This window comes from Trachemys scripta, chromosome 7, assembly GCF_013100865.1.
Source record: "Trachemys scripta elegans isolate TJP31775 chromosome 7, CAS_Tse_1.0, whole genome shotgun sequence".
Classification (NCBI taxonomy): Eukaryota; Metazoa; Chordata; order Testudines; family Emydidae; genus Trachemys; species Trachemys scripta.
The window spans coordinates 104,856,585-104,928,673 of NC_048304.1; the positions used below are offsets into that span (position 1 = coordinate 104,856,585).

At 41.4% G+C, this 72,089-nt stretch overlaps 1 protein-coding gene across 1 annotated transcript; it reads left to right on the top strand.

The window, feature by feature from the left end:
* Positions 1-18,539: 18,539 nt before the first annotated feature.
* Positions 18,540-27,769, top strand: TEX36 (testis expressed 36). Its single transcript, XM_034776919.1, has 4 exons — positions 18,540-18,630; positions 20,928-21,059; positions 24,658-24,738; positions 26,893-27,769. The coding sequence occupies exons 1-4, from the start codon at positions 18,580-18,582 to the stop codon at positions 27,121-27,123; spliced, it is 495 nt and encodes a 164-aa protein (XP_034632810.1). The 5' UTR covers positions 18,540-18,579; the 3' UTR covers positions 27,124-27,769.
* The last annotated feature ends 44,320 nt before the right edge of the window (positions 27,770-72,089 follow it).

Genomic DNA, 72,089 nt, shown 5'->3' on the forward strand with positions numbered 1-72,089 from the left:
CGCCGCGCACGGGGGCTTCTGCTAAGGCTCCACTCTGCTTGTTTCATGGCCGTGCCTGTGACCCTCATAAAATTAACAGCAATGAATCCGTGGCAGGTTGGGGTGCGTGGAACTGGCGCCCGGGCAAAGCGTGCATCAGCCATCCAAAAAGCTAAGCGAGTGTTAGGGGTCATTAGGAAAGGGATAGTAAGAAAATAGCATAACGCCAGAAATCCATGGCGTGTCCACACTGAGTCCTGTGTGGCGTTCTGTCCCATCTAGACAGAGCTCTATTAGAACTGGGGAAAGTACAGAGAAGGGCAAGACAAATGATTGGGGTATGGAACAGCTTCTGTATGAGGTGAGTTTAAAAAGACTGGGACTGTTCAGTTTAGAAAAGAGATGACTAAGGGGGGATATGACGGCTATAAAATCATGAATGGTATGGAGAAAGTGAAGAGGGAAGTGTTATTTACCCCTTCACATATCACAAGAACCAAGTGTCACCCAATAAAATTAATAGGCAGCAGGTTTAAAACAAACAAAGAGAAGTACTTCTTGAACTCGTTGATCGGGTTGATGTGAAGGCCAAAAGTATAACTGGGTTCAAAAATCAGAGGGGTAGCCGTGTTAGTCTGAATCTGTAAAATGCAACAAAGGGTCCTGTGGCACCTTTGAGACTAACAGAAGTACTGGGAGCATAAGCTTTCGTGGGTAAGAACCTCACTTCTTCAGATGCAAAAAAGAATTAGATAAGTTAATGGAGGGTAGGTCCACCAGTGGCTACTAGTTAGAATGGTTAGAGATACAACCCCATGCTCTGAATCATCCTAAACCTGTGGCGGCCAGCAGCAGGGACTGGACAACAGAGGATAGATCATTTGATAATTGCCCTGTTCAGTTCATTCCCTCTGAAATATCTGACACCAGCTACTGCTAGGAGACAGGATATTGGGCTAGATCAGGGATGGGCAAACTTTTTGGCCCGAGGGCCGCATCTGGGAATAAAAATTGTATGGCGGGTCATGAATGCTCACAAAATTGGGGTTGATGTGTGGGAGGGCTCCAGCTGGGGGCGCAGGCTCTGGGGTGGGGCTCGGGATGAGGGGTTTGGGTGGAGGAGAGTGCGCCGGGCTGGGATTGAGGGGTTTGGAGGGTGGGAGGGGGAACAGGGCTGGGGCAGGGGGTTGGGGCACGGGAAGAGGCTCAGGGGTGCAGGCTCCAGGCGGCACTTACCTCATGCGGCTCCCGTAAACAGCGGCATGTCCCTTCTCTAGCTCATATGTGGAGGTGCAGCCAGGCAGTTCTGCATACTGCCTGTCCACAGGCATCATCTCTGCAGCTCCCATTGGCTACGGTTCCTGGCCAGTGGGAGCTGCGGGGACGGCATTTGGGGCGGGGGCAATGTGCGGAGCGGAATCCTTGGCTGTCCCTATGCGTAGGAGCCGGAGGGAGGAAATGCCGCTGCTTCCCAGAGCTGCATGGAGCAGCCCTCGACCCTGCTTCCCAGCTGGAGTATCGGAGCGGAGCAAGCCTCAGCCCCCACTCTCCAGCGAGAGCTCGAGGACCAGATTAAAACAGCTGGCGGGCCAGATGTGGCCCACGGGCCATAGTTTGCCCACCCCTGGGCTAGATGGTCTATTGGTCCAACCCAATATAGCTATTCTTATGTTCTTAGAGTAAGCTATCTCCATGAGCTTCCTTAATATTAAGACTAATGGCATCCAAATTATTGCTTTGATCTGTAATTACCAGACATTCTTTAGCAGATGCTTACAGTACTCCTGACTAGTCAGTTTAACTTGTGTTGAAGACTAAAGCCTGGAGGTATGTTTGGTAGTATAATTTAAAATTGAGTGACAGCTTTTTTGACACCTGGATGAGCTTAGGTAGTTACCTACAAATGACAGATTTTTGCACTTTTATTTACATTTTCTCTTTAGTTAATGCAGTTGTTATTCACATATCTCACTATCCATGTGTGTTCTTTTGTTAGCTAATTAGTAAGATGAGATGTAGAATATGAAAGCACCAGGAGCTTTGGCCCAGAATCTCAAAGGTATTTAGGCATGCAACTCTCATTAAAATAAATGGTAGTAAGCTGTCTAAATACCTTTGAGGATCTGGACATTTGTTCTTGCCTGCAACAAATGGCTTGCGATGCTCCGAACTATTCATATTTAGTGTCGGTTATTTCTTGCTGCATTTGCCACCATGGCATTTAATTCCCTTTAAAGTTAGACTAACCTGTCCACATTTTATAAAACAAGCCAGCATCATCTAAAATGCAAATGTCATTCTCTGATCAGTTTATAAGAAGATAAGGACAAGTGTTGTCTAATCTCTAGATTAGTCAGGACTTCTGGGTTCTACCTACAGTTGTGCCAAAACTCAGTATGTGACCTTTAGGAAATACTTCACCTCTCTATCCTCCTTTCTCTATCTGTAAAATGGGCAAAGCAGCCCTAGTATTCAGTTGACTGTTATTCTTCACTTCCCTTCACAAAAATTGTTGTGAAGTGTTGCTAAACAAAAGAAAATCGCTGCCATGTCCACCTCAGAGTGAGTGAGGGCCAACAAGATGAAGTGATCCCACTGTTTACTGATTCTTTCCAGAGAGAGAGATGCTGCAGATTATATCCCACTGTCATCTGACAATTTCACCATTTGTTACCTTGAATTTCTCATTCACAGCTCTTTCTTTGTAACCTGATTTGTGCCCTATGTTCTCACGGGGCTGTTTTCAGCAGACAGAGCCAACTAATGACAAGTTTGCTACATTTGTTCACTAGTACAGTTCCCCAAGGATTTACTGGGGAGGATTTAATAGACTTCTGAAGTATCAGTGAAAGAAAGAAATATCTAATACCTATCTTGATATCTCTTTATCTAATTGCTAGGGGAACTAGTGTTTTTCATTTAAAATAAAGATAGTGGAAATTCTAATTATTTATAAAAACTAGAATTTTAAACAAAGCATTTATTTATTGTTAGCTTTAGAGACTGTTTATAATATCTAATGTTAATGACAGTTGCTCCACTATTTGTGAGGTTCTATCAGCTCTTCCACTGTAAATCCCATCTTGAATGCATATAGAATATTTGCCATAAAAATTAATTCCAGGATGAATCTTGCATATAGATCTTATATGATAGGCGCAGTTTCTATTTACATAGTTCAGAGGGCAAATCCCAATGTTCCCCATTCACCCGGTTTTATTAGGTCTCGCTACAGTTTCTGTAGAATCATCTCTAGCCTTGATTAATCGAAATGATTTTATATTTGCAAATTTTATCACCTCACTGATCACTCCGTTCTTCAGCTCATCTAGAGCAATTTAATTAGGTCAAGAAGATATTGTGGATTTCATGTTATGGGAACCCTTTAACACATTATGGGCTATATGTATGCAAACCTTCACTCATGGTGGGTGGGTAGGGGGAAGAAGTGGTTCAGAGGAGCTCAGCACCAAATGGAAAATATGGAGGAAGGAAGGTTAGTTTTGTGGCTAGGGTACCAGACTAGGATCAATTCCTGACTCTGCCATAGACTTCATTAAAGATAATTAACTATCAGACATTCTGCGGCAGAATCAGAATGTAGCCCAGGCTGCAACTTCAAAGTGATGTGTGTATAGCTATTTTCAGAGCGCTAGTGCCAGCCCACTAACCTGAATCTGTTAACTCCCAGATGGGAGGCTTACTCCAAATGTTGTGTAGACATACCATTAAATTCATTAATGTTTGGGAGGTGCTCAGATACTGGCAAGATAGAGACAATATAAGTTATCTAGATAGGCAGAAGCATTCTTACTGCATCTGCCAGATTGCTGGTGGGAGAGTACACAGCAGGATCTGCATTAACCTTTAACAGAGAGCCATGTGTTTTCCTCCCAACTCTGGTTCAGCTCCCTTAGCAGGTCTTACTGAATGGGCATGCCCATGATACACCCTTCTGCTCCCTTCATCTTTGACGGTCTAGTGCTGCTGCTGGTAGACGTTTCTTGTCCTTGCATGAGTGCAAAGACTGAAATTGTAACACACATCATCTGTCAAGGCTGTAAGCAGCAGGGAGAAGGTTCCTTTCACCCATCCACTCTTTGTGGACCTGTGCAGGCCAGTCACAATCTTGCCTTCAGTATTCTCACTACAGATGGGCAAATGTATTTTTTGCTTTTTTTTGGCTTTGACGTGTAGGAAATTTATTTTAATTTATGTTTTTATTTTGTAATGGAAAAGAACCTAAATGAATATTTTGTGTTTCCATTACCTGGCTGGAATTAAGCCATGTTAATGATGGTGATGATTATTAATGTAAAACTATCATATTTTCAATGGGTGATTTCTCTTTTTTAACTACTGTGGAACATGTTAAACTTATTATCTTGTTTGCTTAGGATTCTTGTAATTTTAGTTGCCTAGTTGAATCTTTTACTTTAACAATTGATAATATATATTGATTCCTGTATTCCTTTTAATATACAAGTGGTGCTCAGCATTGGCCTAACACACTCCCATAGAAATCAGATTTAAATGGGAGCAGAGTTTCGCCAAGAGTGAGTGCCTTTGAAAACCTACATTTGTATCTCATTGGCTGGCATTATTGTTTTAATCATTCCTGTATTTCAGAAGCAAGCTGTACAATGTACTAATTTTGTTAGATGAATAAATCTGGCTTCCAAATAGCTTGTTTTAGGAAATGGTTTCTGAAAGAAATTGAGATCGTAAGGATTATTTAAGATCTGGCAAATGTAACTAGTTTCTTAGAAGGTTTTTCATGGACAGATTTTTCAAGGTTGAGTGTAAGCAATATATACCAGTAGGTGGTGCAAACTGCTTCTGTTTAAGCTCAAAATGTAATTTAAAATTGTATCGTGAATAGCTTCACCATAAAAACAATATTGTAACTTGTTTGCTCATTTTATATAGTTTAGTTTTAACTTCACAGAAAATGCATTTCCTACACAAATGTCATTTTGTTGGCCTCTCCTTCCTTTTGTGGAACAAAACATTACTTGCTAATGTGGTCATCTCAGAGATTACAAAATAAATGGGGACATGGGGAGAGAGGTTAGAGAAATGTTGGGTCATTGTGAAGCATGCGAGGAAATACTGCTCTATGTTTGGTTACATGTTTTCTGGAAAGGATATATTTTAATTGAATACTCAGGAATAACATTGTTTAAATACATGTCTATGGCAGGGGAGGCACAGTGAGTTTATTAATGAAAATGAAATTATTATTCGTATTAAATTAATATATTAGCTTTTATCCTGCAGAGACTTGCATTGTATTATTATTTAGATTGTGTGAATTGACTTTCGTGATCTCCATGTTTCTCAGAGTAGACATTTGTCGGCATAATGAAATCATAATTGAGCACAATGTAAAGTTTAGAAAGAAGCCTCCGTATCCATAACTAGGATGCTGGGGGGTGCGGGGGGATAAAGAATAAACAGGCCTTAAGATATCTCTATTAGGTTTTACACAAGGCCCACTGATTGCTGTAGAGGTGGAGAATATTAGGGCTTGATCCAAAGCCCAATTAAGTCAATGGTAGTCTTTCTATTGACTTCAGTGGGCATAAGATCTGGCCCTTATTGAATTCTATGGCATTGTCCAGCCAGAGTGAATGAGTTCAATAAGCTAGAGAGTTCTTTACATTTATGTTGAGTCTAGAGATAGATTCTTGACAGTCTTTTGTGGGTGTATTAGAAGTAGATGACATAGGGAGTCTTTTCCCACAGTACATTCATATATGACAAAGGGACTGTGCTTCTGATAGCTCCTCCTGAGCACAAAAGGAGATGTGGCTAGTGCACTTAATGAACCCCCAAGGACCGTAAATTAGTGAGGTCAACCTCACTTGTGAGCCTGGAGAAAGGAGCCCATATTGCACTGTTCTGCAGCAGGCATAAGCTGTGCTGTTTCAGTCATCTTGACTGCATTTGCCTTGTGCAGACAGAATTTCTCAAAGCACCACTCTCACCAACACAACTTCAAGGAACAAGAGCATAATTCTGCCATATATTTCATGTTATAGCAGTCTCGGATGATGACCCAGCACATGTTCTTTTTAAGAACACTTTCAGAGCAGATTTGAAAACACAAAGAAGGTACCAATGTGAGATTTCTAAAAATAGCTACAGCACTTGACCCAAGGTTTAAGAATCTAAAGTGCCATCCAAAATCTGAGAAGGATGAGGTGTAGAGCATGCTTTCAGAAGTCTTAAAAGAGCAACACTCTGATGTGGAAACTAGAGAACCTGAACCACCAAAAAAGAAAATCAACCTTCCGCTTGTGGCATCTGACTCAGTTGATGAAAATGAACATGGATCATTCCGCACTGATTTGGATTGGTATCGAGCAGAATCTGTCATCAGCATGGACGCATGTCCTCTGGAATGGTGGTTGAAGCATGAAGGGACATGAATCTTTAGCGCATCTGGCACGTAAATATCTTGCAACGCCAGCTACAACAGTGCCATGCGAACGCCTGTTCTCACTCTCAGGTGACATTGTAAACAAGAAGTGGGCAGCATTATCACCTGCAAATTGTAACCAAACTGCTTTGTCTAAGCGATTGGCTGAACAAGTAGTAGTACTGAAGGACTTATAGGCTCTAAAGTTTTACATTGTTTTATTTTTGAATGCAGTTATTTGTTTGTACATAAGTCTACATTTGTAAGTTCAACTTTCATGATAAAGAGATTGCACAATAGTACTTGTATGAGGTGAATTGAAAAATACTATTTCTTTTGTTTTTTACAGTACAAATCTTTGTAATAAAAATAAATATAAAGTAAGCCCTGTACACTTTGTATTGTAACTTTGTGTTGTAATTGAAATCAATATATTTGAAAATGTAGAAAACATCCAAAAATATTTAAATAAATTCTATTCTATTATTAACAGCGGGATTAATCACGATTAATATTTTTAATCCCACAATTAATCGTGATGAATTTTTTTAATCGCTTGACAGCTCTACTTAAAAATATAATTTTCCTGATTTCATCGATTCATGGATTCCAAAGCCAGAATCTTCTAGCCTGCCCTCCTGTACAACACAGGCCATAGAACTTCTGAATTCCTAGAGCATATTCTTGAGAAAAATATCCAGTCTTGATTTAAATATTGTCAGTGATAGAGAATCTATCATAACCCTTGGTAAATTGTTCCAGTGATTAATTACCCTCACTGTCAAAAATTTACACCTTATTTCCGGTCTGAATTTGTCTAGCTTCAATGTCCAGCCATTGGATTATGTTATACCTTTTTCTTCTAGACTGAAGAGTACATTATTAAATATTTGTTCCCCATATAGATTATTTTAGATTGTAATCAAGTCATCCGTTAACCTTCTCTTTGTTAAACTAATTAGAATGCGCTCTTTGAGTCTGTTAGTGTGCAGCATGTTTTCTAATCCTTTAATCATTCTCGTAGCTCTTCTCTGAACTCTCTCCGATATATCAATTTATTTCCTTGCTCGTTGTCTTGTTTTCATGACATACTGTGTCTGATGTGTAATGTGTTACCAATAGTACAGCACTAATGGATAAGTGAACTCTAATTGCTCCCCTATAAAGGATAGCTCTAAACAAGTATTACAAATATTTCAGAAAGATACTGAGGCCTGGTCTACACTAGAAGGTTATGTCGAATTTAGCAGCGTTAAATCGAATTAACCCTGCACCCGTCCACACAACGAAGCTATTTAGTTCGACATAGAGGTCTCTTAAATTCGATTTCTGTACTCCTCCCCAACGAGGGGAGTAGCGCTAAATTCGACATGGCCATGTCGAATTAGGGTAGGTGTGGATGGAAATCGACGCTAATAGCTCCGGGAGCTATCCCACAGTGCACCACTCTGTTGATGCTCTGGACAGCAGTCCGAGCTCGGATGCTCTGACCAGCCACACAGGAAAAGCCCCGGGAAAATTTGAATTCCTTTTCCTGTCTGGGCAGTTTGAATCTCATTTCCTGTTTGGACATCATGGCGAGCTCAGCAGCACTGACAACGATGCAGAGTTCTCCAGCAGAGGTGACCATGCAATCTCAGAATAGAAAGAGGGCCCCAGCATGGACCGATTGGGAAGTCTTGGATCTGATCGCTGTGTGGGGCGATGAGACCGTGCTTTCGGAGCTGCGATCGAAAAGATGGAATGCAAAAATCTACGAGAAGATCTCAAAAGCCATGACGGAGAGAGGATACAGCCGGGATGCAACTCAGTGCCGCGTGAAAATCAAGGAGCTGAGACAAGCGTACCAGAATACCAAAGAGTCAAACGGACGCTCCGGATCCCAGCCCCAGACATGCCGTTTCTACGAGGCACTGCATTCCATTCTAGGTGCGGCCGCCACCACTACCCCACCACTGACCGTGGACTCTGAGGATGGGATATTGTCAACGGCCGCTTCCTCTGAGATGTTAGCGGACGGGGAAGATGAGGAAGGTGAGGAGGAGGACGAGGCAGTCGACAGCGCTTATGACGCTGATTTCCCAGACAGCCAGGATCTCTTCATCACCCTCACAGAGATCCCCTACCAACCGTCCCCAGGCGTTAATCCTGACCCTGAATCAGGGGAAGGATCAGTCGGTAAGTGTTTTAAACATGTAAACATTTATTTTAAACAGAACAGGAATATTATCAATGGGTTTTTCATGATTTGTTTGCCCTAGGCGCTTATCGTTTTAGTCCTTGGCAGTGCAACTACTGCAAAAGAATCTAACAATGTCGGTTTATCATGATTAGTTTGCCCTAGGCGCTCTACTTTTTAGTCCTTGCCAGTGCAGCTACTGGAAAAGAAGGTCTATATGTACGGGGATAGAGCAGAAATCCTCATGGGACATCTCCACGAAGCTCTCCTGGAGGTAATTGGAAAGCCTTTGCATGAGGTTCCTGGGGAGAGCGGCCTTATTGTATCCTCCGTAGTAGGAAACTTTTCCTCACCAGGCTATCATCAAGTACTCTGGGATCATTGCCTTGCAGAGCACGGCGGCATACGGGCCTGGTTTTTGCTGGCTTTCACGCAGCATGCGTTCTTTCTCGGTCTCCGAAATTCTCAGCAGAGTGATGTCGGTATTGGTGACCTGCTTAGAATTAGGGGAATGTTACTATTGGGACTGCTTGCCTGTTCCTTTACAGAACTCTCACCGGTGGTTTGCAGCCACGCGGTGGAGGCGGGAGAGGGGCAGCATACAGGGATCTTTCCCGGGGACAGCCGCGAGGGGGTGGGAAAGGGGCAGAGTTCATGCTTGCCGGATTGCCGGCAGCAGGAACTGGCCAGCGATAGGAGCATTGCTTTAAACGTGAAAGCAGGGCACAGCTATAATTTAAGTTTTAAGCAGCCAAAAGTCTATGGCTTACCATGTCAGCCTGCTACCCGAATTCCGCTGTCCTGCCCCGGTTGTCTGATCTCCACTGCAAGACCCAAGGCACTGAATGCGAAGGCCGAAAATTCGATCTTGTCCTGAATGCGCATGTGATAGGTGCTGTGCATGGTCTTGTTCACAGAGAAAGACTATGTTCATTGTTCACAATAAATTATCTTTGTGAGGAATTCACTCCCTTTTTCCCATCCCACAGCTGCGAATGTCTCCTGACCTACCATGCCATCCCTCTCGCAGAGGCTGGCGCAGATTAGGCGGAGAAAGAAAAGGACATGGGACGACATGTTCTCAGAACTTATGGGCTGCTCCCGAGCCGAGTCGGCACAGCAGACCCAGTGGAGGGAGAACATGTCTCAATACCAGCGAGCACACAGCAAACAGGAGGAGAGGTGGCAGCAGGAAGACCAGCAGGCGACTCAAACACTGCTTGGACTAATGAGGGAGCAAACAGACACGCTCCGGCGCCTTGTGGATGTTCTGCAGGACTGGAGGCAGGAGGACAGAGCCCTGCTGCAGTCTATCTCTAACCGCCATCCCCTGCCACAAAGTCCCATACCCCCCTCACCCAAAGTCCAAAGAAGGAGGGGCGGCAGGTGCCTTGAAAACTGTCACTCCACCCCTGCAGACTGCTCAAGTACCAGAAGGCGCTCATTCCCAAAAATTTGATAAGTCCTTTCCTTCCCGCTTCACCCAAGCCCCCGTCCCAGTTTCATCCCCTAACTGTGTAGTTGTTAATAAAAGATACGTTTCTGTTAATTACTGTATCCATCATGTTCTTTTAGGGGAGACTGTGTTTGAAGGGGAGTAGGGGGGTTGGTAATTGGAGAGGACAGTCACCTTTACCAGGGTACAGACACGGGGGCAGGTTCAGCAGAAGGTCACACACACATTGCAGTCACTAGGCACCCTGGTCAGTCTGGGAGGTGGTTTTCATGTTCTGGGGGGAGGGCGGGGGCGGATAGAGATCTTATGCAGTGGTCCTTGTCCTGGATCACAGAGTCACGCAGCAGGGGATCTGTAACCATCCTCCCCCGCCACAAAGTCACATAGCCCCCACACACAGAGTCCCGAAAAGGAGGGGTGGCAGGCTCCGTTGAAACAACCAGTCCACCACTGCGGACCACTCTATTAGCAGAAGCCTGTCATTCCTCGAGTTTAGAAGCTTTCTTTCCATCAGTACGCCCGCTCCCCACCACAGTCTGCGTCCCACTTTCAACACTTTACCGCGAAATGCGTAATAAAGAAAACGGTGTTCATTAACAAAGTTCCATGTCTTTTATTTTTAAACGTGTGTTGGAAGGGGGGGACGGGGTGAACGGGGTATGTAGCTGGAGAGGATAGTCAACAGTAAGTAGTGGGTAAAGAAATGGGGGCAGCTTCAGCTTCTCTTTAAACAAACTTAATAGTCACAGGTTACCCTGCTCACTGAGGAACCTAACTTTCAAAGCCTCCCGGATGCACAGCGCGTCCCACTGGGCTCTTCTAATCACACGGCTGGCTGGCTGGCGTAATCAGCAACCAGGCTATTCTCCTCAACCTCCCATCCCGCCATAAAGGTCTCCCCCTTGCTCTCACACAGATTGTGGAGCACACAGCAAGCTGCAATAACAATGGGGATATTGGTTTCGCTGAGATCAGAGCGAGTCAGTAAGATTCCACATCTCCCCTTGAGACGTCCAAAAGCACACTCCATCACCATTCTGCACTTGCTCAGCCGGTAGTTGAAAAGTTCATTTGCACTGTCCAGGGCGCCTTTATAGAGCTTCATGAGCCAGGGTATTAGTGGATAGGCTGGGTCCCCGAGGATCACTATAGGCATCTCCACATCCCCAACAGTTTTTTTGTGGAAGTAAATACCTTCCTGCAGCCGTCTAAACAGACCAGAGTTCCTGAAAACACGAGCGTCATGAACCTTGCCCGGCCATCCTACGTTGATGTTGTTAAAACGTCCCCTATGGTCCACCAGTGCTTGCAGCACCATTGAAAAGTAGCCCTTTCGGTTAATGTACTGGCTGGCGTGGTGGTCCGGTCCCAGGATAGGGATTTGAGTTTCATCTATAGCCCCACCGCAGTTTGGGAATCCCATCACGGCGAAGCCATCTATGATGACCTGGACGTTTCCAAGGGTCACTACCTTTGACAGCAGTAGCTCAATGATTGCGTTGGCTACTTGCATCACAGCAACCCCCATGGTAGATTTCCCGACGCCAAAGTGATTCGCGACTGACCGGTAGCTGTCTGGCGTTGCAAGCTTCCAGAGGGCTATGGCCACTCGCTTCTGGACAGTCAGGGCTGCTCGCATCCGGGTGTCCTTGCGCTTCAGGGCAGGGGACAGCAACTCACAAAGTTCAAGGAAAGTTCCCTTCCACATACGAAAGTTTCGCAGCCACTGTGATTCATCCCAGACCTGCAGCACTATGCGGTCCCACCAGTCCGTGCTTGTTTCCCGGTCCCAGAATCGCCGTTCCACAGCATCAACATGACCCATTGTGACCATGATGTTCACTGCGCGGGGTCCCGTGCTTTGCGAGAGGTCTGTGCCACTCTCAGACTTCATGTCCACACCGCGCTGCCGTAGCCTCCTCTCCCGATTTCTCAGCATCTGCCTCTGCAAAAGGTGGATGATAAGCTGTGAGGTGTTGACAACGGCCATAACTGCAGCGATGGTCGCAGCGGGCTCCATGCTCGCAGTGTTGTGGCGTCCGCGCTGTCACTCACCAGAAAAGTGCGCGAACTGATTGCCCGCCGGCGCTTTCAGGGAGGGAGGGCGGGAGTGACGGTTGGATGATGACAGTTACCCAAAACCACACTCGACACATTTTTTCCCCCAACAGGCACTGGAGGCTCGACCCAGAATTCCAATGGGCAGCGGGGACTGCGGGAACTGTGGGATAGGTGCCCACAGTGCACCGCTTCCAATGTCGATGCTTGCCCCGTTAGTGTGGACTCACAAAGTCGAATTACTGTCCTTAGTGTGGATACACACGTTCAACTTTGTAATATCGATTCCACATATTTGATTTAAGTACAATCGAAATACCCTCCTAGTGTAGAAATACCCTGAGACAACATAAGTGAACTTAGAACTATTAAGACTGAAAATCTCATACACAGCTATAGTATAGAGCCTTCCCTGACTCTGTTTTCTTTATTACTATTATTTATATTTCCTATAATATAAACCATAACGTTTTACAACTTCCATCCTTCATCATTCAAGCCCCCATCTACAAAATCTAAACCTTGCTGTGCCAGAGTGTGTGGTAGTACGAAGACAGAGAGAGAAAGCATTAATGTGGAAATGGTGGTGTCATGTCTCCTTGGCCACTATAAATATAATAGATTCACACTTACTGGCTAAACTAGACAAATGATTTTTAACAGCTTCTTCTTTCTTACATTAACTGCTGCAATAGAAGCATGGAGCAGCGAAAGAGCTGTCAAAACCCTAGAACAGCCTGAAGATATGGGGCCTGTTCTCTTATTTACACCCAGGTAAATTGAGAGTGACTCCATTGAAGTCAATGGAATTACACTAGCGTAAATCAGATGTGATTGAGAAGAGGAACAAGCCTAACGTTTGAGCACAAGCAAATCCACTATATGCACAGTGTGAGGGAATACAGGAGAAACAATTTCTAATGTCCTAAGGAATGGGTGGAAAGTCCAATCCCAGCTCCCTTAAAACAAAACAAAACATGATTTAAATTTTAGCACTAAAACTGTAAGAGTGGTCTGGCACACCCCTTCTAAGTATTAGAGTGGAAAAATTAATGTCATAATCAGCAACAACAAAATGATAGAAAAGAGTACAAATCAATGTACAAAGGGCTAACACTTGATTCATCACAAATGGTTTTGATTTCTACTTGCTAGTTTGCCTGCCAAAAGATCCCGTGGTAGACTTTATGAAATATAAGAAGCCTGATTCAGACCAATATAATAACAATAGAATAATCCAGCTCATGGATAGTCCTTGACAACATTCAGAAGGAGAGTAGCAAAGAAAGCTAAGTAAAAGAGGACTCAAAGAAAGAGAGGGTATCGTGTGATACAAAGGAAGTCATAAGCTGGTCCAGCTGTGGTGCGCAGCATAAAAATGTCATAGTAAGAAGAAGAGAAGAGGCAAAAGATGACATTCTGACCTCAGGTACTCCACTGTAACTCTGGAGTACTACCTTAAAATCAGTAGACCCGCACCCAATTTACACCAGTTTAATTAAAATCATATAGGTTTTTGCGTTTAATTTCTTTGGTTTTACAGTACAGACCCGTTTACGCACGGATGTCAGGAGTCAAGCCGTCACAGCCGCTTGTTAACTGACCACGGGTAAAGAGGGCCATGCTGTAATATCTTAAGATATCTATATATACATGTATAATTATCTAGGATTACATACATATTCACAGCATCTCTAATACTGCAGGCCTATCTGTTAATGGCACTTTGCAACAATATAACTTCAAATGTGTAATCTAATAAAAACATTATTATTACTACACAGAGGTGAAAGTAACTCAGGACACTTACCGGTACGGGTCGGGAGTGGCTCTGGACCCTGGAAGGGGCGGGGCTAGGAGTCGGCATCCCCCAGCCAGCCCTTCCAGGCCGCCTGGTCTGCGCCGCCTGGGGTTCCTGTGGCGATTTAAAGGGCCCAGAGCTCCGGACACCGCTGCTGCGGTAGCGGCGTCCGGAGCCACAGGTCCTTTTAAATCGCTGGCCCCGGGGCAGCTACTCCCTTTGCCCCCCCTCCCCTCCATCGGCGGCCGAGGGGGGGAAAATGGGACAGGGACCTTAAAGCGCTGCAGGGTCTTTTGCTGTGGCAGCGCTTTAACGTTGCTGCGGCCCCCTCCCCCCGTCGTCGGCCCAGCGCTGTCGCGGCAAAGGACCATCCTTAAAGTGCTGCCGCGGCAGAGCTTTCACATTGCTCCCCCCCCCCCCCCACCCCGGTCGGCAGTAAAGACATACAACATGTTTCTGCTCCGCACTTCCTGTCGATTTCTATGTCAGTGAGTTAGTAAGCAAATCTGTAGCGCTTCATAGCAAGTTCCTGTACCGCTCATTAACAAGTCTCGCTGTTAAATAGGTAGCACTGGGAGGCATGGCGCTACCGTGTGTTAAGCAGATTCGCACGTAAATGGGTCTGTACTGTAGTTGGAATATGATCTGAACTCAGATACAATCACCTTACACCCCACTATTTTCTCTCTGTATTTAGAAACATCATAACTTAATAATTTAAAAGACTGATGAAAGATGTATGTCCAATATAGAATTCTTATTTACCTGTTATCTTGCATTGTAGTTGTTGCAATGTTTGGATCATATTCTGCCATCAGAAATTCACATATAATTCTGTGTGTGCCAAATCCTGGTCTCCTTAATGTTAACAGCAAACTCTCCAGATTTGGTTATTGACTTCAGTGAGAGTTACACAGATGTATTTGAGGACTGAACTGGACTCTTTCTATACATCTGCATCTCTAATTATGAAGGGTTTTCCTTTAGAGTATAATTTTAGAATTGAAGGTTTTGGTACCAGAAATCACCAATTTCACAAGAGGGATCTTCTTGTTGCATAAATTCTGCTATATGGTATGAATAATTTGTTTTTTAAAGAAAATATAGTGCCCATGAAAGGTTACGTTCCAAAAGGACAAGAAACTGAGGTCCTTTCTTTTTCCATTTTTAACACTTACAGCACAGGCAGTGGCAGTACAAGACCACCTTTGCAATGTGTCACAACCCTATTTTTCATAGCTTACCAGTGATGAGCATTTGTTCATTATCCTTAGCCTCCAAGACTGGCATTGTCACAAGGGTGCATCTCATGCCTCTTTTACTTAGTGAGTTTTGTAATGAATGTCTGCCCATGATTAACTTATACAAGCTTTGCCAGAGTTGTAGTTTTCCAGTAAATTGAGTGACATTTTAAAAGCAGCTGCAGGCTTTTGTTTTTATTCACAGGTTTAAACGCAGATGGCATGATATGGACCTATGGATTTTGGGGATGCCTGCCTCGAGTTGCCTAAACAAAAATAATGAGCTAATCAGGCCATCCTGAGTCATCCATGGTAGAATTAGAGCCATTAGAGTTGACTGGCAATTTGCTTGAGGGACCCACATTGGGTGGTGGAGCTACTGACTGGACGGGGAAGCCAGTCACTGCTTAATATTGTTAAATTGTTTTACCATTTCAGCAGGCTTTTTTCTATACTTTTAGCAACATTACCAAGGTACATTTTCACAAGAAGTAATGCAATTGTTTGTTACAGCTTTCAACGTAGAATGGCAGGCTAATATGTTAAGTAAGGAACAAATGTCATACAGTAATGAAAGGATATTGTATTTTGACTATAACTTTAAAACTGTGTATCACATAAATTCAGTTTTATGAAGAGCACAATAAAAATTTCATTCTGTCAAAATCAATGATGGAAAACAAGATGTGTTTGTACATTGCAGATCTATTTTAAATAAATTTGCACTAAAGAAAAAGAAAATAGGAAAGTAGATTCGGGAAGGTTTAAATTCAATTTGTAGCGCACCAAGTATTCTTAAAAGTTTCAAATAAATGGGAGAATGTTTAGATAAATCTTTTAAACAGTTGGTTAAAAATAAATAAAGCTTCACATACACATACATAAAAAAATGTTGGAGAACAGTGAAAGAAAATTTTCAGATCTAAGATGTGGTGTTATCTAAATAAGATAAAAATGCATCTCCCCATTTGACTCACGGTTATAATAATAATAATCTCAAAATCACTAGAATCCTATTAATGTTAATTTTCACAGTGTAGATCTCTGGTTATATGCTCACCTGCACTTAACTAAATTGTTAAGTTCATAACTTAATTATTCCATTGTTCATATGGACATTTATAATCTAACTTGAAAACTTTTCCTACAATTGTTCTAAAAGCAGTGGTGGTTCAAAATATTGTTTATTTCCTTCCTAGTCGCTTGAACTGGTAAGATGTTGAGTATGATGAAAACCTCCTTACTGGGTGCTGAGTATTTATTTAGGTCCTGATCTTGCAAAAATGTATGCACATGCTTGACTATGCACAATGACATAATCTCACCATTTTAATCACAAGATTTGTGATATTTGATGTGTTTCTTAAAATACCAGCTCTTCAAGTCCTATTATTTTTTGAAACTCTCAGCTTTTATTTTATTTATTTATTTATTTCAAAAATAAGTTTCTAGCCCTCATCGTTACAGAGAAAAGCTTGAAAATGTTAACTTTACAGGCTCAAAGCTAGAAGGCAAATAAAAGGCCCTTAAATTTATTATTATTATTTTAAATCTAGTGATTTTTTTTTAAGTCAACACCATGATTTTTTTGGGCCTTACTCGTGATTTTTGAACACTTGGATTTGGTGATACTGGAGTTGTCCCACTGAACTTTATGAGCCTACTCACAGTGCATTAAGTTAAGCATGTGCATAAATTCTTGCAGAATTGGGGCTGTAGTATGTAATATTTTTCTTCACATCTGTTAATATTGAAATCGGTAGGTCATCTTTTTGCTTGCTTATTCATCTGCAGTATAAACTGGCTTTGCATTTTCTTGCACATCTAAGAAACAGATTTTTTAAAATGAACACTGATGTGTGTAAGTCTAAAACAATTCAATATAAGTACACAGAAATATATCTCACTGACAATACATTGGTGAGAAAACAGCACCTGTTTTATACACAGCACTATCCTATGGCAACAGTTAGTATAACAAAGTTTAAGTGTGGAAGTAGCCACAGCTGAGTCCACAAACTCTCATAGGGGAAAAAAAAGGCAGGGAGAGAGGGTTTATTTCTACTGCTAACGTTCTGCTTCCACAATAATTTTTAATTACAAAAAAGCTAGATGTTGACTTTTTAACATCAATCACTGTTGTAACTATATTTTTTCTAAATCAAATAATATTTGATTGGAATTTTTGTGTTTTTTTCTGTTTCAGAAATGGTATCCTAACATTGTGACAGCCATACTGCTTTCAAGTGTCCTTGTTTTTATGGTTAGAATTCTTTCTTTTTTCTACAGATATTATCATCCAGATTATAAAATGTTATCGAAATGCTTGTTTTAAAATACTTTATTGGTTCTAAACAAATTAAACATGTTTCAGAGTCTCTATTGCCTTTTTTAAGAGACTGTCCAAGATTTTATTTCTTTATCTCATTTTTGTCCAGCTGCGTTGGAACGCAAGAAAGAATGGTTTTGTCTTCACTTGCGTGTTGACTGGGACCTCATTGAAATATCAGAACCACATGACAGCTTGATTTAAGTAAATGAACATGCAGGAGATTCATAATATAACTTGGTTGATTTTACACAAAGCTTCTTGGTGTACAGCCTGAAACCCTTAAAGTGTTGCATGGACTCATATCACAAAATGCATATAAGGCAAAGGAAAATGATCCCACTGATGTTTTCTTAGCTGATTCCTGTATTTTAAAAATAGCTTCCTTTAAATAAGGTATAGCTACTTACCTTTCCCTAAGGAGATGAATTTAGAACAAATGTATCCATAGGTGAAGCAGAGGAATCTCCTTGTATAGGTGTAAGTCCCCCATTCTCTCTAATCCTTCACTTTGGGGAAGGCATCCACACAATAAGGGGGGTCTGTCCCACCCCTCAGATGATGGAGTCTTCACCCCCACAGGTACTCTCCCTCCCTCAGAATAAGGGGCCCTACACTTGATGAATACCAAGGTCTCACCAACCATAAAAGGGGTCTCTCTCCCTGTGCCAGAATGAGGGAGGGGTCTCCTGCATCCACAAGGATCTTCACTGCCTCACTGAGGTCTCCCCAACCATAACTTATGGTTATGGGGGATGGGGGAGACTCTCACTTATGATCCATAAGTGAGAGTCTCCCCCATCCCCTGATGCAGGGCCTCCCCAGTCCCCTTAAATGGGAGCCTCTCTCAGCCACTGGGGATCTCCTCCACCCCTTTAAAGGAATGGGGTCCCCCTAATCCAGGGAGTTTTCCTTCCCCCATAGCAAGGCCTCCCCAGCCCTGAAATGGGGGGTCTCCAGTGGGCGGGGGGCGTTCCGCTGGCGGAGTAACGGCGGGCCCCTGAGTTTCAGGGGTCGCGGGGCGGGCCGGTGACTATGGCAACCACTGTCCGGCAGCTGAGGCCGCAGGCGGGCCCCGCAGCGCGGCAGCAGGTGGCGGCCCGGGCCCAGCGATGCCCAAAGGCAGGTTGGCCAACCCCAGCACCGAGCGGGACGGCGCTTGGGTGAGAGACCGGCGCGGGGGGCGGGGGCGACCCGGCTTCAGTCCCGGGCCAAGCAGGACCCGAGCCAGCCCCCTTTGCTCCGGGCAGGAATAATCGCCCGTGGGGAGCGGGGGCAGAGCCCAGCCCAGTGCACCCACGCCCGCCTGGTGCCATGGCACAAGCAGCGGCACGCGCTGGTCCCGGCAGGGGCAGTTTATCGCTGGGAAGCGGGATAGCAACTGCCCCGGTTGCTCCAGGCTCGCAGCAGCCCTGGGGCTGGCAAAGCGCCCCATCAGCGGGCGGGAGGGTTTGGCCCCGGTCAGCCCTAGTGCTGGAGCGCGGGCCAGAATCTGGCTGGCTCACGGCCCTGAGCCCCACTGGCTTCTCTGCCCCTGAGCAGCTGGGTGGCCGTGGGCACGTTTCTTAACCGGGCCCCGCAAAGAGGAAGCGTGGCCCTGAGCCTGCTTTCTCCCTGGGACAGGGGAAGAAGGCCTGCGAGGCTTCTTTCTCTTTGATTTTTATAGAAATCCATCCAGGCCTTGTCGACCCTGGCAGGGTTTTGATAAAACTGGTCTGACTACGTCCCCTCCCTCGTGAAAATTTTTGATTGAAACAAACAGAAACAAGCCTTTCGTTTTCATTGACATATCCTCTGAAATTTTCCAGTTTTCAGCAGAAAACTCACTAATCAAAAGGTTTTGGCCAAAATATTTTAATGATAAAACAAAATCTTCCGTGGAAAGGAAACACTTTGTGCAAAATGTTTTATTTTATCAAAAACCCTATTTTCCATTTAAAAAACAGTTTTGTTGGAAAATTTTCAAGCAAATCTACTCTGTGGTCTGGGATATTGACATTACCAATACCAAGAAAATGAAACCTAGTTACTTGAGATAGTTTGACTAAAATTCAATTCCTCTACCCCTTCTACTAAGGACCAAGACAGCTAGCAATATTCATTTCTGAATCAAACAAATTTTTCAACCAACAAAGGAAGAGTCTGAGAAATCTTGACACTACTGATATTTCTGATGTGCTCAGATCTTTTTTATAGGTGATAAAGAAATGGAAAGAAACACAACCACAGTTTTTTCTATATAGATCACCTTTAATCTCTCTCTTTTTCCACTTGTCTGAATGGGGATAATCATGATTATTTCCTTACATCACAGCATTATTGTGTGGATTAATTAATTTACATTTTCAAAAAGTTGCCCCAGGTGAAATGCTTATTATTATTATTTTCTATTTGTAATTAGTTTGTGGCGACAAGGGTATTATCAAATTACATGCTAGAGCTGTGATGTTAAATCCACATGAAACATTTTTTAAAAGTGCTTCCCCTTTCCCACTGGAAACTTTTTGCAACATTTTCATGAATAGGACAGCATCACAGAAAGAAGTGAGATCAACTTTACAGTTATTGGAATTGATTGAATAACTTTTAACGTCACAATCTCATCACCCTATGGTGTGGTGTTCCATATGGGTTTAGAAATCAATCTGTAAAGACATACTAAAAATCACTTTACAAACCTAGATCCATTTTTCCCTTGCAGTTCCTTAGACTTTCACAAAAAATCTCTACGTTCAGTGCACATTTTCAACAGATTTTTTCCATGTTTCTAAGCTGCCTTGAATCCTCTTCTTTCTTTTTACTTATAGGTAATTTGCTATTTCTTCTCCAGGAGAAGTCTACCTTATACTTGTCTCAATTATAGGTTACACAAGAGCAGCAGCAGCAGCTTGATCTCACTGTTGCTGAGGTCTAGGCTCCTCAGCATTGTGAATGTATGTACACACATATTTCATGAGTGCTTTGCTTCTTCGTGCAGGTTCTAAGATCCTGAACCTATAATGTGCTGAGCATCTCCTGCTTAGTGCCATCAAGTCCAGTATCTTTCCATATAGCAGCAAGAGCAGCAGCAATAGTAAAGATAACAACCTTGCAGCTGTGACTGTGTAAAGGATGCTCCTGCAACATTAACTACCACTAAATTATGGACTTTCAGAAAACCCCCTGCAGAACTAACAGGATGTTGCAACCCATCATTCTAAATATGCTCTTTGTATGTTACATCCCTTTCTCCTTCCTTCATCTATTTTGTCTTACTACATCAGAAGCTCCTCAAGGCAGGGATTGTGCTCTCTTCTGTGTTTTTTATGGTGGTAGCACAGTGGGATCCCAATTCCGACTGGGGCCCCAAGTGCTACTTAATACAAATAATAAAAATAAATGAAAATATAAATAATAAAAATAACTGCTTCTCTGATGCTGATGTGTTTGTTTTCTGGATCAAAACATTTATATTTTCTAGTTCCCGCACCTTGGAATATTCCATAGTCAACCGGAATCAATCACAGACTGTATGCTAAAACAGGTACAAAATCCAGAAGAGGTTCAATATATTGAGAAGAGATTGCCACTAGTATACAAAATTCGGGAGCAGGTTAGTTATTGTGGACATATAATTGACTTATGGAACTCCTTGCTGCGGGATGTTATTGAGTAAATGCTTACTAAATTATCTGAATAAGAACTAACATAAGAAGTGTAATGGCTTCCAGTTTTCATGCTTAAAGGAATAAGTTGGTGGTCATCTGTGGTAAGGAAAAATTTATCCCAAGATATACTGTTGCTCAGCTATTACTATTTTTTATTAGTGCTGATAACTTTCTAAAACAAATTCTTTATGTGCTGAAATATACTATAATTGGTCTCAGTCCAACAAATGTGGATAAAATATGTATGTATGAAGGTTTGATTGAAATTTGGTAAGCAATTTTGAATTGTGTGGGAAATATGTGTTCCCTTGAGGAAGTTTGTTTTGATAACTGAAACAGTTAAAGCCAGAAATTTCAAACTTGAATTCTTTTTTTTAAAGACTTTACTGAGAGTTAGAAATCAAACTAAGTTTTAAAATAATCAGTACAGTGTTTTTAAAGTTATGAACATTTAAAGGCGACAGTTTCATGCATGCACACTGATCCTACAATTAGATCCATGCATGCAGACCCTTGCTTTTTTCCCTTCTTTTAAAAGACCCTTGGAAACTGCATGCAAAAAAATAGTGTTCTGAAACACAAGGGTTGCAATGTTGTGCACTCCAAATGCAGCAGATTCCAAAGTTAAAGTTGTACCCGCAACATTAATTGTGCTACATTGCTCATTTTGAGTATTTTCCGTTTCTGCTTTTTGTAAGGACAACTCTTAACACATACCTAAAATATATAGAATGTGCTTTGGGGCCACATTTACTTTGTGGCAACAATCTTAATTTTTAGAATTTCTTGATTTCTGAGTCCATAAAGGCAGAATTAATGGTAGTTGTGTTAATATTAATTATTTATAGATTGCTATTAATATATGGTGAATGCTATCATTTTAACATGATATCATAGTAAAACAAAAGAAAGCCATAACTAGCTCACATAGTGCCAGTTTTGGATAACATTGCTCCTCAACTAGACTAATGTGTAAAGTTATCAGAATCTGCAGCATACATAGCACACTGGGCTCCAGTTCTGGAAGTCAGGCTGTCTTATACTCAGATCCCTGTCCCATAGAAAGTAGGGAACTTAACCCACTTTCCCAAAGAGTTGAATGTCTTGGTTTCATTGAACACCACCACAGTTTGGATTTATCTAGTATGCTTTCTTGGAAGTTGGCACATTTAATCTGGGAGAGACAACAAACTGCATTCTTTGTTGTAGTTTGTCATCAGTTTGTCTCTGGCTGCTGTAGGGTGAAATTCCTACCCCTCTACTGAACAACTCTGCAGTTTTCTTGATGATTTCTCTTGTCCTCCCTGAGAAGGTGACATCTTCATAGCACTATTACAATCACATGAGACCAGAGGCCAAATTCTACTTCATTTATACAGGTTTAAAACCAGAGTAACTTCATTGACCTCAGTGTACTAAGAGCAGAATTTGACTAAAAGAGAGTAGTTAGCAGGGGAGTTTTGGAATAGTGAAGAGAGGAATAGAAGGTTACAGTGCATCATGGGATTTTATACCTTTCTCTGGAGCATTTAGCATTGGCTACTGCTGGAGAAAGAATACCAGGCTAGACAGGCCATTGGTCCATACTCATATGACCTATCTTATGTTGTGACATCCATTTTTTGGGTAGCTGTTTTCACTGTCCGGAAGAATTAATGAAGGTCCTTTAATCTATTTATGATGGATTAGAATGATATCAGCAGAAAGAGAAGGAAGATATATTAAAGCGACTGGAATGTGATGTCATAAAAACACAGTTTGAGAAAGTTTGTGTTGCTTTGACTTTTAAAAAAAAACTGCTGATGAAAACTGTTTCAGTTTGAAAGGAGCTGGAAGGTCACTGTGTGCCAGAGCTGACTGTCTCTAATCTCTCTGTGTGAGGGAACTTCCTGGCTGCGAGGTTAATTACTTTTCTCAGAGGCAGGAATATAGTTCTTTCTTAGATTATATTATTCATTGTTCTTACTTTGCTGTAATCTTAAAACCATTTTTACTATAGCTTTTTTTTTTGCTGTACTTAATTTGTTAAATAATTCCCAGAGATATTATTCAATATATATGTAGCTTTTGTTTTTCAATTTTCCTGCAGCACATAAAAACTATAAATAAACTCACTATTCCTTTGTAAAGATGTAAGTGACTGGATCTTAACCACACTCATGTGTTTCAGTGGTAGCTCTGTTCATTTTATCCATGCAGGATTAATTACCTAGGGCCCTGATCCTGTAAGCAAGTACACATGAGTAGTCCCACTGAACTCAGTGGGAATACTCACATGAATAACATAACTCTGGTGCATAACTATTTGCAAAATTGGGGCTTAGAGGCATATTCATGGTGTAGCTGATCTGCTTATGAAAATCCCACTGACTTCACTATGAGTTCTATGCATGGAGTAGCTATAGAATTGGACCCTTGAAAAGTACTACAGATCTATAATTAAGCAAAACATGTGTGGCTACAGACTAGTTGAGTTTGTATGAGAGATTATATGGTCATGAGGCACACAGCACAAGACCAAACCAAGATCTATAAAGTGTATCAAATGGAGATCTTCAGTTATAACCTAAACCCTGATCCTGCAGCTGATTCCATGCAGGCAGACCCTGGCATCTGCCTGTCCTTTCAGGATCAGGACCATAATTATATTTTTCTTTATAAATGATTTATATTTTCTGTTACAAACCACAATTTATTTCAATTAGCTTTTATATTATAGCACAGTAAAACTAGATATGCCCCCTTGAGATGAAGATTTACAGTTGTAAGATGGAATATTCCTGCCTCCATATTAAGTGTAAAAATCATTAGAGAAGTTGTAAAAATGAACCGTTACCAACACAAACCGAAAGACGGTGCTTGGAGAAGCAAAAAAGACAAGTCTAGTAGTCCATAATACTTTTTGGAATTTCATATTTTAACCATTTTATACACATAGGACTGAAACTTTATATAATGCACAATTAATTTGTAAATTATTACATTTATTACTTTCCTACAACTCGGTTTATGCATTTTCAGATGCTTTTTTTAAAATAGTGCTTTAATTTTACAAAAAATGGATAAAAAGTATGCATAAAAGGTGAGTTTAAAAACTAGTTCTGTGCTTAATGGGCTCCCCGAGCCTGGTTACTGTATGGTATTCAACACTTAAATCTCAGATTAACTCAGTTTTGAGTTCCCTTTTGTAGCTCAACTTTCATTTGTTGAGGGCTCACTAATGAACCATACAAAAAAGTCTTGACATTTCTGTAATATTTTGGTGCTTCTATGCAGAATATGATTTCTCTGATTTGGAAGTTTGCATTTAATCCTGTGCATGTTCAATAAGTCTTGTGAATATTAAATTCTGATGATTTTGGAGAAAAATACAGAGAGCAAATTTTGCAGGAATAAATGCATGTACAAGAAGATTTAACAGATAATGCTTCTGTTAAGAAAAACATAATTTTTGCATGTGTCAGAAAGTACAAACTAAGATTATAGCACAGATGGATGGCATAAGGTATATTATAACTTATCTTTTCTTGATCTCTTTTTCAGAAAGCAGTAAAAAATCACTTTCCATTTTCAACCCATGACAACAGGCATTGTTTACAGAATGTGGGAGAATACTTTGATTTTGTGAGTATCCAGCACTGAGAAAATCAGCAAGTTCATATCTCTCAACCTGCCAGAGATTAAAGACAATTTTCTTGCAAAATTCATGGATGCTCAAAAAGGTGATGAGAGAAAATGCACACTAAACAGCACTGATAACATGCACAGATTGTTGGGACATAACTTTTTATGCGTAATTACATGTGGGTATGTCTTGTCAATCCTCATAACAGTATAATATAGCATTTACAGATACCTAGAATAGTATGTAGGATCTGACAAGAGTGATACATACATAATTGACTTCTTGTGGAGCATAGCAGCCCAAATTATGTCACTTTCTCTTAGACTACAGGTTTATGGGTTAGCCACTTGCAAAAGTGTTTTTATCTGGACACACTGATTGCTTGGTGTGCAAATGCAGATCTGGCATTCTGTTTTGGAAGCAGAGTTTTGGAAGTATTCTCTCTCACACAGCTGTGTTGGTGAAATTCATCTCTTCTCAAAAAGTTAGAATAAATGGTCTTTTTGTAGGCAATAAAGTAGGGATTGTAAGAAACAACCTGTGAGTAAGCTTCAGGACTGCAGCACAACCTCTCTGGACATGTCTATACGAACAGTTAGTGCATGGCCAACTAGGGTGTAAATCTACAGTGCACTAGCCTGCTATGCACTAACTGTCCATGTGGACCCTGTTACCATGCACTAAAAGTTCCATATTGTGTTTTAATATATTCTGCTTTGATAGTAGCATACCCTGTTACAGTCTGTGGGGCTAAAATAAAGGCTGTGCTGCTATCCCAGACTCTGGATCTGCACAAGCATAGATCATGTGCCCCTCTGGTACAACCCCGTCTCTCCCAGCTTATTTGGAGCTAGCATGGAGCTTATCTCTGTGGTGAGCATGAGTTATAGAGGCCTCCCTATGTAGCTGCTCTGCCTGGAAGTTTAGTAGCCTAGAGGAGTTTATAGGATATGTGTTTAAAGGTATCTTAAGGCAGTGGTTCTCAACCTTTCAGGGGTCTGATTTGTCTTGCATACCCCAAGTTTCATCTCACTTAAAAAGCTACTTGTTTACAAAATCAGACATAACACTATAAAGTGTCACAGCACACGATTACTGAAAAATGGCTTACTTTCTCATTTTGTCTCTATGAAATTTTAGTTTGTATTGACTTTGCTAGTGCTTTTTATGTAGCCTGCTGTAAAACTAAGCAAATATCTATATGAGGTGATGTACCCCTGGAAGACCTCTGCGTACACTTGGTTGAGAAGCACTGTCTTAAGGGAGCCACCATTCTGAGCAAATTTTTAAAATTTCCTTTTTTGCCTTTTACGTTTGCATGCGTAATAATTTCAATTTTGATTTTTGTTCCTTTTTGGAATGTTGATACGTTTCTGTGGCAACAAAAGAGACAGCATGAGCTACTAGATAGTGTGCAGAGCAGGGAGTCAGGAACTCCCATGTTCCGATTCCTGCTGTGCTACTGAATCCCTTTGTGACCTTGGGCAACTCTTAGGCCCAGATTCCCAAAAGCATTCATTAATGTTGAAAACCTTCCATTTTTTTGCCCAGTGTGCTATACTCAATGCCTGATCATTTTCAGAGATGCTGATCACGTGGAACTCCAGTGGGAGTTCAGTGGGAGCTGTGGGTACATCACATAAGAAAAATCAGACTCTCTGGGTCTCAAGTTTGGCACACAAAAGTAAGGGACACTTTTGAAAAACTTGGTTTTACACTTTGTTTGTTTATCTGTAAGCCATAAATAATGTTATTTATGTACCTCACTGGGCTGTTATGAAGATTCAGTTATTTAGTACTGCACTTTGAATATATAAAGTGCTATAGCAAGTAAAAGAATTATTATTTTATTCATAATAATAGATCAAAAGTCAAGATGTCTATTTCTGGTTTTCCTTTGTCTGTGTACCAGCATAGTTAATCATGCTACCAGAAAGGTATATATTGGTAGGTCAGAGAATAATATTTATAACCTAACTGCTTGAAGCAGATCAGCAGTGGTTCTGATAATAACTTTGGTAAATGCTTCTTTAATTTTTAACTGTTCCATGACAAAGTAGTGGATTTCTTCCCTAACATTCCAAACTTTAACAGTGAAACTGTGATCCTGAAATGTACATTTTTATCAGTTTTTCCTTTAATCTTTTTCCTAGAGCCTAGGACGAAAGAAGGTTGAACCAGAAAGAAGGCAACAGAATTCACAAAACTTCTGTCTGTGGGCACATGAGTACATTCCTAACAGTCATGATGGTTTTACCATTTATCAAACATCATTCATAGGTGATCAAGATACCAAGCGTCCTTTTTGTAGACGATATCCAAAACAGCACTTAGAAAGGTGCTATATTTATAAATCTATTCCTGAGAATGAAAAACACATGTAATCAAACCACCATGTTAATTGCAGGACTCCTTATTTAGTATTAATTATTTAGTATTATTTACTCCTTATTTATCAATATCCTTTCTTTGGGTCTGAACCACTCTTACTCATCAAACACATGATGGAATAAATAAATAAATAAATCTGTGTAAAATGGATACTGCAGTACATGTTGCAAATATTTACAGTTGGCAGGTTCATTGAAATTAGCAATTATCTTGCTGTTTGCATTCTTTAGCTTTACTGAAAACTAAAATTACTATGAAAACATAAGTTACAATAAAGCAAGTTGTAATGAATCACAACAACATTGGGAGGTAAAATATAGTTGTCTTTGTATAGTTATATTTTTAAAAATAGCAATATTGGAAGAAGAGAGGCAGGCCCAGATCCACAAGGGGACTTATGTGTTGCTCTGAGCTCACCTACCAGATTGGTCGAGATAGGTGGAGGGAAGCCTATCTTCACCTGGTTTGAGGATCCTCTGGGGCTTAGGCATGAGATAGTCACCTGGATGACTAGAGTGTAAGGCATTGTGTGCATGCCCAGTGGCAGAAACATAGGCACCAAGGGAACTTTGACAGAAAAAATTTAGGCACTGAGGGATTTTAGGCACCTACTGGGTTAGGCAGCAGCCAAGCAGGAGTTTTGCGGCTCTCTGGTGCTTAAATTTTGGACTTAGGTGCGTAAATTGGAGTTAGGTGCCTAAGTCCTTTTGTGGATCTGGGCCACAGTTATTATACTTGTACAGTATAATTTGAAATTGATTTATGCCTTTAGGTACAAATCATGGTCCCTCTCTCTGCTGCTGCAGAAGCTCCTCCAGCAGTGGAACCAGTAGCATGGGGGGACAATGTGCAGAAGTTGATGGGGGCTGGGCAGTCAGGTGGGTATAGTGAAGCTGGATCCTTGCGACCCCCCCCCCCCCAGGAACCATATCAGGATCATACACTGTAGTTTCAGACATGGGGATGAACTTTGCTGTGCTGTGTCATGGGTGTGAAGGGGGGATTCCTCTCTTTACTTTCACCCCAACACACACACCTCTGCCCGAATTTTAATCATGGTGGATATGGCTCATGAGAGAAACTACGTAATAATGCAACTGAATTCTATGTTATGGTGTAAAATAAATGTAGGCGTAACAAAGAAGGAGATGGACAGAAAGGGATGTCACAGTGTGTGTATGTGATTATATATAACATTGATAGTGAAGGACCAGGAGGAAACAATTTAGGAAAAGGTTTAGAATGCTAAGCTATGTGATGGCTTTCATTGAGCTTAGATTAGATGGGGTCTGGAAAGAACTCATGTTCTTATGCTTAAACACCACCACAAGCAAAATAAACTAAAAGTTGATCCTACAAGCCTCCTGCACAAGAAACTCCTATGGATTGCAACATGTGGAAGAATTGTAAGATTAGTTCAAAAAACAACGTGTTTTCCTTCTGCAGAGCATTTTAACTCATATTTTATCATTGTTCCAAAACCAAAATGTACACATCTTTGAACAATCTGTAAACAAACACATCGCCATGCAAAATAATGAAGAACAGGCAACTAAAGCACAAACTTATAGGAAAGGTTGACTTGACTACTAAATACATTTATTTCCACTTTGAATTCACTGAGTTGGAAAGATGCAAGAGTTATTTTTGACATATTTTTAATCTATGGATACCAACATGCAATGGAAAATCTCCTCACATCACATCAAAATATATTATATTGGAAGATTTCCAGAAGCATGTAATCATTTCCTTAGCACATGTGGAAATAAATAAATAAATAAATAAAATAAAATAAAATAATAGTGATTTTATTTATAAAGTGCCCCCCTACTGAGGTACTGCACAACATTTTGAAATACAAAACATCATTAAACCATAGGAAAAACAGATAAAAGGCCAAGGTTATTAAAAAAGAATAATTTATTTTGTTTGTTTCAGAGTGAATAGAACCAGTCTGACAGCTCTAAAATCAGATTTTCCAAAGCTTTAGCCAACAAATTTCACCCCCAAACTGATTCAACCAATGTGTATGCCAATTATATGGTATGTGAAGTACCCCACACTGTTCAGTATACCCAAGAGGGTAATCTCGGTCCTTCACCAGAAGGAAGAAAAACATTACAAATGCACAAAGAATGTGTATCTGTGGTTTACTATTACAAATGAATATAGTGAAATGAGTCTCTAGTTTGTTATGCTTTTCCCCAACAATCAAAAGATTCCAAATTTGTTTCTCTGACTTATTTTTGCTTTGTTTAAATTTTGACTTAAACTGTTTAAAAAAAAAAGTAGTTGTGGATTATTTTGTCAGTAAATTCTCAAACAGGATTGTAATAGATGCCAGAGGAAAAAGTGGAGTAAATATGTTCTCTATCCAAACTAGAATTTAAATTATCATAGTTGGGCTGAGTAAAACAGGTGATTTCCCAAATCCCCCTGATACTCTAAAGAACATGTTTATATGTTTATAGATGAGACAATATATGTAACTATATGTAATTTTTAAATAACTGATGAGAAGCCCAATCTATTGGAGTGTTTGGTCTTCTGAGACCAGATCTACAAAGGGATTTAGGCATCCAATAACCAATGTTAGTGGTACTGCAATCCACAATCCCCTGCCTGCCCTATCCTGTAAGTGCCTAAACTCACTTGCCACCTAAATTTTTATTGTAAAAGTTCCCTTACCACCTGTTTCTGCCTCTGTACACTGCTATCTTTAGGCATTGAGATGCCTATCTCCCCCATAAGCTGCAGCATGTTCCACACACTGGGGAAGATAGGTGCTCTTCTGCCTATGTTGCCTGATGCGATAGGTGAGCTCAGAGGATACCTAACTCCACACTTAATGGCTGGGCAGGGGTGGAAAACCTCATAGCCTTTAGCCAAGTGTTTAGGGTACTCATTTGGGATGTAGTAGATGCCAATTCATTTCCCCCTTCTGCCAGATGTGAAGAAGGTGAGTGCCCTAACCACTAGACTATAGAACGACTCACTTCCTCTGGCCCAGTCATTAACTTAATTAAAGTGAAACTGCTTCAACAAGAGTATGAGAAGACCCACATGATAATATTCCACAGACCAGTGACTATGGCACCCTCCTCTGAAATAGGGAACTCACTGTTCAAATCCCTTCTCATCAGGCTGTGGGAGGAATTGAACTGAGGTCTCCTGCATCCTGGATGAATGTAGCCTGGGTGCAGTTATAAATGTGGTTAATATTAATATAGCTTGTTCCCAGTACAAGACACTTCTACACAGGTATAACTGTGTCCACAGTAGGGTTTGTACTGGTATAACTTTATCAGTTTAAAATCTCTCTCTCTCTCCCATCCCTAACTGATAAAGTTATACCAGTGCAAGATCTGTGTGTAGCTCAGGCCTTGGACCAAGTTAGTATTAGTTTGGTCAACTCAGAATTCCTAAAATAAGTAGAAACCTCAGAGAAAGTATTTGTGTGTTTACACCTGAGCTACCTGTGAATTTTCTCTTGTTGTTTAGACACTTCCTGTCTGCTGCATTGCCCAGGAAGCACTAGCTGGCAAACAATGGAAAACCATTCTACTGTGTAACAAGAAAGGAGCACATACAGCTATCTCCTCCCAGATTTGTTGTTTTATGCCTCCCTTCCCTACAAAGTATTAAAATACTGAGATGATCCAATGCTTTATCTCTAGAACATCTAATTAAAGGGAAATCTATTCATCAGGGAAGTAATCCTGCCTGACTTTAATTTGGACGCATGGCAATTGTGGGTGTGGATGAACCATAAAAAAATACCCAGCTTATGATTCATTCAGGCAGCTGTGTAATGTTTATGACAAGTCAGCAGAGGTTGTCAACTCTATCTTTCCTCCAATCAATGTTTTCTAAATTTCTTATAGCTAAGTAATACAGATTTGTAAGTGAAATTTCTAGTTTATATTTAAAAATTCTTGAGTGTGCTGAGCAGTGAGACTTCAAATAAGAAAATATCAAAAGAATATTTTTTTTTTTTGGTTTGGGGGAGAATTCCATTCCAATGCAAAGGAGCCCCAAATCTCTAGGTTTCACTTAAGCCCATAGGGTGAAATCAACTTATCATTGGACCATCTCTCTGTGGGAGAAGTGCAAATAGGTTGGGTAAGCTGAATCCAGCCTGCTATATAGGCCCCTTTCTCTTCCTCTTCTGCCTGTGGGAGACATACTGCTAACTGAGATGGAAAGCTTTTGGGGGAACCCCTCACTAAAAGTTTGGCAGCACATCACTAAACTGAAGAAGTCTTCTGCATCCATCTAAAAAATGCCAGCTATTTCTGCTCCATATTGCACATAATATCTTGTAAAAAAAGAGAAATATTAAGAATATGCTTTTCTCCTGCTATGAGATGTCTAGAAATAGCAAATACTCATCTAAGTTCCATAAAGCACTTTAGAGATATTACTTAATTAACACTTACAATATCCCTATGAAGTAGATAAGTAATGGATTCCAATTTTACTGATGGGTTAGTTGAAGACCAAGGGTGACTTACCCAAGGTCATTCAGTAAGTAAACAGCAGGGCCAGGAGCATAGAATCCAGGACTCCTGACTCCTAGACTTCAACGCTAACTAAAAGTGTCCCTCCCCTTGTCTAGGCTTTGTACATATCAGTATTAGAGCTGTGTAGGAAAACGTGCTCAGCAAACATACCCAATCATAGCTTTCAGAAAAGAAAACAAATTTTCATTACCCCCTTTAATGTTCTTTAAAAATGCGAGGCAGTTTTTACCAGTGGAAACTTGCTATTTCCTTAGGTGAAAGTAAATACCGTTTAATTTTTTTTTATTTTAAAAAATCAGAAATAAAGATCTGCATTATGGGCCCAGACTGACAAACCATAATTGCCATAGAGCACAGGGCTTGCTATTGTGAGCAGTGCAGCTAGGCTTGCCACCTGTCCAGGTTTTTGCAAGATCATCCCTTTTTGAGGTAGCTGTGCTGTGAAATCTGTAAGGATGTTTATTATACACTGTCAGCTATCCAGTTTTATGGGTACAGGATCATCCTGGATGCCCTTATTTTTCGTACCTCAGAGGTGGAACCCCATGTCCAACACTAGTAAATGGTTGGAGGATCGGTTCTATAACAGTTGCAGGTCATTCATACCTCAAAAGGCATCATTCATACCTCAAAATGCATTAATGGCTCTATACACAGAGCTTCTCATCTTATTGGATAATTAATCCATGCCCCAGTGGCACTTTGGCAGTGCTTTCTTTCATGCTGTGCTTCCCCTTAGATGGTAGTCAGATGGTGTATGGCTGTATCCATTTATGGGGAAAGTCAAAAGACAATAAAGTTTAATTTCCTGATTCTCCTGAGATACAGTGGTTCTTTTTAACAATGATTCTTCACTGGAGGAGAAATTAAAAAGCAGCATGATCAACATATTGCATAATATTTCATGGTTGGGGTTAAGTACCAGGTTTTTAAAGACTAATTTTTAACAAGACTGTAGTATTACTGAGCAAAACCGTTTATCAAAAGTGTCTAAAGCTAATAACAAAAGTAAGATTAGACAAAGCATGATATCCTTTGTTCACTTCTTATAGGGCCTGTCTAAATATGTGGTTTTAATTTTCTACCTAAACTTAGCTTACTGTTCTTTGAAACTAAATTTCTAACAAATAATATAAATTTCTAATAGGGTGATCTTAAAAATATTTTGTAGTTGGTAATAGTTACATACCACAAGAGGACAAATAGCTGTGCATACCACAGTTCTAAGTAATAAGGAAAGAGCTTGATTTGAGTCTCACACCAGTTGTATGTTGTGTAACTCCACTGTTGTCAATAGAGTTAGTCCTGGTTTATACTGGTATAAATCAGACCAGAATCAGGTCATAGTAAATAGATTCAGACTCGGATTAAGAGACTTATAGACTTTAAGGTGTTTTTAAATTGAGCTTTCATGTTGTTGCAGGGTTCAAATTCTTTCATTTCGCTATTGTTTCTCTTTTGTCTTTATTAAGCTCTATACCTGGCCCCATCTATTTACTGAATCAGAATGAGAAAATCCTATAAAGTAGAGAAAATTATTTAAAAGAAGTTGCCTATTAATTTAGTTTTAATTCAACATTAAATTATGTTTCTGTCTTCAAGTTTTGGATGTGTGCTAACCATGAGAACTAATAGGATCCCCTTTAGAACATACGTGTATTGATTTTTGGAGAAAGCGATGGATAATAACTCCTATTTCAGTGTTAGCTTACATTTTTGATTTCCATATGGTTTCAATAAAACATTACCCTTCTAAAGCTGCTACAGTGTGTCTTTATATTACAAATTAGAGACTTTCTAAAGTATCTAAATACCCTATTTTAAGTCAATGGTTAACTAACTACCTGTGAAATTTGGAATTCTTGTTAAGCATCATTTTCCTTTTCACAAACAAGCAAGAAAACTAGAGAGACTTTTTTGCTTTAATTCTGGTTTTGTACTTTTTTATTTAGAAAAAATATTTATGCATATTCATGGGCTATATGATCCCCTCTCAAAGAGAAATGTGGAGGAGGGACACACATACTATAGAGATGGATGCCAATATGAAAACCTAAGCATTGATCCTGCAACTGTGTCCATGTGGGGGGACCCTTACTCCCATGTACAGCCTCACTGAAGTCAATTGGGCTCCACATGCTCTGTCCATACAGATTCAATTACAGAACCAGGGCCTTTGTTAGCTGGGTAACTCCACAAGGGAATAAAACTTTCTTTTAAAAAAAAGGGGGGGGGATCAAAAGAATACGGTGACTCTTGCCAAGATCTCAAGCAATTAAGTCCCTCAGGTGGAAGGGGAGTGTTAGGGTAGTGAAGACAGTAAGAGCCACACTGCCTTCCAACCATGAGGATTTGAAAGATCTACAATGAAGGCAAACCCCAGTTTCTCAATACAGAAGCATCTGTGTGAAGGACAGGGCCGCCCAGAACGGGAGGCAAGTGGGGCAATTTGCCCCAGGCCCCGGGCCCCACAGGGGCCCCCACGAGAATATAGTATTCTATAGTATTGCAACTTTTTTTATGGAAGGGGACCCCGAAATTGCTTTGCCCCAGACCCCCTGAATCCTCTGGGCAGCCCTGATGAAGGACTGGAGTCCTTGCTGTTCTGCTGGCTCTGCCTTTCCCTTCATGACAGTACAGCTCTATATTGGCTGATTCCCTACCCAGCTATGCAGAGTTAGTGCAGCCTTAACTCCTGAGCAGCTATCTAAGTGGGTATTCATGGGTTGTGATGCAGCAGAATGACATTCTACTCCTTCCCTGCCACTGGCTCCATCCTCAAAGTATCACAAAAGAGAGATCCTGCTGAGATATGGCAAGGAGACACCACTTCCTCCTTTGTCACCAGAATCAGGGTCACCCTGGTTGGTGGAGGGGCTATCATTCTAGGCCATTGTATCATGATACAGTCTGAAACTACTAAATTCTGCTAAAAGCTATTTGTGAATTAGGTCAGCAGTGGAAACAGTCTCTTCACCTGATTTATCCAGTTTATTTTCATCTTGTTCTTAAATTTCAAAATGTCTAGACTCTGATCTCATTGCCAAAATATAAAGATTTAGGCCCAGATCCACAAGTGTATTTAGGCTCCTAACTTCCATTGATTTCAACAGTCCCAAACTTGCTCACTAGTCTATATGCTAGTACTTAAAATATGAAAAAAATTATGTCACGACTACAGGTATCCTCCACAATATTCTACCCCTATATCAATCTTATCTTAACATGTTTGTTCTGCATCAAAAGTACAGAGAATTTATAAAATGTACTTGTGAAAACCTTTGCTAATGAAAACTTCTATCATGTTTTCCTAAACAGCTTTACTCCAGAGCTAACATGCTGATCTAAAATAAAAATGCAATAACTTCTAAAACTAGCTATATTTTGCTATCTTTCCCCTGTAGGTTTTTTGCAATATGTTTCTAGAAATATTTTATGCACTCTGACACAAAACAATATCTACAGCTGTAATAATAAATTAGATGCAGTGGGAATTTAAGCTTGTTCTTGTGTTCAAGGTGATATAGTGGAAATCATTCATAATGAAGAAAAAGTCATTATTATGCATCATTTTTTATTAAACATGCTCCCAAATTATCCTGAGTATATAACAGAATGTTTCTAGGACTTTGTTACAACCATGGTCTAGTAAAATCCATGTGAATAACCCCATATTTGCATAACTGAGATTTCTAAGAATATAAACCTTTCATATTTTAAGCTCTGCCAAGCCTTGCTCCTTTTCTACATATCTGTCATAGTTTTATCATGAATCAAAAAAAAAAAAAAAAAAAAAACCCCAGAATCAGTAACATGCATAATCAGGCTCCTTCTGATTTCAGTATGCAAATATACTACATATTGATGAAAATTTTCTGAGTCTAAAGTTGTTTTGTTCTTTTTCCTCTCAGCAGTCCCTAAGCCTTTTAATTTTAATATTTCATGCACTGGTGCACACACAATATAAACATGAGATCATGTATCAAATAACTAGTTAAAATATATTTGTTAGATGGTTCACTTAATAGATTGTTTTTCTTGACTAACTTTAAGACAGGTTATGTATTCTGAAAAGCCAATAACAAATAGATCACAAAGGCCCAAATCCTGCAGCTGGAAAGGGGATTGCTGCACCTGTGGAGAATCAAGGCTATCCCAATACCAGCAGTTGGTTGATCAGTGAAATTCGGTCATTTGATCACCAGTTGCAGGGCACAGTGCTAATCACAAATGCCTGTTAAATTGTGAGGTGATTAAGCTGATACTCAGCCAAGACACAGTTATGTTCTTGATGCATCCTAATGAATGAACTTACATTCATAAGTCACCTAAGCAGGGGCAATGTTCAGATGGGATATGGATTAATTACTCTAAAATGATCAAGTGGTTTTCCATTACACAAAATCAAAAAATATCACATTCATGATTATTGCAATATATTGTAGTACTGTTCTATGTATTCTTAGACTGCACACCATGCACACACAATATGCTATAGGACAGGGGTGTCCAACCTGAGCCTGAGAAGGAACTAGAATTTACCGATGAACATTGCCAAAGAGCCACAGTAATACGTCAGTGGCCCCCCATCCGCTACCAGCCTCCAGCGCCTCCCGCCCACCGGCAGCCCCGCCAATCAACGCCTTCCCCTCCCTCTCCCTCTCCCTTCCCTTCCCATGCCTCCTGCCTGCCGCGATCAGTTGTTTTGCAGTGCGCAGGAGGCTCTGGTGTGGAGGGGGGAGGAGTGAGGGCATGGCAGCCTTGGGGGGAAGGGGCAGGGGCTTTGGGGGAAGGGGTGGAGTGGTGGCTGGACCTGGGCCAGAGCAGGGGGTTGAGAAGTGAGCACACCATAGCACATTGGAAAGTTAGCATGTGTAACTCCAGCCTCGGAGTCAGCACCTATGCAAGGAGCAGCATATTAACCTCTGAAGAGCCACAAGTTGGCCACCCCTGCTATAGGAGATATATTATCGGTTTCTTAGGACATACCCCTTTTTATTCTTGTGTGTCTTTCCAGCCATCTTGGTGCTCCTGATATAGAGACAAACAAACTAAATACTAAAAATTAGCTTTGTAATAGTTCATATAAGCATCAGATAAAGATATTTGACTTCACAATCAAACACCCAACAGTAACAATCATGCTGAATGTGAGAGAAACCTGTCCCCATGCCTGAGACATGGGCCTTTGTATACAAATGCATGATTTAGCTATTAAATGCAAAGGTGATACTGGCTAGGAAAAGGGAGGGAAAGATGGCACAACTACCCTTGTTGCTCAAAAGGCAAAAAACTAGGGCCCGATCCTGCAAAGTGCCAAGCACCTATAACTCAAAGATGAGTCTGTTACAGGTCCTCCTCTGTCTTGAACAACAAAGGATATGAGCCTGTTACCGCCGCACTTAAAGAGGGTTGGTTTTTTAGTTCAAGCTGTAGCAGCTGATACCTTTAGGTCTGGAGGTTGCTGGTTCAATCCCTGAACTGTCAACTAAGATGGTGACTTTCATGCAACCTCAACTCCTATTGAAAGAATGGGCTTTTAATGAATAATCTGAAAACTGACAGCACTAATTCAACAGGCAGTGAGCACTTGGGCTGTGAAAAATGCCAAACAGAAGATGTTAGCTTTAAAATCCACTCTGTTCAGGCTACTTCTATGACCCCCTGAAAGCTCAGGTTTGTAAAGAATGGAGCTGCTTGCCTCCTACACAGGTTAGGACCTCTGATATTCTCATTGCAATCCTATGGGTTTCCACTGGAATTTGGCTCCCTCATGTTTTTGTGCATGCAGCTTCTCCATAGCCCCCATTTTTCCATCTCTAATATTGTCACTGAGGTTAGTATTAACTCTCATCAGTGTAAGACACATGACAAAAATCGGGTCTGGATGGTTCAAGGGTTTTGTAATAGGATACAGAGTCCTTTTCACCTCTCCATCACTGGTTGGGATCCAAAAGGCATTATCCTGTTAAATAATGCAGGTACAAGCAATGATTTATGTTACTTATGCATTTATTACTTGTGTTATAGAGTCCACAATCAGGATCCAGGTACCATTGTAATAAGTCTGCATCCGCATCTGTCTCACCCAAGGAGACACTAACAATGTTTACCCATGTAATAATGCTAGTCTTTACACACACTTCAGCTGTTTTGTGTGTCATTGCTACCTTCCCCACAAAGGCAAAGATCACTCTAATGCAGTAATTAAAGTACAGGAGGGGGAAGATACTAGCTTTTCTATGCACATTTTTGGAAACCTGCTTTAGGTGAATTGCGTTCAAGCCTTCACAAAAAACATCCTCCTCACAGTTGCCAAATTCAGAGACACCATGAATGGAATGGAGACTGATCAACCTCAGGATGGACCTCTGAAGTGCCTTCCCCATAAAAGCACATGGGAACAGCGAGGGGAAGGTTCTACAGCTGCGTTCATACTGTGCTGTATCAATTCCATGGGCTGGGAAAGGAGGAGGGAGGTGTAATGTTTATAACAGGAGTCTCAGGACTCATGGATTCTATTCTCTCATTCTTTACTGACTTGGATAGGTCACAACCTCTGTGCATTGGTTCCCAATCTGTAAAATGGGGATAGTGTTACTTTTCCTTCTCCAAGCAGTAGCCTCACTTTCATGTTTATGTATGTCCAAATAACAGGGGGGGGGGAAATCAATCAACCTCCCCAAAAATTACCATCAAGCCTTTTTGGTTTTGGCAGGGAAAGAAGAAAAAGTTATCATTGGTATTTTATTATTACTCATGGGAGCTGCTCAGATACAGTGAGTAAGAATAGAGTGTGCGGGGGGGGTGGGGGGATGGTGACAGTGATTAATGTTTTTAAAGCACTTTGAAATCTTTGGATGAAAAGATCTAAGTGCACAATATTATTAATCATAAGCAAAGTCCTGTTTCCAGGACTGTCAGTCTGGCACCTTCTATGACCATTACATTAAAAAGAGAAGAGAACTAACCTACACCCTGGTAAGATCAAAGACCGTTGCAAAGAGCTATAACCAGGCAAGAGGGTTGTGAATTCCAGCAAATATCCCCTGATGTGACTCTAATGAATCAGACTCATTGGGTTTATTTATCTCTTAATATCACACATTGTCTGTGAAGTTAAACCAATACAATAATGCTTTGCATTTCTATAATACTTTTTATAAGGATCTCAAAGTGCTTTTTCAAACAATAATTAAGCCTCTCAGCACCCCATGAAGTATTATTAACTCAGCTATTTGGCAGAAGTGGGAATAGAACCCAGGAATTCCCTTGCTTTTATCACCTGACCCCCACCTGAACAATACCATGACCTCTTTTGAAACAATTTTAATTAAGCAGTATGGAACAGCAAACTTTTTTCCATGTGCTCCTCTCCCTATGCACACTGTGGTTTGTTTTAAATAAGCTCAACGGTGAAGTCATTTAAGGAAATGAAGATATTTCATAGATATTTGCATGTGAATATAGGCCACCCTGCTGTTTGATTAAACTGAAATTTAAGAAAACTATAAGAATCTAGGTTCATATACAGTACAGTACTTTACATTCACATTGCAAAGGTTGTTGGAGAAAAAATGATGATAATATCCTTGGAAGCACATGACTAATGAGAATATATATAGCACTTCTGAGACAGCTCAAATGTATAATTATTGTGAAGATTTCACAGACACATAAATATAATGATCTTCAGCTAAGCAAATTGCTAGCTACCAATGAAATAAATACTGTCCCTTCAGAATTTGAAATAATTTGGTACTGTAGATGGTGGGAAATGATTCACCTTAGCTGTTATCTCTGGAACAGTAATATAGAAATATATCTGCCAGCACTGTTGCATTTACATTGTTCTTCATATCCTGTGGAGTTTGTCAGAAGATCTCTGGTCCCTGCTGATTTCCAACCCCTTATTTTGATAAGCCGCTGCACAGCATGACTCAACAATGGGTTGGAGCAGCTAATATTGTTTACCACAGTAGGCATCACAGCCATAATATTTTTCCAAGAAACACTGATGTGTTTAAAGGTCAGGTTGTTACTGATTTGACTGCTTAACATGAATTCATCCTTCTAGGAGTAAAATGGTGTACATGCCTTGGGATAAAGGTTAAACTGTTTGTGCACTGAATTGGTGGAATACACAAGACTTTTGCACACAAACAGCCTATTCTGGTCAGTCAAGGAGATGTAGTGCTTTACATTGTAGTATAAGTTTTGAACCACTGGCATCCTCTGAACATATTTAGTTGCAGAAGAAAAATTATTGAAAACTTTGTCACACGTACACACCACGAACCCACACTTGCCAACCCCCCCGCACACACACACACACACGCTGCTGTTGTTCCTCCTTGGGCACCAGACTTCAAAGGCAGTTCTGGCTGTTTGAAAGTCAGCAGTCAAGGGTGCCCTAGGCTTGAAGAGGCTCTCACAAGGAGGCAGAGACAGACTTTGGCTACGGCTTGCTCAGTTCCTCATTCCTCCATGTGGCATGTTAGGAACGAGCATGAGTTCCCTACACTGAGCCACACCTCATTCTCAATCCCCTCTAGGGCTTGCCCAGAGATTGGAACCTCCCAGAGCTGAGAAGCAGCCCCCTCTCACAGACATCAAGAGAAGGGATATGTGTAGGTAGGGGTTAGGGGTCTGTGTTCTCTTTCCCTCCTGGATCTCATTTCTAGGTATGCATGTTCCTGCCCCAGACAGAGTTTCCTCCAGCCTCTGAGAAATGTCCTGAGCCCATCTGGGACTTAAACTGGGCTCCTGCCTACTTGCTAGTGGCTGCTCCAACCCCCTCAGGGACTTCCTTACCTCTTTATGCTGCCTCCTGACCTGCCAACCCCCCTCTCTTGCAGCCTCCTTATGTTTTCCAGCCCTTGTCTCCGCTCAGCTTCTGTGTTTGAGGTTCCCCCTATCAACTAACCTGCCTTTCTGTGCATCTCCTCCCAGCCGCTGGGGAAATTTTATTTTTAACCGTATTTTTTTTTTTTACTTTGTCCAGCAAGGCCTGATGTGTGATAGCTGGGGCCATTGTGTCAGATTAAAAACAAGTAGACCATGGGCTAATAGGTACAATGTTAAAAAGGGACCAACAGTAGGTACAAAGAAGGCAACTGAATAGAGCTGATACATATTAATAAAGTAACTAACCTGTGCTTATCTCCCTGATGTTTATCCCCTTTCCCTAACCCTTTGTTTGGGGGTGGGGGTTAGTCTATTTAGGTTGTACGTTATTCAGAGAAGGTACAGTCTTAGATATTTGTACAGATATGGTTGCCAGGTGTCTGGTTTTTGACTGGAAAGGCCAGTCAAAAAGGGAACCTGGCAGTGTCTGCTCAGCACTGCTGACCGAACCCTAAAAGTCCGGTTACCTGGAGTAAGAGGCCTCCACCACCGGAAGGCGGGAAGAACAGCAACTGCTGTTGGAGCCTGAAGGAGCAGTGGAGTACTCAGGAATGGCTCCAGCAGAGAGGGGTTCTGGCAGCTCCCCATCCTGCCCTAAGTGCAGATCTCCCTGCCTCACTCCCCCCACCCCTGACTCCCAGAGCACGGCTCTCCCTCCCTCCCCCTCCTGCCCCAGGAGCGCAGTTCATTCTTCCCTGCCCCAGTCACCCCACCCCACCCCTAGAGCCTGGCTCTCCCTCCCTTGTCTTCTTCCAGTTACTCACCCCTGTCTGGCTCTCTCTTCAACGTCCTCCCCCAGTCACCCCTCCTCTCCTAGAGCCTTGCTCAGCTGGCAGGGGGAGGGTGGTGGAGAGAGCAGCAGGTGATGAGGGGGGGGCGGGGCCTTGGGGAAAGAGGCAGAGCAGGGGACAAGCGAGGTTCTGGCACTTAGTGTCTGGTTTTCACAAATGAAAAAGTTGACCACCCTATGTACAGGGCCTAGCACAATGGGGTCTCTGTCTTGACTGAGACCTTAGGGTGCTACCACAATGTAAGTAATAACAAAATGGGAAGAATATTTTTAAATCTAAATTTACTTTTCATCACTGAGGCTGTTTAACTTTTGCATTTGCCGGTATATAGTATGTGGACTAATCAGTTTAACTTTGAGTTAGGGCTTATTGACACAGTGCAGCAATGCTTACCAAAGCAGTGTAAATTGAAGAGTGGTCCATAGCATAGCACTAATTGCCCCATACAGACCCTGATGATATACTTTAAATGGTACCTAGTGCACATTGATTTGAAATGATATTATGTTATTATGCTCTAGCAACCTTTTAGAACACATAAGCAGAGTCTACATAGGTTAGGTAGAGTGCAACATTTTAGAGAACTCTCCAATTTATTAGCCCCCCTCCCTCCCATTGACACACTATGTAGACAAGCTCTTAGTTTCACTTTCTGGTTTTCATCTAGTAGCATACTGCTGCAATGGTTGGGTTGCAAATACCACAGGAACGTGTTTAAATCCAAACAAAATAAAGGTTTTCATTGAAACTTTTAAAAAAATGTAGAAGACATTTGTTAAAATTTTATTTATTCAAATTTTGTAATGCAAGAACTCCAGTTCTGGCACCAGAACTCAGGTCAATCCCTTGATCTTGTTTTCATGGGCATATGTTAATACCTTGATCATCTTGGCATTTGCTTTAGGAACAGATGGAGAAAGCAGTCCATAACGTTCCTGTTGGCCTAAAAGCAGAATGAGTGTCTACTAGAGTCATGAGTAGCCTGCTGGCTGTCTTCAATAGCACATGACTGGTAGGTGACTAGCTTTGCTTTCACAAGAAAGAGATGCTGCATTGGTTTGAAGAATTTGTTCAACTGTATTAGTAAAACTTAAAAGTACCTTGTAGGTACACAAAGAGAACAAAAGTGAAATAGCGAATATGTCATGAATATAAATGCTTGCACTAGAATTTGAATATCAAGCACACCCTTGAGCCTGTCTTAGGTTCAGAAAAGCTTTTGAATTTTTTATGATAGACCCCATCTAGAAACTCTACAGAAGAAGGATGTGTGCTAAAAAAAAAAAATCATGCTGTAGTTTGGTTAAGAACATAGAACATAAGAATGGCCGTACTGGGTCAGACCAAAGATCCATCTAGCCCAGTATCCTGTCTACCGACGGTGGCCAATGCAAGGTGCCCTAGAGGGAGTGAACCTAACAGGTAATGATCAAGTGATCTCTCTCCTGCCATCCATCTCCACCCTCTGACAAACAGAGTCTAGGGACACCATTCCTTACCCAGCGTGGCTAATTGCCATTAATGGACTTAACAACTGTGAATTTATCCAGTTCTCTTATAAATGCTGTTATAGTCCTAGCCTTCACAACCTCCTCAGGTAAGGAGTTCCACAAGTTGACTGTGCGCTGTGTGAAGAAGAACTTTCTTTTATTTGTTTTAAAACTGCTGCCTATTAATTTCATTTGGTGACCCCTAGTTCTTGCATTATGGGAATAAGTAAATAACTTTTCCTTATCTACTTTCTCCACATCACTCATAATTTTATATACCTCTATCATATCCCCCCTTAGTCTCCTCTTTCCCAAGCTGAAAAGTCCTAGCCTCTTTAAGCTCTCCTCGTATGGGACCCTCTCCAAACCCCTAATCATTTTAGTTGCCCTTCTCTGAACCTTTTCTACTGCCAGTATATCTTTTTTGAGATGAGGAGACCACATCTGCACACAGTATTCAAGATGTGGGCGTACCAATGATTTATATAAGGGCAATAATATATTCTCCATCTTATTCTCTATCCTCTTTTTAATGATTCCTAACATCCTGTTTGCTCCACCTCTGCACACTGCGTGGACATCTTCAGAGAACTATCCACGATGACTCCAAGATCTTTTTCCTGATTCGTTGTAGCTAAATTAGCCACCATCATATTGTATGTATAGTTGGAGTTATTTTTTCCAATGTGCATTACTTTACATTTATCCACATTAAATTTCATTTGCCATTTTGTTGCCCAATCACTTAGTTTTGTGAGATCTTTTTGAAGTTCTTCACAGTCTGTTTTGGTTTAACTATCTTGAGCAGTTTAGTATCATCTGCAAACTTTGCCACCTCACTTTTTATCCCTTTCTCCAGATCATTTATGAATAAGTTGTATAGGATTGGTCCTAGGACTGACCCTTGGGGAACACCACTAGTTACCCCTCTCCATTCTGAGAATTTACCATTAATTCATACCCTTTGTTCCCTGTCTTTTAACCAGTTCTCAATCCATGAAAGGACCTTCGCTTTTATCCCATGACAACTTAATTTACGCAAGAGCCTTTGGTGAGGGACTTTGTCAAAGGCTTTCTGGAAATCTAAGTACACTATGCCCACTGGATCCCCCTTGTCCACATGTTTGTTGACCCCTTCAAAGAACTCTAATAGATTAGTAAGATGCGATTTCCGTTTACAGAAACCATGTTGACTTTTGCCCAACAATTTATGTTCTTCTATGTGCCTGACAATTTTATTCTTTACTATTGTTTTGACTAATTTGCCCGGTACCGACGTTTGACTAACCGGTCTGTAATTGCCGGGATCACCTCTAGAGCCCTTTTTAAATATTGGTGTTACATTAGCTATCTTCCAGTCAATGGGTACATAAGCCGATTTAAAGGACACGTTACAAACCCTATTTAATAGTGCAATTTAATGCAATTTCACATTTGAGTTCTTTCAGAACTCTTGGGTGAATGCCATCTGGTCCCGGTGACTTGTTAATGTTAAGTTTATCAATTTATTCCAAAACCTCCTCTAGTGATACTTCAATCTGTGACAGTTTCTCAGATTTGTCACCTACAAAAACTGGCTCAGGTCTGGGAATCTCCCTAACATCCTCAGCCATGAAGACTGAAGCAAGTAATTTGTTTAGTTTCTCCGCAATGACTTCATCGTCTTTAAGCGCTCCTTTTCTATCTCTATCATCGAGGGGCCCCACTGGTTGTTTAGCAGGCTTCCTGCTTCTGATGTACTTAAAAAACATTTTGTTATTACCTTTTGAGTTTTTGGCTAGCCGTTCTTCAAACTTCTCTTTGGCTTTTCTTATTACACTTTTACACTTAATTTGGCAGTGTTTATGCTCCTTTCTATTTACCTCACTAGGATTTGACTTCCACTTTTTAAAGGAAGTCTTTTTATCTCTTACTGCTTCTTTTACATGGTTGTTAAGCCACGGTGGCTCTTTTTTAGTTCTTTTACTGTGTTTCTTAATTTGGGGTATACATTTAAGTTGGGCCTCTATTATGGTGTCTTTAAAAAGCGCCCATGCAGCTTGCAGGGATTTCACTTTAGTCACTGTACCTTTTAATTTCTGTTTAACTAACCCCCTCATTTTTGCATAGTTCCCGTTTTTGAAATTAAATGCCACAGTGTTGGGCTGTTGAGATGTTTTTCCCACCACAGGGATGTTAAATGTTATTATATTATGGTCACTTTTTTTCACGTGGTCCTATTATTATTACCTCTTGGACCAGCTCCTGCGCTCCACTCAGGACTAAATCTAGAGTTGCCTCTCCCCTTGTGGATTCCCGTACCAGCTGCTCCAAGAAGCAGTCATTTAAAGTACTGAGAAATTTTGTCTCTGCATTTCGTCCTGAGGTGACATGTTCCCAGTCAATATGGAGATAATTGAAATCCCCCACTATTACTGAGTTCTTAATTTTGATAGCCTCTCTAATTTCCCTTAGCATTTCATCATCACTATCACTGTTCTGGTCAGGTGATCGATAATAGATCCTTAATGTTATATTCTTATTACAGTATGAAATTACTATCCATAGAGATGCTATGGAACATGTGGATTTACTTAAGATTTTTACTTCATTTGGTGTTTTAACTGAATTTTACAGATATTCTCACATCAAGGATCTTAGCTTGAATCCTGGAATTATTTCAAATACTGAAGTGTGATAGTAACAAAAGAAATCCCCTCCAGGATGTCGCTCCTAGTTGTTGTTTCTGCCAGGTTGCCTCCATTCCTCACTCTCAACACGGCAGGTCAGAAAACTGATGCTATTTTCTTTAGGCTTCAACTAGGTTTCTCAGAGGAGAGGGTATTTCATGAAAGATATACAAGTGTGAGGGGGAGGTGTTTGGTTTTGTTTAAGCACCAGGGAGCCGGCCACTATCGCAGAAGCAGCACCAATCTAAAATGAGGATTTTTATTTCTTATGCACACGATAGCTTCTTCCAAGCCAAAGCCCCTATCCTGGCTTTATAAGTATTCCTTCTCGCATTGCTATCTGCTAACTGCCTTCATAGAAAGGCATCTTTCTGACTTCCTGATAACTGGTAACTTATCCATTAAATGTGGAGCAGTGGTGACAGCCACTTGTTAGATTAATTCCGGATATGTATTTTGCAGGGTTAAGTCTATGTATCTTGAACACTTTAAACAACTATTAAGAGTACAGTACTGACAAAAACCGGATCTTTCTACAGATTTCTAGCAAAGATTGACATTGGGTTGTTATCTTAAACCTATAATCTTACAGATATTTCTGTAAACCAGAACTCTGAAAAATGAAACAAATATCAGTTCATGTAGTTAGGAATAGTTTCAAGTCTTTTCATCCAGAACACTGGGGATGGGGTTAGGGGTGGGGGAAGGACAGTTCTCTTAAAAATGTGACCAGAGAAAAATTCTAGATTTTTTTTAAAGTAGGAAAAGAGACTTGCCAGAATGGAAGGTTTGAAATATTCATTTGAATAAAAGGTAGATAATTCTATTTTCTTTTCTATTCCATAGAGATGCTTATACTGCCCTCATCACTGTAGTATCTGAGCATTTTCCAGTAGTGCATTAAGTGATGTGATTAACATCTGACATGTATGTGGGGGAAAACTGATGGGAAAACTCAAGACTTGCAGATGCAAGGTGGACTGGAGAACTCTAAGGGGAGACTGCTGGCTGAGAAAAGTGGCCAGTGGAAACATGTGACTACAAGAACCAGGCTGAGGAGGAAAAAAGACCAGCTAGTGAAGGAGAAATAGAGCTGAGGAACAGGTTTGCTGAGTTGGAAAATGAAGGGGCACAGCAGGCAGTAACAGAAGGTAGGAAAGCAGGAATGGGATAAGAACAAAGATTCTCTCATGGAGCAGTAACTGGTTAAAAGATAGGAAACAAAGGGTAGGAATAAATGGTCAGTTTTCAGAATGGAGAGAGGTAAATAGTGGTGCCCCCAGGGGTTTGTACTTGGTCCAGTCCTATTCAACATACTCATAAATGATCTGGAAAAAGGGGTAAACAGTGAAATGGCAAAATTTCCAAATGATACAAAACTACTCAAGATAGTTAAATCGCAAGCAGACTGCGAAGAGCTACAAAAGGACATCACAAAACTGGGTAACTGGACAACAAAATGGCAGATGAAATTCAATGCTGATAAATGCAAAGTAATGCACATTAGAAAACATAATCCCAACTGTACATATAAAATCATGGGGTCTAAATTAGCTGTTACCACTCAAGAAAGATCTTAGAGTCATTGTGGATAGTTCTCTGAAAACATCTACTGAATGTGCAGCGGCAGTCAAAAAAGCGAGCAGAATGTTGGGAATCATTAAGAAAGGGATAGATAATAAGACAGAAAATATCATATTGCCACTATATAAATCCATGGTATGCCCACATCGTGAATACTGCGTGCAGATGTGGTTGCCCCATCTCAAGAAAGATATATTGGAATTGGAAAAGGTTCAGAAAAGGACAACAAAAATTATTAGAGATATGGAATGGAGAGAGAAGAGGAGAGGAGAGATTAATAAGACTGGGACTTTTCATCTTGGAAAAGAGACAACTAAGGGGGGATATGATAGAGGTCTATAAAATCATGACTGGTGTGGAGAAAGTAAATAAGAAAGGGTTATTTACTCCTTCTCATAACACAAGAGCTAGGGGTCACCAAATGAAATGAATAGGCAGCAGGTTTAAAACAAACAAAAGGAAGGTTTTTTTGTTTTTTTTTCCTTCACACAATGCTCAGTCAACCTGTGCAAATCCTTGCCAGAGGAATTTGTGAAGGCCAAGACTATAAACAGGGTTCAAAAAAGAACTAGATAAATTCATGGAGGATAGGTCCATCAATGGCTATTAGCCAGGATGGAAAGGGATGGTGTTCCTAGCCTCTGTTTGCCAGAAGTTCGAATGGGCAACAGGGGATGGATCACTTGATGATTACCTGTTCTGTTCATTCCCTCTGGGGCACCTGCCATTGGCCACTGTCATAAGACGGGATACTGGGCTAGATGGACCTTTGGTCTGACCCAGTATGGCCAAAAGAACATAAGGGGGAAGGCTGGAGAATTGCACCAACACCAGGAAGAGGCAGGTCTATGGGACTGGGGACTCTCTACTAAGAAGAACAGATAGGCCTGTCACCAGAGCTGAGCCAGTCAACAGAAAGATGTGCTGTCTGCCAGGAACAAAGCTATAGAATGTGGACCTGAGGCTGAAGAGGATCCTGATGGGAGCAGAAAAGAATCCACTGATTGTCCTTCATGGGGGAATGACTGACACAGCTAGATTCTCACTGGAACACATCAAGGGAGACTATGCCAGGCTGGGGGAAATGCTTAAGGAAATGGAGGCTCAGATGATCTTCAGTGGGATTCTACCTTTCCCTAGAGGAGGAGAATGAAGGAGAGACAAGTTTATGATGATCAACAAATGGCTCAGGCAGTGGTGCTATAAGGAGGGCTCTGGGATATTTGACCACTGGGAGGCATTCACGGACAGAGGGATGTTCTTATGGCATGGACTCCACCTGAATAGGGAGGAAAATAGACTTCTGGGATGGAGCGTTGCACAACTTATTAAAAATAGCTTTAAATTAGGCAAAAACTACTAAGATGTCTGTACCCCAATGCAAGGATCCTGGGTAACAAAATGGAGGCACTATATCTACTGGTTGAGGAAGTGAAATCAGATATTATAGGGTAACAAACACGGTGGAATAGTAGTCATGACTGGAGCACAGATATTTAAGAGTATATTTCACTCTTACCTGAACTACACAAAGAAAGGTGGTGGAGTAGCATTGTGTATTAATGACAAGGTAGACTGTACAGAAATTAGAAGTGATGGACTGGATAAAACAGAATCAGCTTGGATGCAAAAGCACTTTGGAGAAGATAGATAACAGAGGCTCCATTGGAATAGTGCTAGGTGTCTGCTACAGCCCCCTGGGATTCAATCTGGATATGGATAGAGACCTAATATTTTTAATTAAATAAACAATACCGGGAATTGGGAAATTAGTCTTATATATAGATTGCAGGACAAGTGCTGCTAATAATAGTAAGGCCCAGATATTCCTGGATGTGACAGGATTTCATCACCAAACCAACAAGAGGTGATGTCATTTTACATTTAGTGTTGGTAAGAAGCAAGGACCTCAGAGAAGAGCTGGTTGTAGAGGACAGCCTTGGTTTGAGTGATCATGAGCTAGTTCAGGGTAAATTAAATGGAAGGAAAACAAAAATAGGTCTGAAACTAGGGTCCTTGATTTCAAAAGGGCAAACTTTAAAAAAAAATTAAGGGAATTAGTTAGGGAAGTGGATTGTACTGAAGAACTCAAGGAGCTGAATGTGGTGGCTTGAAATTAGCACCTGCAACTTTGATTTAAATTATCTGAAGCATGCCTCCCATGCAAAGGGGGGGCGGGGGAGGGGAATCACAGGAAAGGGTTGCAGAGCAAACTGGATGAGCAAGTCATCTCAGACAAGTTATTAAGAGAAAGCAGAAAGCCTATAAGGAATGGGAAAGATCAGCAAGGAAATCTACCTCTTGGAAGTCAGAAAGCATATGGGAAGAGTGAGAACTGCAAAGAGCCAAGCAGAATTGGAACTTGCAAAGGGAATTAAAACCAATAGCTAAAAGTTTTATAGCCATATAAATAAAAAGAAAATCAGAAAAGAAGAAGTGGGACCACTAAGCACTGAGGATGGGATGGAGATTAAAGATAGTCTAGGCATGTGCCAACACCTAAATAAATACTTTGCCTCGGTTTTTAATGAGTAATGAGGAGCTTAGGGGTAGTGGCAGGGTGGCTAATGGAAATGAGGATATGGAAGTAGAAATTTCCTTGTCTGAGGTGGAAGTCAAACTCAAACAGTTTAGTGGGACCAAATCAAGGGGCCCAGATAATCTCCATCCAAAATATTAAAAGAACTGGCACAGGATATTGCAAGTCCAATAACAAGGATTTTTAATGAATCCATAAACTCAGGGGTCAGACCCAATGGCCAGAGAATTGCTAATATAGTACATACTTTTAAGAAACGGGAAAGAATGATCTGGGAAACTACAGGCCTGTTAGTTTGACCTCAATTGAATGCAAGATCTTGAAACAAATTTTGAGAGAAAGTAGTTAAGGATAGATAGGTAAACAATAATTGGGATAAAATATAACATGGTTTTACAAAAGCCCTTGATCATGCCAGACCAACCTGATCTCCTTCTTTGAGAAGATAGCATATTTTGTAGACAAAGAAATGCAGTAGATCTAATCTACCTCGATTTCAGTAAGGCATTTCATACAGTTCCACATAGGAAATTATTAGTTCTATTTGAGAAGATGGGAATTAATATGGGAATTGAAAGGTGGATAAGGAAATGGCTAAAGGGGAGACTACAACAGGTCATACTGAAAGGTGGACTGTGAGCGCTGGAGGGAGGTTACTAGTGCAGTTCCTCAGGAAACGGTCTTGGGACCAATCTTATTTAATAATTTTATTCATGTCCTCAGCACAAAAAGTGGGAGTATGCTAATGAACTTGGCAGATGACAAAGTTGGGCAGTATTGCCAATATGGAGGGGGACTTGAATATCATGCAAGAAGATCTGGAGGATCTTGAAAACTGGCGTAATAGAAATGGGATGAAATGTAATAGTACAGAGTGCAAGGTCATGAATTTAGGGACTAACAACAAATTTTTTTGCCATAAACTGGGGATGTATCAGTTGGAAGTGACAGAGGAGGAGAAAGACATAGGTGTATGGGTTGATGACAGTATGACTATGAGCCACCAAGGTGAGGAGGCTGTGAAAAGGCTAATGCAATCCTAGAATGCATCAGGTGATGTATTTCCAGTAGAGATAGGGAAGTGTTATTGCCACTATACAAGGCACTGGTGAGACCTCATCTGGAATACTATGGGCAGTTCTGGTCTCCCATATTTAAGACAGATAATTCAAAATGGAACAAGTACAGAGAATGATTACTAGGTTGATCAGAGGAATGGAAAACCTACCTTACCAGAGGAGACTCAAGGAGCTTGGCTCACAGGCGCTGACTGCCATGTCCTTGCTTCCCCCCTCTCTCCCCAGCTTCCTGCATGCCACGAAACAGCTGATTGCGGTGGGCAGGAGGCACAGGGAGGGAGGGGGGAGGCGCTGATCAACTGGATTTGCCGGCAGACAGGAGGTGCTGCAGGGACGGGGAGGTGCTGATAGGGGAGCTGATGTTACTGAATTTACTTAGCCAGATTTCTGGTGACACTTTTTAAAAAGGCCATAAGTCAGTCACTTGTCAGTGTACTTTGATTAGCTTGTCCGAAGAATCTTAATTGCCCAATCAGAGCAGAATAGCAGATTTTTCCTCTACTGGCGAAGAGTAAGAGGTTATTCAAGCCAAACAAGGATTTTTCAGAAAAAGGAAATCCAGCCCAAATTGAGCCAGTAGAAAATAAAACTAGGGCAGGCAGAAATAAGAGGAAAATTAAGTGGGGTTAAGAGGGAACTTAAAGATCAAATCACCAAAGACAGAAAAAAGAAATTCTTTCAAGTATACCAAAAGCAGAAAGACTATGAGTCTTTGAGTCTGCTGGATTACCAGAGAGCTAATGGAGCAGTTAAGGAAGATAAGGATATGTCAGAGACGCTAAATGGTTTCTTTCAATCAATTTTCACCATAAAGGATGTTGGGAAGATGCCGAACAAGATTAGTTCTGAGGTAATTGATCAAGGTGAGGCAGCAACAGATACCAAGGTACAAAGAGAGGAGAGGCAGGAACTGAAACTAAAGAACAAGTCACCTAGACCGAATGATATTTTGAAGGTATTTTAAAATGAAATGGCTGAGCTGCAACCAAAAATATGCAACCTTTCATTAAAATTAGCTAGTATGCCAAAGTATGGGAGAGTAGCAAATGTATCTATCTTTAAATAAGGCACTGGGGGTGATCCAGAGTGTTACTTTGGTACCAGGATAATTGTTTGAAATGATAATTATGGCTGGTCCAAAATTTTCCATAAAAATGGAGTTGAATGGAAAATTGGGTTATTAAACAGAAACATTACAGTTTTTTGGGTGGGGGAAAAAAACAGTTTTCCATAGAAAACACTGGTTTTCTCAAAAACAAAAAAGACACAGCTCTGCAAAAAACATTTTTCTTTTTCAGCTGAAAGTGTTCAGTTTTTTGATGAAAGATTTCACAGAAAGATCCCCTTTTCCAACCAGCCCTAGTGATAACAAAATTATAGAACACCTGTATCAAGTTCATATAATGTTGGGGCAAACCAGTGCAGCCTCTTTAAAGGAAAATCATGCCTCTCTAGTTCACTAGAATTCTTTTGGATACCAGAGAACCAGTTGATATAGTTTATTTGGACTTTTCAAAAGCATTTGACAGATGATGAAGTAAACTAAAATTGTCATGGGGGAGAAGCAAAGCTCTGTCATGGATTAGAAACTGGTTGAGAGACAGAAAACAACATCTCAGAAAAAGGGTCAATGTTTGGCACACCAAGTCTCACTATATTTATTAAGGATCTGACAAAGGGGCAAGGATAGTGGAACCAGGATTCAGGGGATGAGGGCCTAACACCCCCACAACAGAAATATCAGGGGGGCAGATCTATGCATGTGCAGAGGGTGGAGATGAGAACAGGATCCAGAGGAGAGTCTAGAGTGGCTGCTGCAGGGCACAACAATGGGACTGCTGCTGGGAAGCTGGTAGGATTCCCCTGCCCCACCCAGTCCCACCTTTAAGCCTATCCTGGGTCCTGAGGGACAGGGCACTTGCACCTGAGGAACATAAAAGCACAAGGTGCCTGCTGCCCACGGCACTAGCACTGGGCAACAGCCACCAAGGAACTGCTGTGGGAACTACTACTGGGATGCCCCTTACCAGCCTACAGCTGGTTGCTGTCCCCCTCATTCTACCTCTTATCTCTCCACCACCCCCATTCCCAGGGAGTTTCCACCCTTCACTGTCTTCGCCCTGCCCTGCAAACAAGTGAACAACGAGGTGGCAACATTTGCTGATGACACCAGGTTACTTAGCAAGTCAAGACTAGAGAAGATGTAGGAACTTCCAAGGGACCCAGAGTAGTTGGGTGTATAGCCACCATGATGGCAGATGAAATTCAGCATTGACAAAATACATTAATGAATATTGAAAGGAATCATCTGAACTACTCAGACACATTGACAGGTTCTAAATTATGTACAGCCCCTCAGGACAAAGATCTGGGGCCACTGTGGGAATCTTAATGGAAAACCTCTGCTCAGTGTGCACAAGCAGTCAAAAAAAAAGGTTAAGAAAATGTTAGGCTGTATAAAGAATTGCATAGAAAAATACTAAAAATGTTATATAGCCATTATAGAAATTCCACGTATAGCATCACCTGAATTGCTTTGCTTGATTCTGATCAACCTGCTTCAAAGAAGCTACAGCAGAAATAGAACTGATAAATTATTAGACCTATGGGAAGGCTTCTACAGGAATTGGAATAACAAAAACCAAAAACAAATAAAATCAAGTTAACTAGAAACATTGAAATAATTTAAATAAAAATTTGTAAATTCAGTAAGGGAATCATATAATCTTCATAATGAGATTTTCTTGTTTATATATTTAAATCTCTTCAGTTTGAGTCTTTAATATTTTGCAGGTTGCGTTATGTGCTTTGAGGTACTTGTGAGAGGAAATAAACAGTTGCAATTTCCCCCCTTTAAGTACAAGTATTCTGTTTGCCATTTCTGATTTAACTGAAAGATAGAAGGTGTCCCTTAGAAGCTTAATGTTATTAAGATCAGCAGGAAGACGTCTGACATGGTTTGCCATTGTTCTTAAGAAATAATTAGACCGCCTAGTGGAATAAGCCTCAGTGGAATACAGGTATATCTGTTTTATAACCCTTAAATCTTGAGTCTTAATTATACAGTAGCAGTCATTTTTGCACTTCAGCCCATTTTGCTATATATTGACATTACTAAACTGTCTCATGTTCTCAGTGAGAGTGGCCATTTTCCTGCAAATTTACTTCTTAGCAACCAAAAGATGGATTAGCCCGACTCCTATTTCAGTAGGAGCGTAGTCCTTTGGTGACAGGAACGGTGTCCAAATTAATTTGTGTAATTTCTTCAGAGTGTGGGTAGAAGGGGCAATTGTGGCTACATTTTGAAAGAGGGGCACATACACATGTAAGACAGGCTTGCTGCTATACTTGCACACAAGTTAAAGTTTTCAGTGGGCTGTGCTTATGCAGCTATGTAAGAACAGAGAAATAAAGTGAGTGGGCCTGGGGACATGGGCAGCTGTTTAAGAGCCCAATTCTGCTGCCTTTGAAATCAGTGGTAACATTCTAGGTACTTCAATGAGAGCAGGATTAGTCCCTAGAAGGATGCAAGTGCATTTTCTACAGGTAGGTCCCTTCATGTAATCTGTGTGTTTGTAGATGTAAATAATTAGAATTGATTTTCCTCTCTCCTATTATATATCCACATACACACACAAGTCCTGTAATTAATATTTAGTCCAGTATCAGTGCAAGTATTATAAATGCCCTGCTTTCTCTGCTTGAGTTGTGAGGTTTGAATATGTTGGGGGACTTGCAAGTAGTATCTTTGCCCCTTTACAGATAAAGGTAAATCTGAGGCAAAATGACTTATCCAAGGTCAAGCAATGAGTCCAGGGAAGAGCTGAGACTACAACTCAAGTCTTCTGAATCACACTGTCATGTCCTATCCATTAGACCTCCTTCCATCTGATGATCTCATAATGTCTTACAAATATTAATACCTTACTCCTTTTGAGGAAAATAGATAGCTCCATTTTACAGAAAAACTGAGGAATGAGGAGTCTAATGGCCCAAGTCTCAGAGCTGCTAACCAGAAAGGTCACAGTATCTTCAACAGCAGCTGCAGATGCTTAGTGCTTCTCAAAAAAGATCAAGTTAGGTGTCTTGCTTCAGTTCACATGACGTCTGTGGCAGAACTAGGAACAGAACTCCCAACACTCCTGTGCATAGGTGCTGGAACTAGAGGTGCTGGGGGTGCAGCAGCATTCCCTGACTCCAAGTGGTTTCCATCTTATACAGGGTTTACACTTTTGTTCAACGGCTTTCAGCACCCCCACTTTACAAATTGTTCCAGCACCACTGCTTCTGTGCTTTAAACTCAGAACTATCCTCCTTCCCCTAGCCCTACCTCCGTTTGCCTCTAGGGAGAGAAGAATGCATTTCTCTATTTTCATTACTGGCAGTTTGGAGGGCTGAGGAATCATCCAGTTTGTTTAGCCAGTGCTCCCTCTGCAGCCTCATCTGACACTACACAGAGAGGAAAGGAGCTCCTTTCTGTTGCATGGACTTCCTGAGAGCCACAGTTTGCATATCAGTGACCTCAGTGCACAATATTCGACTGAAAAAACATGTGCTGAATGTTTTAAGTTTACAAAGGAAACTCAATGTTATAAAAATATTTCAGTGAGCTCCCCAGTAGATGGTGCTGCTGTAAACTTTTGCATGACTCAATATGCAAATAATCCCTGGGATTGGAAGGGTGGGCTGCCCATAGAAATTTGTGCATCGGCTAAAAGCCTGAGTCCTTGCTTACCAAATGTTACCCAAAGGGGCTTTCACATTTTGGGATATTCCAGAACAATTTGTCCTACTTGTTAAGGAATGTGGCAGAGTAATTTGGGCACCTTCAGCATAACCATGTAGGCTACTAAGTGGTGATAGGACAATGCAATAAAGCTGATCTAGCTAATGGCCCGGCCATGCCTCTGGCACTTATTCCCCAGAAAGATCAGAATGAACATGAACCTTGATGCCTTCAGAGTGAAATGTAAGACCTACTTCATTGACCATCAAAACCCACCAAATCAATACAATAATCCCCCCCGACCGGGCATTAGAGAGAGAAACAGAACTGTGTGAGCTCCCTTTAATGAATTTGTAAAGGTGCTCAGATACCATGGTGATAAGAACAGTATAAAAGCCTAGAGAGTTAGGAAGATATCTATGCTTATAATAGTTCTTTGTAATCTCTAAGTTTAGTTACTGACATCTGTTGTGCGATTAGACTAAGAAAAAGAAACAGGTATAATGGATCTAGAAAGTCAAGTTCTTTCCTGAGTGCTTTTCCTTTCAATATTGTAATAATCTGTACATTGGCCACCTGAGTAATGGGAAAGTATGGAAGTTTTTATAACGTCCTATTTGAAGAATTACACTTGACTATAAATAGACAAATCTTTTCCAATGTAGTCAATAGGAATTTTAACCTAGACCTATGGGGAGTACAAGGGCCTGTCACTCCTAGAGGCCTCGCATGTAGGTAGGGTTTGGAGCCACAAGTGTAGAGAGCACCGAAACGGAAGTGAAAAGCAAGTTTATGCAGATTAAAAAATCCCCCGCATCAGGTGGAAGCCATCTTTGGAGAGGAAGTTATCACTACAATCGTATTCTAAAGAAACTCTGCTTGTTACCCATCATGCATCACTAAACAAACCTCCTCCCAGGAACTGCACTACACTGAAGAGGTCCACTGAGAGGTCCACTGAGGCCAGATTAATCAAATCCACTAGCAAGGCAATTAGATCAACATTATTTTGCATCCCTTCCTCTCTAATTTAAACAGAGGTAGTTGATTGGGCTGCTTTGATTAACATTTTGTATGGATGGATACACTTAAAGCAGTGACTTCCACTTTAATTCCAAGAAAGCAGCTAGACCGGGGTGGGCAAACTACCCTGGATCTGGCCCGCAAGCTGTTTTAAAGTGGCCTGTGAGCTCCCGCTGGGGAGCTGGGTCGGGGGCTGCACGATGCGGCTCGGCTCCCCTTCGGCGCTCCAGCCGGGGCACCGGGACAGGACCACACCACGCAACTTGGCCCTGCTTTGGCACTCCAGCCGGGGTGCCAGGTTGGGGGCTGCACCACACAGCTCGGCCCCGCTCCACACGGCACCACAGGGCTCGTGGAAGCTGAGGCATGGCCTTGCACCAAGAGTCGGGGACCGCTCCATGTGTAGGAGCTGGAGAAGGGACATGCCACTGCTTCCGTAAGTGCCGCTCGGAGCCTGCACCTCCGAACCTTTCCCCATGCCCCAACCCCCTGCTCCAGTCCTGATCCCCCTCCAGCTCTCCAAACCTTTCAATCCCAGCACGGAGCACCCTCCTGTACCCCAAACCTCCCAGCCCCACCCCAGAACCCGCACCCCCAGCCAGAATCTGCACCCCGCCCGCACCTCTGCCCCACCCCTGATCCCCCTCCGAACCCCTCGATCCCAGCCCAGAGCACCTTCCTATACCCCAAACTCCTCAACCCAGCCCCAACCCAGAGCCTGCACCCCCAACCAGAACCCTCATCCCCTCTCACACCCCAACCCAATTTTGTGAGCATTCATGACCTGCCATACAATTTCTATTCCCCGATGGGGCACTCAGGCCAAAAAGTTTACTCTCCCCTGAGCTGGACTCACCCTGTTGTGCACTTAGAATGCTTTCCCTGGCCTAAAACTCCTCTGTCTTGGTTAAGTTAGTTCATCCATGCTAAATCCTTTGGAACTTTATCCTGGTGGAGCAAGATCAGGAGGAAATAATTGTGCTTAAGTTTTCACACGCACTGTGAAATGCAGACTTTCATTGTGAAGTTAGATATTCTAGTTTAAGTAAGACAAAAATAAAATTAGCCATGAGAGACCACAGCATGGTTTCCTCTATGACCGGCTAAGGTTCTGATCCTGCAGGATACTCACAGGGGCAGATTCACGTGTCCATGTAGAGCCCCATTATCATCCTAAAAGCAGAGATCCACCTATGCAGAGTAACTTGCGGGATTTTTACTGCTTTTGATTCCTTTCAGGGTTGCAAAGGCAATATACCTAGGGGTTGTCTTCACTGCAAGAGTTAGCCTAAATCAGTATACTCACTCCTCTCAAGCCAACACACACACCTCACTGCCATGAAGGCAATGGCTTTATCCGGGTGACATCTAGATCATCATTTGAAAGCAATGAGGTTGCACAGGTGTCACCAAGAATCTATTACTGGTGGCAGTGAACAAGATGGAAATAATTTAAGATGAGTTTCAGATTCCAGGCTGGGTTTGCAGGGATGACAGATAAATCATTGTTTAACTTGCAAACAGAGCACATTTGATACAGAAATCATAGAGACACAAACACACACAATGCCATTATTAGAGAGTTGAACCACACTTTAAGGCAGCCAGAAAGAAGGATTAGGAAGAACAACAGAACATTCAAAGACTTAAGGATAAGATTTTCAGAAGAGCTAAGTATGGGGCTAACCCTTCTCCCACTGAAGTTAAACTGTGTAGAGCAAGGTCACTTGCCATTCTTTCGCCAATCTGTGGCAGAAGTGGGCTGAAACTCTAAGGTGTTGTGTTATGTTTTAGAAACAGAGTGTTCCACAGTCACAATCACATCACAAAGAAGTTGGCTTGATTTAAGTACAAATCAAGCTCCATCATCCCCAGCTGGTGCTGCACAGTCAGCTTTCCCCAAGAGCTGGGCTCACACTCTCCCATCCTCTTCGGGGCACTCAAAGACAGTCCAAGCCAGCATATAGCCACTTCAGGGTAGCCCCTACTGCGGAAGCTAGGGACCAACTGAAAGACAACTATATACTGAGTTTTTGTGGCTTGGCAGAGATGTTGAAAATATAGAATCAAGTGTTAATAATCCTAAAATCAGATATTTACCATAACTTAGCTGGGGAAATCACAATTTGTGCATTTATTGCTAGCTGTTACTGTATATTTATTTTCAGTGGATTGAACGTTTGTCTTTACTAGGAGCCCATGTAATAAGGAATTTCAAACCAGGCATTTGTAGCAAGCCCCTGAATAGAGTGATTGCTATAAATTAATTCTCTGCTATTAACTGAGTGCAGATGTTTGGATTTTAACCCAATTAACAATTTGGAAGGACAGTCGACACCTGGGGGCTTTAGGTTCGAGCAGACTCTTGTGAGACAGAGTAGTAAGCTTACTAAAATGAGTTTGGGCTGGAGATGAAAGTGTTTCTGGTTCAATCCTGATGGTGAGTTGGTTGGTTGGTTCTGGTGTGCTTCTGGGTGTATGGGGAGAATGGGAGCTCTCTCTCAAAGAAGGAGGAGTAGGGGCCATAGTGGTAAAAAGCACAGTTAAAAGCCTATAATGCTACTGTACATTATATTTCCCTGTAAGTTTGATCTTCCCTGCCAGCACCTGATCCTTGATTTTTTAAAAAAAAGTTGAGTTTAAGTTCTCAGTAATAAATATGGCCTTGTTAAAGGTTTTTGTTTGATTTGTTTTCCACAGGGAATAGGTTCTTTCAGGTTGTTTCAGTACCATCTTCACTAAACAACAGGTTGCCTTCATGTTCTGTGCAAAAAAAAAAAAAAAAAAAAAAAGTGTTGCTAGTGCTTATATGCCTTGCAGTATTTGGTGTTTTCTGAAAGTCGTAGCTCAGGCCTGCAGGCTGCATCTGGCCTGTGTGGGCTTACTGTGCAGTCTGTGGGGGATGAGTAGGCAAGCGGTGGGGTGGGGCAAGCCAATGGCTGGCTGGCTGGCTGGCTGGCCGGTGGGTGGGCGCGGTGGTGGTGAAGAGGCCAGAGCAGGTTGGGGAGTGAAGGTGAGCCAGCGGCAGGGGGTGGGAGCAGCAGCAGAAGGTAAGAGGCCAGCGTCAGGCAGGCAGGCGAGCAGGCGGCGGGGTGAGGAGGCGAGCAGGCGGCGGGGGATGAGTAGGCAAGCCGGGGGGGGGGGGGGGGGGAGGAGGGGGGGGGGGGGGGGCAGGGGCGGGGGGCCTTTGTACTTGGGGAGGGGTGAGGAGGTGAGCAGCGAGTCGGTGGCTGACCTGTTCTACTGATCTTGTCTCTCATAAAAATTGGTCCTTTTTTCTGCCTTTCTCTGGGCTGGGGGTTGTCTCAATGCTGCAAAGAGGGTGTTCCCAAAGGAAGGTGCTTGCTTCTAATCCCCGAGGCCGTCAGTATGTCTGCTCTTCTGTAGTCAGCCCACTTGACAAGTTTGATTGTCCTTGGTCTGGCTCCCAGCCCCTCTCCAAGGCCTTGGCTACACTGGCAATTCACAGCGCTGCACTTGCTGCGCTGAGGGGTGTGAAAAAACACCCCCCCCCGAGCGCAGCGAGTGCAGCGCTGTAAAGCGCCAGTGTAATCAGCACCTGCAGCGCTGCACGCTCGCTCGCAGCACTGCAAGCTATTCCCCTCAGAGAGGTGGAGTACTTGCAGCGCTGCGAAAGAGCTCTCGCGGCGCTGGCGGTGCGACTACACTCGCGCTTCACAGCGCTGCCACGGCAGCGCTGTGAATCCACAAGCGTAGCCAAGGCTCAAGGGTTGCAGCTGTCTGAAGGTGCTTGCCTTCCACACCTTCCTCATTCACACCTCATTCATTCAACAGGGCAGTTGATTACAAAATGGGGGGAAGATTTTATTCTACTTCTAAACAACATTTTTCTTTTACCTTAATTATACTACCAAGGTTCAATACAAAGTCATATAAAAGTTATACAAAAAAGCATAATGTAGAGATTTATCTACAACTGCATTGATTGACTGCTGTGTGCAGTAATATAGTGACCCCTGTGGTGGGGGGGGGGGGGGGGTTGGCGGGGCCGGGGGGTTTCAGCCCTCAGCTGTTTTCTTTGGAATAATATAGCCCTTGCCACTCTGAGTTGTGCAGGCCTGTCCTAGCTCAGGCCATTTGAGAATATCAGCTTTCATTTTAAATAAAATAGTGTTCAATCCTCTTGGCTGTGGAGAAAAGCTTGAAAAGGTGTCCTGAGTGTGCTCAAAAGGTTCACAGACTAGAATGGAAAACCAACCCCAAATATATAAATCAGTTTTTTTAATCCGGTCTCATAATTTGTGGGATTTTGAATTATGGGTTTTCAATGCTTGAGGTTGGCAATACTGAGATTATTTTAGTGCATCTCCAATAGATAGTGGCTCAGACATATTCTGCTCTGTGTGCATAATATATACTTTTTTTGGCCCTGAGGAGGGAAAACAAGAGATTAAGTCCCTCACACAAATTATTTCTGGTTTGGTGGTTCCTGTTCTGATGATGGTTGCCAGGAATTAGTCATAGTTCTTTAGTGCCAGAGTATACTTGCTTCCCAACATGCTGAGTATACCAAGTCACTGGATTAATTAACAGAGACCACCTCCTCTATGGCTGCCTGCACCAGCACTGAAATATGAAGTTGCTTTTAGCATAGCTAGCATCAGCTGTCATACTAAATCTCTACCTTAGCACAGATTTACAGTGGCTGCAATGGAATAGACCAAAGGTCCATTCTGTTCATATCTTGCTTCTGGCAGAGGCTAATATTTGATGCTTCAGAGAAAGGAAAAACAAAACCCAAACAAACCATAATGTTCAGACTATTCAGCAGCTCTGTGCATGGCTGTGGGGAAAAATTATTTTCTAAGACCTATAGGAAATCATCTTGTAGTCCAGTGCATGAGATCTGATGCTTATTATTTGCTTGAATAGCCACAAGTGTTATAAATGGTCAAAATGCCTCAAACACCATTATTTGGGTCTCTGACCTGTGACGGGGGAGCCTTATCAAGGGGCAGCCTGCCCATCTGGGAAACAAGATGCCAGGATATTATGCTATAAGCTGCATAGCATGGCCATGAGTTTATGGTCTCATAGGGCAGCACATCCTGCAGAAGTAGAGCCCTAACTTTCTTGTTCAGTGTGTTTTGTGTCCTGCTCTGTGTATGAGCCATGTCTGAGCCACACAGGCTATGAATTTGTTACAGTCCTTAGTTACTCAGCCTGGCTCTTACTCAAGCTGCAGAGACTGATGCTTCTGACTCTCGAGGTCCCTGGTTCAATCTCTGCTGTTAGCCAAGATGGTGGAAAACACACTACTGTATATTTTAGGAGGGTCACTTTATTCTCCAGTTTGCAGAAGTGATAAGTAGGCTGTCAACTGTGATTAATTAACTCATGCGATTAACTAAAAAAAAAAAATTAATCGCAGTTTTAATGTCCCTGTTAAACAATAGAATACCAATTGAAATTAAATATTTTGGATGTTTTTCTACAGTTTTCATATATAGTATTCTGTGTTTGTAATTGAAATCAAAGTGTACATTTTGATTACAAATATTTGCTCTGTAAAACTGATAGTATTTTTCAATTTGCCTTATACAAGTACTGTAGTGCAATCTCTTTGTTGTGAAAGTGCAATTTAGAAACGTAGATATATTTTTTTGGTTACATAACTGCACTCAAAAACAAAACAATATAAAACTTCAAAGCCTACAAGTCCACTCAGTCCTACTTGTTGTTCAGCCAGTCACTAATAGAAACAAGTTTGTTTACATTTACAGGAGATAATGCTACCCTCTTCTTATTTACAATATCACAAGAAAGTGAGAACAGGCATTTGCATGGCACTTTTATAGCAGGCATTGCGAGGTATTTACGTGCCAGATATGCTAAACAATCGTATGCCCCTTCATGCTTTGGCCACCATTCCAGAGGACGTGCTTTCATGTTGATGACGCTCGTTTAAAAAAATAATGTTAATTAAATTTGTGGCTGAACTCCTTGGGGGAGAATGGTATGTCTTCTGCTCTGTTTTACCCAGATTCTGCCATATATTTCATGTTATAGCAGTCTCAATGACCCAGCACATGTTCATTTTAAGAACACTTTCACTGCAGATTTGACAAAACGCAAAGAAGGTACCAATGTGAGATTTCTAAAGATAGCTGTGACGTTGCACTCTAAATGATTTTATAAAAATATGCTAATGTAACTGGAAAATCCTTCATGCAAAAGATCTTTTGTAAGGTATCATTACAAAACTTATAATCTACTGAGCGTGGTCATCCTATTTGTATAAATGTATCACTCTTGTATCTGAAACTAGAAATGTAAAATATAACTCTGAGGGCCTATTGTGATTATGCAAAGTGTGGGCCATTAATGGTGGTTTGGAATCTTGATGTCTTCCATTAACCAGGACAATTGACTGCAGATGGCTGTGTTTTACCTGTAAGTCTTCTTGTAAATGTGTGTGCTGGCAAGTGGGAAATGAAGTCTTACAGTAACATGTGATCAGGTCACCTGAACTGAAATCCATCTTTAACCTGGTGTCTTTCCATTGAGAAGGGGGTGGGGGGAACCCAGAGGGACAAAGGATTCCCGCCTTATGCAAAATATATATAAGTGGGTGGAACAGAGGAAAAAGGAATCCATCATGAGGAATCCCCTAGCTACCACCTGAGCTGGAATAAGGGCTGTACTAGGGGAAAGGATTGTGCCCAGACTAGGAAGGGGTCCAGTCTGTGAAAGAAACATATTGAAACATCTTTCAGGGTGATATATTATCTGTACTCAATTGTATTACTGTATTAGGCTTAGATTTGCATGTTTTGTTTTATTTTGCTTGGTAACTCACTTCATTCTGTTACTACTTGAAACCACTTAAATCCTACTTTCTATATTTTAATAAAAATCGCTTTTTACTTATTAATTAACCCAGAGTATGTATTAATACCTGGGGGGGGGGCGGCAAACAGCTGTGCATCTCTCTCTATTAATGTTAGAGGGCTGTGAAGGTTTGCGCCCCGGGTTGCAGGGCAATACGGCCAAGTGGCCAGAGGTTCTCCCACTCCACCGGTTCCCAGCCTCTGACCCTAACCACAGCGTAGGACCTTGCCCCTGGCTCAGCAGGGGGTCCCCACCAAAATATGCTGAGTCTTGCCAGGGGGCAAGGTACCAATCTGTCAGCCCCCTCCCCCTCGGGTCGCTTCCTACCAGCTTGAGTGTTGAGGTCTCTCATGAGTCCCTAGGTTCTCTGCGGTCCTCTGGGTCAGTTGCATCCCCAGGTTCCTCCTGTAGTAGGGGTTTGAGCCGGCCTGGAGAGGCTTCAGTCCCCGGCGCCTGCATGGCCGGTGGCTGGTCCTCCGGAGGAGCTTCCCGGTCAGGTCCTTCCCCTGCAGCCACCAGCCCAGACTGAGCTGGGCTCCCTCCTTTAATACTCCCAGAGCACTTGGAACATGCCTGGTACGGACGGGGCGGGACTTCTGCCGTCAGTGCTACCGGCCCGATGCTGCTGGGGCTGGTGCAGGGTAGTGCTGCCATGTCACAAGGGCGAACAATTTGAGTTTACCCTGTATAAGCTTTATAGAGGGTAAAACAAATTTATTGGGGTTTTAGACCCCATTGGAAGTTGGGCATCTGAGTGTTAAAGACAAGAATACTTCTGTAAGCTGCTTTGTTAAGTCTGCAGCTTTGGGGCAAGTAATTCAGACCCTGGGTCTGTGTTGGAGCAAATGGGTGTGTCTGGCTCAGCAAGACAGGGTGCTGGGGTCCCGACCTGGCAGGAAAAGCAGGAGCAGAGGTAGTCTTGGCACAGCAGGTGGCACCTCCCAAGGGGGGTTCTGTGATTCAACCCGTCACAATAGCTACAACACTCGACCCAAGGTTTAAGCATCTAAAGTGCCTTCCAAAATCTGAGAGGGATGAGGTGTGGAGCATGCTTTCAGAACTCTTAAAAGAGCAACACTCCAATGTGGAAACTACAGAACCCGAACCACCAAAAAAGAAAATCAACCTTCTGCTGGTGGCCTCTGAAGCAGATAATTAAAATAAACATGCATTGGTCCACACTACTTGGCTTGTTATCGAGCAGAACCCGTCGTCAGCATTAATGCATGTCCCCTGGAATGGTGGTTGAAGCATGAAGGGACATATGAATCTTTAGCGCATTTGGCACGTAAATATCTTGCGACATCGGCTACAACAGTGCCATGCAACCGCCTTTTCTCACTTTCAAGTGACATTGTAAACAAGAAGCGGGCAGCATTGTCTCCTGCAAATGTAAACAAACTTGTTTGAACGATTGACTGAACAAGAAGTAGGACTGAGTGGTTTTGCAGACTCTAAAATTTTACATAGTTTTGTTTTTGAAAGCAGTTTTTTTGTACATAATTTTACATTTATAAGTTCAGCTTTCACGAGAGAGATTACACTACAGTACTTGTATTAGGTGAATTGAAAAATACTATTTTTACAGTGCATGTATTTGTAATCAATATAAAGTGAGCACTGTACACTTTGTATTCTGTGTTGTAATTTAAATCAATATATTTGAAAATGTAGAAAATGCCCCCAAAAATGTAAATGGTATTCTATTATTGTTTACCTGTGCAATTAATCACAATTTTTTTAAATCGCTTGACAGCCCTAGTGCTAAGTAGAACTAAATACTAGGTTTCACTTTAGAGATATCAGGGACCCTGCCTTTGCATGCCCTTGGTTATTATATCGGTTGCATTTTTTTTCAGTTAAGATAACTCACTTGGATGATATTCCTACCAGCATAACTTGACAGGTCTGTTTCCATTTGCACTGGCTCTCTAGAGCAGTGCTTCTCAAAGTCAGTCCGCCGCTTGTGCAGGGAAAGTCCCTGGCAGTCTGGGCCGGTTTGTTTACTGGCAGCGTCCGCAGGTTTGGCCGATCGCAGCTCCCACAGGCTGTGGTTCAACGTCCCAGGCCAATGGGGGCTGCGGTGCGGGACGAGGGATGTGCCGGCCGTGGCTTCCAGCAACTCCCATTGGCCTGGAGCGGTGAACTGCGGCCAGTGGGAGCAGCGATCGGCCAAATCTGCAGATGCGGCTGGTAAACAAACCAGCCCGGGCCGCCAGGGGCTTTCCCTGCATAAGCGGTGGCCCGACTTTGAGAAGCACTGCTCTAAAGGAAGCTTCACCCATAGCACAGAGGGACAACACAAAATTCTAGGTACCACTCATGTCTCTGTGAATGTGTGGCCTCCTCCTGGCCCCCCCCCCTTTTGGCTTCAGGGAAACCCTCCAAGTGACCCCCGTCACCTCAGTTTTTCCTCAATTCTTCAAATAAACTCAGTATAGCCTTCAAAGTATATAAATAGCCCTTTTTCTGGGGTAAGTGTATTACCCAAAGTCCTACTACCGTAAACCAGAATCTGCCCTAGCACAGTCCAAACAGTACATTTGTTTCAGTAATCAACACCAAATACAACTCTAGTGCCTCTCCCCACACCTGACCCCACCCCAGCTACCTTAGCCCTGCTGGCTCACCCGCTTTGGTTCCAGCTTTGGTCTGGAGATATCAGTGAGCTTACCCTTCCGTTGTTCTTCAGCCCTTTCCAGCCATAGCTGTCTGGCCTGGAGAAATTTGCAGTGATACCCTGACTACCTACTTTCATCAGTCTGATCTGGCTCCACTGCTTGACTAAGGAACTCTCACTGCTCCCTCCTTCAGGGATATTCCCTCTATGAAGCTCCCAGCCCAGCTCTTCCTTACAGTGCTTCATCACTTTCAGGACTCTAGAATGTCTCCTGTTCTAAACTCTCACTCTAAGAATTCTGAACTCTCCTCTTAGGAGATGCTCTCATTTATAACAGCCACACACTTCTCTTTACATCGATCTAGGGGGCAGATGGACTGGGAAAAGAGCGCTGGGCCCAATTTTATTTAAGGGTCCAGCTACCCTGTTACAGCCCCATAGCAATCACCCAAAACAAAGTTGTGATTTCCCCCCCCCCCCATAAAATAGCTAGAATGTTCATTAAATAGTTGTTTTTCTTGTACAACTTCACACAACCCAAGTTGTAATGTAACTGAAAAGAGACTCCAGAAACCTACATAGCCATGGTTAGGAAAAAATATTTTGAAGTGTTGCTAAAGCACATGAGAAATGAAACAGTGAATCCTGGCCTAACCAAACAATGGTCAATCTGTGAGAGAGATACTTCAAAAGCAATTTGTTTCCATTTCAGAAATGACAATAGAAGTTGGTAAGGTTGAACTGAATCTACATCACTGATAAATGATGAGTCGTACCAGGAAGTATGCAATTTGGAACAAACTGGCTCTCAGCTTTGTGAGGAAGCAAAGTTCATGGCCCAGATTCTGATCTTAATTATACTGGAATAAACTGTACTGAAGATATTTATATCAGTCTAATTGAATTCAGAATCTATCCTAATGTTTCCACCAGAAAAGCTGGAAGATATTTTTCTGTTCCACTTTGTCTTTTATTTTATACTTCTTATAGTTTGGAACTTGAAGTTCTAATAACCTCTGTCACATACAATGCTGTATTCATTCTTTCACCTGAAACAATCAACACTTAATAATCAGTTGCCTTCTAAACTGGAGACTTAATTACTACCATTAAGCAACAATTTCCCACCACCTTATCCTTCTGTAACACGATACATATACTAAACTCCTTGTTAGATATAGGAATTAAGTAGAAAATATATTCTTTGAAGACACAGGCAGGTATTTTAGATCAACTTATCTATCCAACATCCTGTAATACTGCATTTTGGTACCAGCCCCCTCCTCTCCTCTCTCCAAATAATTTCAAGGCAATTTGTGCACAAAACCAAACCAAATACTATTTCGCGAGACAGAACTGTATGCTTGAAGTTACAGAGGATGGCAAATAAAATGCTATATCTAATAGAGAAGACTGGAGAGCAACAATGGATTTTTGTTTAATCTTAAAGTAAAAATCTCACGTGACAGCCATTGAGAGCAGGGAGGGAGAGGGACCAGTCCTTAGGCAAAAGCTTCATTGAAGTCAATGGGAGTTTTGTCTTCCTGCAGACTGTAGACTGTCTGCTTACTCCAGATGTTGGATTTTGGCTCTTCTACCTAAAGAAGGGGAAAAAATGAAACAATGAATATGAAAATATCAGAAGGGGAAGCACCAAGGAAATACATCACAGAGGACTAATGAACAGTGAAGGTTAATTCAATGGTGGAAGAAATGCTTATAATTTTTTTTTAAATTTTAAATCAATACATTTCAAACCAAGACAGCCAGATCTACAGAACCGTGTTCAGTACGAATGTGTAAGTTCAAGAATTAAAGAATTCTAGGCAACACTCTATCAATGTTAGCATCTGATAATACTGAAGAATTAATCAGCAACTATTGTGGTCAATTTTCCCCAGTGCAGCTTATTGCCTCTACTTTCGCAGTACATACAGTCCCTAAACTGCAGCAATTAAAACCTATGCTTGTTCAAGACACTTTAATGTGAGCAGCTAAATGTTTATCTTGAATCCAGTTGCATATAATATATCCTACTTGCAAACAGAGGTGGTTCGGATGAAGATTAACAACATTTTCCTACTAGAAAGAGTTTGGCCCTGGAAGCTGTCTTCAGTCTCGAACTGTCTTACTCTTGGGGGTTTCTATGGCTGGACATGACATTCCCTACAGGGTGAAATCCTGGCTCTGCTGAAGTCAGTGAGCATTTTACCATTGACTTCAATGTGGCCAGGAATTTGCACAGTCTTTTGTTGCCACAGAAAAATGTTTGCCTATAGTTAGGCCTTTAACAACTGTCTGAATCATCATCTTATTTAAATTAGTGAAGCTTCCAAAATGGCTAAGCTACATTAGCTGCCAATATTTTGTCTCAATTTGAAGGGACAAATTTTGCACCCTCAGATATGTGTGCAACTTTCACAGTCTGTAATGGACATGCAGAAAGAATATGGCCCATCAAACTGAGTTTCAGGACAGACCAGGAACACTGTGCCACAGGAGACTATTTCAAAGATGCAGATCATTTAGTCTGTTTCTCAAAAGTAACATGTCAGTACCACGTTATGCTGTCTGTACATACACTTAAACTTTTCAAATGGTTAAGGCTAAAAGTGACCATTAGATCATCTGTATACAGGTCCTCCTGTATAACACAGGCCTTAGAATTTCACCCATTCACCCCTGTATTGAGCCTAATAACTTGTCTTCTGCATTTAAAGGGAAGAGTATGAATTGCACTTCATTCAAATCCTCTTTGTGCTTATGTAGCAGGAGAATATAATCAGTTATTCTAGAACTTTTCCTACAGCATCAAAAGACTGGCTTGTGGGCTGGATATCATCCAAGCAAGGGAATAGGCTCATTTTGGTGGTTGTTTATTTTTAATTTTTTTTTCTTGTCAATTTTAAGCTTATGTTAAAAAAACCCCACACACAATTGGAGGAGCTATTTTTCTGCTTTGTGCACTCTTGCTTTTAATCAGCTATAAATGTTCCCTTTACTAACAGTGCTTAAAAAAAAAGCCTTGATTGTCAAAAGATATTCAGAAGGAATATGCATTAAAATGATGGTAAAATCTGCAAAGCAGAAAGAATAAACAAACATAAGAGCGAATACAGATGAAGTGCAACTGCTGATAGAGGAGCTCATTCATCGGAGCTAGCAGATTAATCTGCACATAATGAGGACTATGTTCAACATGCCTGTGGAAGAAAACTTCCATTAACAACAAGGGAAACATTGTTGGGAAAATACAGAAAAATATATCCACTTGAGACACTTGATCATGTCACACTGGAAAATCCAAAGGAGAACCATGCATCCTGGAAAGCAATCTTGTATTCAGGCTAAAGAAGGTCTGAGTTAGATACAGGCTAGGCATTTCTTCTGACCACCTTCTTAATGGAAAAAAAATACAAAAAGAAATTCCAAATGAAAAGTTCCTGGTTGCTCAGCTGTTGGAGTGACCTCTCCAGACACTCTTATACATTTCCAACCTCTCTGTCTATGGTTTGAAATATGAATTACCGGGAAAAAAAAAACCTGGGGGGAGGGGAAGGAAGAAGAAAGTGTGTCATTTCTTTTTGGTATTTTCTTTCTGACTCTAGCCTTTGATCTCTGCAGTAGTGTAGTTCAGACAATCTGTAGGAATATTGCTAAATCAAATTACTTTGTTATATTTTACTACAGTCATTTGTCAGTATATACCAATTTTTTTTTAGTTTTTTTCTCTCTTGATATTTATCAGAGATTGCTGCTTTCTCTTTGATGTCTTCTTTCTTATTTGACATTTGGGTCTGGTTTCCCATTTAATTATCTAACTCTCTATTGCTATTTTAGTTTAAAAGTTCACTGCAATATTTTACTCCTTCTGTTTCTCAATTCATTGCTCTGCTCCAGCTGATTCACCAGAAAATGACTGGGGTAACTACTGTGCTAGAGAGTTTTGTACATAAATTCTCCTGGGAACTGACTGGAGCTTAGACTCTTTAATCACTAAATATGAACTGGGAATATAGGCTCAATTTTTGTGGTTATTAACAGATCAAAGTTCCCATTGTAGTAAATGGAAGCTTTGTTTGATTAAGCACTGCAGAATTTGGCTCATCTAGCATAAACTTGCCTTTAAAATAGCAACTATGTAGTAAAAGATCTATTAAAATATTAACATAAAATGATATTTCACTTACTATAGATTCAGTTACATGCAGAAAACTACATTTTGAAAATGATATGGCTGGTATTTAAACATAAAAATCGGAAAATATAAAGTTGTTTCCCACAACATTTGTAACTTAGCCCCTTGTGCATGGGTAGTGTTGTATATGGTGTGAGCTTTAATGCCTTACTATAAACACAGTAACCATGTTTTGTTTGTTGCAGAAGCTATAATTTTGGATGTCATGGTTTATGTTTTTCTGATTATCATTGCATATAAATATCCATTAAGTTAATGTGTTAAAACAGAAGACAAATCATTACGTGTATAACTTACGTGTATAATGTCAAATAATCTGATACATCATGTAGTAAGTAGTTGTTAGCTTTGTTTCCTTTTTGAAGCAAGTCAATCTGCTGCTTCTTTTGGTCTCTACATGGTTCCTCTCACTTTAGTGTATGTGTCTCACAGATATTAACAGATTTATCCAGAGTATATGCCTGTGAGCTAGAGAAATCTTCATCCTCATTTTAAAAGAGGGTATACAAAGTCACAGAAAGCGAAAGAGATTTGCCCAAGGCCACACAAGAAGTCAGACAGAAGCAAGAATTGAAATGAGATCTTCTGCGTCCCACCCAGTCCAATACCTTAACTGCAACACATTTTTCCTCTAATAAAGGTAGCCTTTGGTCCAGAAAAAAGGCCTTGTGTTGATTCACATGACCAGATTTTTTTCCATCAGGATTTAATCAGTTCTTGCTTAGGGTGATCCATTTAACTTAGGTGGGAAGTTGGTCAGTATTTTGATGAATTAATATGCATATTTTAGCTAGTACATACAGAAATCTTATGCATCTCTTTTGGAATCTTCTTTACACTGTATTTTCCAGTGTCTTGCACATTAACTCCAACCAGAATATTGTACTAAGATGATTTTCTTTCTTGAATTTATCTTTCTGAGGAAATAAAAAAGGGAACAAATGTTATAGTATGTGTTGTTTGAATTATGTGATCAATAATGTTGATAATATACAAAAAATTCATCAGCACTTTGAGGGACTGTGCAAATGCCTCTAGATGCCAGAGTCCCTATATGCACAAGGAATTGTCTCAAAGCATCTGCACACATCTCAGTATATCCATCAGATCTGATATCTCAATATAGTTCCTCTAATCAGTGGAATGCCAGGTGCATCGAAGAGAGGTTAGGTGTGATAGGCCTTTTTTTTTTTTAAAGCAGACTGTCCTTTACTTGAATGTGTAATTGCTGAAATAAATGCAAATCGTTTCAATATGTGATCTTCCAGATAAGATATGCTTGCGTGTGAAACCAGAATAGTGCAACTCAGCACATTAAAAAAGCACATATGGGTGAAAAGCACCTTTCTTCTTCCTATAATTCAGAAACGGCTTAAGAGAAATTTTACCAATTTTCCAAAAAGTTCCTTTCTTCCTTAGGACACACCTTTTGAGCAGAAATTTCTCAGGCAAGTTTCAAGCACCTGAAAATAGAACATTATCATCAAAGTGCCTTTTCAAACATGAGTAGCATAGCTAACTGCTTGTATGACACTAATTCTAAGAACAAGTATATAAAGCAATGAGATAACAGATTGTGCCATAATACTGCCCTGAGCTCAAATCTACCTAATAGTCTCATTCCAGCGCTAATCATCTTTTATTCATAGCATCAGTGGATAAGGGAAGAGACCTAGCAGTGGGGACACCTAGTTTCTAATTTTGGCTCTGCTAGTTACTTGCTGTGTGATGGTCAAGTTAGCCTCTGTGTGCCTCAGTTTGCCCATCTACTTTTGTAAAGTGTGTGGACATTTACAGATTAAGTGTTTATATAATTATCATTATTAAAAACACAATTTCAATGAGCCATGTACACTTCCAGGATTAGTCCTTACGAATGAACTAAATTTGTCCTATAGTAATAGAAGGAATGCGTTGCTGTGGGCTTCCTCATCCCACTGTAGCATTTGCAGGTG

What these genes read in the sequence shown, in the direction of transcription:
- TEX36 (XM_034776919.1), top strand. Translation starts at nt 18,580, where the DNA reads ATGCCCAAAGGCAGGTTGGCCAACCCCAGCACCGAGCGGGACGGCGCT. An exon ending in CCGAGCGGGACGGCGCTTGG is followed by an intron (nt 18,631 to 20,927) that starts GTGAGAGACCGG and finishes TATATTTTCTAG; the next exon opens with TTCCCGCACCTTGGAATATT. An exon ending in TATACAAAATTCGGGAGCAG is followed by an intron (nt 21,060 to 24,657) that starts GTTAGTTATTGT and finishes TCTCTTTTTCAG; the next exon opens with AAAGCAGTAAAAAATCACTT.